Consider the following 57,854-nt stretch of genomic DNA (forward strand, 5'->3'; position numbering starts at 1 on the left):
AATATTACAAGCTTTTAGTCAATTGATATTAGTTGTTAGTAAAATGTTTGGAATCAGTTATATCTAACTGTTAACATTATACAACCATATCATTCAAACTATGACCCTCCTTGTTATCTCTATGTTCAGTCATTGTAAATATAACTTCGTTCAAATTCCTGTTGCTCATAATATTTTTCTTTTTACTTCCAGATCCCTTTCATGATGACATCAGCATCTTATAGCTTGCGTGCGACTTAAAAAAAGATAAACAAAATTGATATTTACTGAATTATGTGAATAAAAAACTGGAAAAGTTCATTTTCTGTAATAAATTAGTTTATAACCATAATTTGATTTTAAAATGTCATATTTATATACCAAATTATTTTTGGGATTTAGCTGAACTTCAGTTATACTTTGAGCAAAAAAATATGGTTAGGTTTGTTTGACGCAATGCTCTGCCCATCATGACTATCGAAATCTGATTTAGATTAGAAATCCTCAAAAAGTACAGAATTATCAGTATTTCAACTTCTTTTACCATACTTGTACACCAAATGTAACAGGAATCCACAAACATGAACACCATAAATGTAAACACAGAAAAAAAAAGCCCATTATAGGAAACCCAGAGGAAAATCGTAGTATGAAATATCGTAAATGCTATTAAACATGCATTAAATTTTAATACGGAAAAAAAATTCTTCATCGACGTGTTTGAAATTAAGTATTCAATCACTGACTTTCAATCGTTTTTAAACTGTAGCACTTTTATTGCACTTGATAACAAACAGGAACGAAAATATTTAGAAAACTAATTTTCATCATAGCAACTAAAAATAAACCATTTAACACTAATTTAACACTACAATTCGTCAACATCTTTGTAGCAATTCTTAAAATAGAATATTTGACTAACAAGACTTCATTAAAAAATAATTATTTTTTTTCATCGCCAGTTTGGTTTGTTTTGAATTTCTCGCAAAGCTACTCGAGGGCTATCTGCGCTAGCCATCCCTAATTTAGTAGTGTAAGACTACAGGGAAGGCAGCTAGTCATCATCACCAACCACTAACCCTTGGGCTACTCTTTTACCAATGAATAGTGGGATTGATCGTAACTTATAACGCCCCCACGCCTGAAAGGACGAGTATGTTTGGTGGAATTCGAACCCTTGACTCTCAAATTACAAATCGAGTGCTCTAACCGCTTGGCCATGCAGAGCCGAAAACGTTTTTTTTTCATGTCTTTTTTTTTTAATTAAGCACAAATCTACACAATGGGCTACGTGTGCTCTGCCACCATAGGTTTAGAAACCAGATTTTTAGTGTTGTAAGTCGACAAACATATCACTGAGCCATTGAGCTGGTTGAAAGATGCTTTAGGTTTAATAAATAGCGCTACCTCTATCATAAAAACGAATTATGAGAATAAGACGTGTAAGACAAACTATTAATTAATATGCACCATCAACAACCCAATGATAAATTTTCAAAAGTATTTATATACAATTATATACAGGTGATACAACCATTTGAGAAAGTCAGAAGAGCAGATATAAAAAATTACAAAACTACAATTGTTTCAATCTCACTGACTCACTGATATTTTTGGATGCTTCTAGAACAATGGCACAATGACCATGTGCTAGTGCTAGCGTGAAGTAATTAATTAAATTAATTAACTAATTTATCAACCCTTAGTATCGCACACAACCACAGCTCACACTATATCATCCAAATAACATTATATGTACAAAATACATACACATTTACATTGTGTACACACCATAAGTATATAGAATGCACACGCACCATTATGTGCACATACCATAATATTATGGTGCACACCCTCACTTTTGACATACATACAGGATGTCAACACGAATCAGTGAATGATGCATAAGATCATGCCACCTTGTATGAAAGTGAAGAAATGGATGAACCAAAAAGTGAAGAAACAAGGGAGGAATGGTCATGATGTAATAAAACTTCTTCTGCACGGTCTCGCAAGAGGACGTGTTTAACATCCGGTCAATGTCTACTTCGTTTTCCTTTGTTTATGATATTATACATCTTATGGGTATATACAAAAGTGCGTCTATGATTTTTCTGCTTTTATATAGACAGTAATGAATCCATGACGTCGGTACACAGAAACCTCTTAGGGTTTCTTATCTTTGTATCTTATATACAGTTAATTCACAAAATTCTGTTACCTTTTCATGCAATTATGAAAGGAAGAACAAGTCATAATGCGTTATAATGTGACGGTCAATCCCACTATTCGTTGGTAAAAGAGTAGCCCAAGACTTGGTGGTGGGTGGTGATAACTAGTTGCCTTCCCTCTAGTCTTACACTGCAAAATTAGGGACGGCTAGCGCAGACAGCCCTCGAGTAGCTTTGCGCGAAATTCAAAAACAAAACAAATTGCACTGTTGAATTAGGGACGGCTAGCGCAAATAGACCTGGTGTAGCTTTGCGCGAAATTAAAAAACAGTCCCGGCATGGCCAAGCGTGTTGAGGCGTGCGACTCGTAATCTGAGGGTCGCGGGTTCGCATCCCCATCGCGCCAAATATGCTCGTCCTTTCAGCCGTGAGGGCGTTATAATGTTACGGTGAATTTCACTATTCCTTAGTAAAAGAGTAGCCCAAGAGTTGGCGGTGGGTGGTGATGACTCGGTGCCTTCCCTCTAGTCTTACACTGCTAAATCAGGGACGGCTAGCACAGATAGCCCTCGAGTAGCTTTGCGCAAAATTACGAAAAAAAACCCATAAAAAACAAACATTAAAAAACAAGCATACTTTTTGGTACAGTCGTTTGTACATATTCAATTTTCTAAAACTATTTTTCCTCTTGTATTATTAAACGTAGAGCTATAGTAGAAGTTAATAATTAAAACTATATTGTTCAGGCGATGAAAACTGAAATTGTGTTAGAGATTAAGAAATATGTATGTATAATTTTAATCTAAAAGCGTTACAGTTTGCGTAGTAGAAATTGAGCTATCTCCTTGAAAGTTCACATGGTGATAAAATAGTAGGACCCGTATTAAGCCTATGTAAACTCGTATTAAATATGTGTTGCTTTGAACTTTATGTAAAGCTACAAGTTTATTTTTGGCGAAGTTTATATCGTTTTCAGCTTTCTTACGACTCTGTTGTTATTATTTTCATACGCACATGCATATCAGATTCATTTACTATTATAGCTTACAGTCAAATTAATGTTGCATGTATTTATAACAACACCTGACTACAGAAAGGGCTCGTGCTTGTGATAATATTTTTACAATATACTGTTTGTCGTTTACTATTTAATGGTAGTTTTATCTGTACACAGTGTGAATTCGTTAAGCCGAATTTAAACAAGTTCAACTAAAATTTATATATATATATCCTAACCAGGCATACTATGTCATTATCAAAACACTTTCTATTGAAGGAATATTTTACCTGTAAACATTTAAAATACTAACATATAAAGCCTAATTATGCTTGAGGAAGACTGCATACAACTCTTAGTAACATTGTCCACCTTTGTATAATACATATTATACAAATAAATATATATAACTGAAAACAGAAAGGTAAACTGTGGCTTGATTCAAATAATGAATAACAGAAAATATATTAAAATATTGTTAAAATAATACTTTTGAACATAATTCGATCTAGACAGTGGTGACGTAATCATGTTTAAAAGTACAGTAACACCGTACACCTTTGTGAAATCATATAGTATCATATGTAAAATAAAATATTTTGTTAAATTATATGGATAGCCCAAAGCGAGCCAGTGAAACAGAAAATTTTAAATTACTGGATGATTTTTAAATAAGCGTTCTTCTTTAGTAAGATTTACTTGTAAATGGTCAGGAGATATAATGATCAGTTACATTTATTATATAACAAAATGATTTACTAGAGAGTTTATTAACTAATAAATCTTTATTCCGTATGTTAATTCATTTAGTATTTATAAATGATTTAAGTATAGTAAAATTCTTTTATTACAGATAATTGTAAATTATTTGTATCGTTTAAATGAATGTGTAATAAAAACTGATATGTTATAACTGTTTTAACGTTAAATAATGGTTTTACTTAGGATATCATTGCGTTAAATTAAAAAACCACAAGCAAACTAAAGTTTTACACATAAAAGGTCATGAAATGTCTAGAACTATTTCTTTAGTATTTTATATTTATTGTGTTAAACATCGTTTTGTCGAGACGTGTTGATCAAATTCTTGCACCCTCTGGTGACATGTTGCAAACCTATGACGTCATGGCTGATTAGCAACATATCGTCTGGTTCTACGTAGTTGAATTATTGTGTAATCGTCCGTCTTTACCACCTGTCATGTCTGGTGACACTTTATGAAACTATAAGTTCATTCTATTTGATGAAGTTATTGTATCTAGTCCTTCCCTTCCTTTCCAAGGTCGCCATATGTGCGGTCCTACCCCTAACTGCTATTGAAGTCGTTAATTTTAGTTAAAATTGTAAACAACAGCTGAAAATTAATAAATTTTACTAAACTGTGATTAACTGTGATTTTGAATTTCCTTGTACTTTATATATTTATTTACTTTCGTATTCCAATTTCTAATGTATAATTTATAAGCCGAATAAGGTGAAGTCTTTATACGAAGCTATTGGTTTCCTTTGCATTGTTTCTATCTACCAATGAAACAAAGTTTGTATCTATAATTCCATAGAACACACACACATATATATTTATGTATGAGACATATATTTTTCATTGCTAGAATGCTCTCAAACAACTTTATTATGTGAGTAAACATGGGTAAAAGGGGCAATAACTGCCAAGTTCAGAATAACACTTGTTGAAAGGTCTTGAAGAACTAATCTACTAAATTAGCTCAGGTACAGAGGATGACGTTTGTCAAGGCGTTTGTATTCAGGTCCCTTTGTTCATCTATAAAAGATTAACATTGCTATGTGATGAAACTTAGAGAAGAATACTGCAAGTAAAGCTTACCAGTCTTATGCTGTAAGAGTTTGAACATAGATATTTCAATGAGCATTCTATCATTAACATCACCTGCCATGGCGATTACTTTTTTATAAATTTACTAGAAAAGAGCAAAACATCACGGAATTTCAATGTTACTTGTATTTTAAAGACACTATATAGCGTATTTCAGCATTGCATTTATGACAAAGTTATCAATCGATCTTCTACCATCGCTAATATTGAACTACTGACCAGAGAGAAGACAGCGAGTCAGGAACTCTATTAACCGCCATTTACACTAAAATATTGAGTGTAACTTTTATAATATATCCACAGCTTAAAATGTGGGGGGAGTTTTATGTGGTATCACAGTTAGTGATAACGTCGGATCCTAGATTGACACTGTGACTTGATGTGCCGAAACCAATACCTGTCCTCAAATGTCAAAACCAATCTTTAAAATAAAAAGCTTGTATTTTATGGTCAACATTTTACTTGCCAGATTAATTACCTGCAAATACCCAATCAAAGCTATACATGTTAACGTTCAAACACCAGTGTTTATTGTTATAAGTATAGCTATAAGTTGACAGTCATAACTATACGTTGCATAATAAAAATTATATGCCACTTCTTTCAATATAAGGCCCGGCATGGCCTAGCGCGTAAGGCGTGCGCTTCGTAATCTGAGGGTCGCGGGTTCGCGCCCGAGACGCGCCAAACATGCTCGCCCTCCCAGCCGTGGGGGCGTTATAATGTGACGGTCAATCCCTCTATTCGTTAGTAAAGAGTAGCCCAAGAGTTGGCGGTGGGTGGTGATGACTAGCTGCCTTCCCTCTAGTCTTACACTGCTAAATTAGGGACGGCTAGCACAGATAGCCCTCGAGTAGCTTTGTGCGAAATTCAAAAACAAACAAACAAACAAACAAATCTTTCAATATAAACGTCTAGGAGGACCATTCTGAGAATTGTGAATATTTTGTTAACAATGTTAGGGCTCTATTTAGTTCACTTAAGAATAAGCCTAGTATTTATGGCGCTCTACTCGGAATTTGCAGGTCAAATGTTCGAATCCCCGTTACACCGAAGATGATCGCCATTTCAATCATGGGACATTATAATGTGACGGTCACCTCCGCTGTTTGTTGGTTAAAAGTAATCCAAGAGTGGGTGATGCTCACTAGCTGTCTTCCCTTTAGTCTGTCTCTAATTTAACAAAATTAAGGATGATTAGCGCAAATAGCCTTCGTGTAGCTTTGAGCAAAATTCAAACCAAACTACACAAAATATAGAATAGTTATTTTGGTAATGTTTAAAATTGTAAGGAATAAATATTCAAATGGCATGTAATTGCATGTGTATGTCACAGTCAAGTAATCATTATTGACATTTAATAAACATAATTCCCAGTAACACAGCTGTATGCCTGTGCACTCACATCCCTAGAATCCGGGTTTCAGTACCCGTGGAGGGCAGAGCACGGATAACCCTTTGCATAGTTTTGTGCTTAATTCTAACACAAACAAATAAACATTTACGAAAATTAAAACAATTTCCAAGTAGTTTATACTGATAAAATGTAATTTAAATGCAACTGACAAAAATTTATTTTTAACTGACATTAAATTAATTCTAAGCTAGAATTAAATAGATACTCGATGAGGATGCTTAACTGATGCATTTCTATTTGGATAATTTAATTAATAACAAAAAAAATTAACTAATAGTCGTGTAAAATGATATCTGTACATAGTAATATACATGTACAAATAAATATATGCGAGTATATAGTAAAGTGATTTTTGAGTGCTTAGTACCTAAAATGGATTAATTACACAAAACACAGGACCATTAAATAATACATGAGTCTAAATAAAGGATCTTATTCTGACGTTAAACCATTATGGTACAAAGTAAATTTTCATGAGTGACCTGGAAGGTGTTTTTTTAAAAATTCAGTGCATTTGTTATTTTCATTGATGCTAATAAGATGATGCTCCAAACTTGATATTAAAATTCTGGACAAGTAATGAATTTTCATGAAAGATTAAAAAGTAATGAAGTAAGTCAGAAAATGCTTGAGAAAAAACAAATTATTTATGCTGTTTTTCGGTAACAACAATTCAGTAGAAAATCAAATTCATGTAAAGCAGCTTAAATATTATGTCATATGTATAATTTTTGAATCTAGTGACAGTGTTTTATTATGGTAGGAATATTTTTATTAACATAGTTTAAAACGTTTTTAAAACTACGCCGTTTTCTTAATATTTTCATTGTTTTAGTATAACATGCAGTTAAAAATCGATAACAATGCAGGCTTCTAGCTTACTGCCACAAGCAAAATGAAACACTTTGTGTTGAAATTTTACAGTCCTACCTAGCTTGTACTACATTTGTACCTTGAAAAAAGTCCCTTAACTGTAATTTTTAGAGGATTCCAACGATCAGAAGTAGAATGTTGTGCCTAGATAATGTAAGCCTAAATCTATTATTGTGTGTAGGAACCAATACCTTCAGTTTTGACTACTTTCTCTTCCAAATGAGCTTTGTTTACTCAATATCCAGACTGTAGTGATTTTTCCTGCAACTGTGTTAGCCATTGTTATTTTAACGACACCTATGACCAGCACAGCTATATGTATTCGTGAAAAAAAAAAGACTCAGTGAAGAGTGAGAAACGATGTTTATTGGTAGTACGGTTATATGTTCTAAATGTGGTATAAAACGAGTATGCATGAATCCCGTACAAATGTCATTTGAAGAGCGTAATAGTTTTAGTTCTCAGGTTCTAAAGGTAGTTCAGAGAAGAATATAGTTTTAAACAGGAAGTTACAGCACTTTTTACAACTTAAACATCTGGCTGACCTACTGACCAATTGCAATTCGTCTGACCTTACAGATCCAATTACAGGATTGGATTTTGCTATTTAAAATCGTATTCTTGACTTTTCTGGCTACCAGGGTTATAAGTTGTGGTGACAGGTTACACAGTTTCTTATAGCCTTGCAGCCCAGATAGTCAGATGTGTTTTCAGCCATGTCCTTGTTCAGTTCTTTTAATTCCCCCCTGGTGCTGTATCATCAATAGCCCTCGATGGTTTACCCTTTGACTTGTCCCCGCGCCTTCATTAACCAATTTAAACCTAATGTATCAATCTGTCCCACGAAGACAAAAATCATTTGACGGAGGGAACTTTTCTCCAGCCCTCAAGAACTGGAAATCCTTTCCTCATGTGACGTACATAATATTTAAAAGTAAATCTCATCTTTCCAAGTTTTTCTTCGAGTCATCGATCTTACTTTAACGCCTGAAAAATCTAACAATCCTTTAAGCAATCGAACATTACAAAGTTACGTGCATTTCACTGACTCTGCTATCAACTAACTGGATAGACGAAACAGTTCATGAAAATCATCACACTGTTCTAACTAAGAGCTGGTATTATCCTTCTTTATGGTTAGTATTTCCAATATTTTCATTTTAAAGCCAAAAACCTTACAGGAATGATAGTCGAAAACTTTTACCACTTCTAGCCCCATCAAATAATCAACAGTACTCCAAACCATCAACCCAAGTGTCACCTGGAACCATTTTGCCCTCTACTGGTCAAGTTATCCAAACAAACCAAGAGTTTTCCACCTTTAAACAAACAACCAAGACAGGCTTCCCAGAAACCAAAGAATCTACTATGTAAACAAACACCTCTACTTTTACTACCTAGTCCATACAGCCCAAATTCCACATGTAGAGGAAAACCACGCAACTTAACCATCACAATTTCACACTGTGATGAGCAACCTTCCTCTAAGTCATCGGTCCTACACACCTATACCTTATGATCATGCACTACTGGAAGACTTCAATCTATTTAGTCTTATATACTATGATTATGACAAAAATAACAAATAATATTATTCCTTTCCAAGCCTGCAATATCCTAATTGCAACTATCTTATGAGAAACTAATTTACAGTTTCTCACCTTTGTCTTCTCAACTATTGACTTTCTATTCATTCTGGACCTTTCTTCAGGCACCCCCAGGCAGATTTTAGTCGCTTAGTCTGTAGAGGTGGGTTTTATCAGGTAACTAGCATTCCACCCACACATAGCAAACATTCTCTAGCATTGGATGTATAGATCACTGCTACCCTAAAAGACTATTTGTCCCACAGGAGTTGTTTGTTTTGAGAAGCATCGAAGCTCTTTATCCGCTAATTATCAATGGTCTTCTAGCTACCTTTTCGCTGAAGGGTACTTGTGACTTCATTAAAGAATCACAGACTTTGGGCGGAAGTAATTAGAGAGTGAACACATTGACTTCACTACAGTAGAATATTTATTCGACCATGATCCCGAGAGGATTGGGCCATAGAATTCGGAACCCATTATCAATTTCTGTCCGCCTACCAGCAAAAGACTAGTGACATGTGTTTGCTTGAGAAACGTGGACTTGTTCAAGAAATCCGTGAATCTCTCAATACTGACTACCCTCCAATGATCCATGACATTCACCATATTATCTCTATGATTGCAAGAAAAAGATACACCTTTTGTGAACTTTGTAATTACTTCCACTCATACAACGAACTTATTACTCACTTAAGATTTCTTCAACTCAGACAACTAACCAGAACTACCAAGTGGAACGACTGTACGCCAGTCTTCACCTTTATCCAGATTCACAAGGCAGGACATCATTACTAACTGCAACTAATTAGTTCGTTTCCTTCTTTCACATTTCTACAAACGTGAACACTTTTAAACTGTCACAAGCTGATGTAGACCTATGTTACAAATGAAAGTAAGTAACATACACAGATCTAAATACTGTATGAAAATTCATAGATTGATTCGAATCTTTGATAAAGAACTTTACTTACTACTTTGTTGGTTATTTTTCAATCACCTCTACTTTTGAAACAACTCTACACATTTCATAACTATTTTATTTTTATAATATAGTTGCAAATGTACGAGAAAACTTTCTGTCATATTCCCACCATTTTCTAGGTAATTTAGGCCTATCTTATCATATCTTCTGAACTGAACGTTACCATCACAACCTTTAGCTGTTTCTAGCCAACATCAAACGCATAACTTGCGACAAAAGATAGCAAATAAAAACAACTAAATGTGAAGAAAAAAATACAATAAATTAAATCTCACAAAAGTAAAGGAAAAAACTCGATGGACAAATCTCTCTGTATTGGATATATTCAGGCCTGTGACCAACAGATATTTGAATGCTGTTTGTTTCCTTGTTTTGAATTTTGTACAAGGATACACGAAGGCTATCTGTGCAAGCTGTCCCAAATTTAGCAGTGTAAGACTAGAAGGAAGGCAACTAGTCATTACCACCCACCGCCAACTCTTGGGATACACTTTTACCAACGGATAGTAGGACTGATAGTCACATATAACACCTCCATGACTGAAAGAGCGAGTATGCTTGGTGTGACAGGAATTCGAACCCGCGACCTTCAGATTACGAGTCGAGCGCCTTAACCACTTGGGCATGCCGGGCCTAATTAACTTGGTTTCATTACGTATCCAAAATAAAATCTAGCAAAGGGCATGTTATATTAGGAGTCTTAATGGCAACAATGAAGGGGTGTCAGAAAACATACCCAAAATATATAAAACACATGTGACCAATTATGGAATATACTCCCCCAGCGTGGCTAATCGTAACAAAAACACAGATAGCAAAAACAAAACTACATACTAACCAATGTATATAAAATATTAAGATCAAAAAACATTTCAAAACAATTACTAAAATATCTCACTTTTCATTATAGTTTCTTAATAAACACGCTCGAGTGTTTTAAGAAACCTTGGTAAAACTTAAACTGTGAAACAACCTAGACAGCTACATCATATACGATGAACCTGTACTCTTTAAATAGCACTAATAATAATCTCAGTCAACCTCTTAGTGGTATGTAAAGTGTTATTGGTTTGAAATAAGCACAAAGCTACACAATGGGCTATCTGTCTTCTGCCAACCACGGGTATCGATACCCGGTATTTTAGCGGTGTAAGTCAGCAGACATACCGCTGAGTACTATGTAAAGTGATATTCAGATACAAATTTAAATTAATGTGTAAAAATAAAACTCTTTATCTATGTTCATGTGGTAATGCATTGTCATTACAATATTTTAAGTTGCAATTGTTCATAGAAGAGCTAAGTTTAGATGACCTGAAAGGGTATGTTAATAAAGAAAACAAACACATTTACAGATGATGCTAACGACATCGACCACTGCTAGTAAACAAACATTAAGAGGTATATTACCTGAACATCAGTACCAAGAGGAAAGAAAGCAACAGAAAAGGAAGAAGCACGTGGTCTGTAACATACCTGACCTCTTATAGATCTTATACCTATTAAAAATCGATCCACTTTCAACAAACAGCTGATTGCTCAAGAAACTTTGACAGTAATGGATAAGTGAGAATTAGAATGGGATTTTTGTTTTGTTCCATTCAACAGTAGATATATATTCTTTTAAATCATCTCAACATAAACTTTCTAGATTTTCTGATAATTTGGAATCTAAGCGTATCTGGTGTAAATGGATGGAATTATTATCTCCTCTAATATGTATACTGCAAGTCATATCTCAGCAGCCTCTTCTTACTTTATGCCAAGACCTTTTCTTATGTTATATTTGAAATATCTTTAATCTAGCAATATTCAATGTATCCAAACAATGTTTAATGGTCTTTCCTATTTGCATTTATACAGTTTGGATCATGGACTAACTGTTATGGGACTTTACTGAGCAGACTTTTAAACTTCAGCTCTTGTAGATCCTGTTTGTGATATAAAAATTCCCTCCATTGTGTTTGTTTTTCGATGTTCCAATGGATATTTTTTGAGACATTTATCATAAAGTAGACTATCTCAATTTAAAGTTGTAAATTTTTATCTTTATGTAACTTGTTTTAAGTATCTATATTACACAGGTGAATCCTTTGATCCAGCTAATGGTGGAACAGCTTTTGCTTTTTATATTCATTCTTTGGAACTAGTTGTATATTTTTTTATATCTGACTATTTTGGAATCTTCACAGCGGAACTCTTAGTTACTCCCGTCGGTGTGGATTCCTGTACATGTTGAGGGGACCTCCCAGGGAAGGTTCTGTTCCTTCAGTTTACCTCCTCTGAGATCTAAACATCCATCCACGTGCTTGCCGTGCGTGATGACCAGTGAAGGGGAGGAGAGGATCCTGGTGGTTGAGGGTCCAACAACACACCACTTTGGCCTTGAATTTCTGTAGACGGGCAGCCTTAGGGTGGCTTCCTTAGGATCAATTGGCTGGTCCGCTTGAGCTAGGGTCCACCAATTACCAGTGTTGGATGTTCTCAACAGGCGTTGTGGATACTGTATCTGATGTTGGTGTTTGGGTATAGTGCTCACGAAACCCTGGTGTTCCTGCAGTGTCCTTCTTTGACATTGTAGTGCGTCCCCTCGTAGGGCTCCATGGTGGGTGGGGTCAGTGAGCACCGAAAACTTCTGTTTTTTATTATGGATCTTCCAAATAATAACTTAAAAACAAATTGAAAAAAAAAAACAGTCCATAGGTAAACTACCACATCTTGAAGATTCTGAACAGCAATCTTCAACATCTCTAAAACCTGTCCTTCATTTTCTTATACTACATTCTATTTCAGACAAACCTTTAGGGCAAATGTCTCCCTTTTCCATTCAGAAAAGACTAGAGGGACTTGCTGGCTCTTCAAAGTCAGTCTAAAAGCTTTGCTCTAGTGACGTAATGGTGGAAACATTAACGTGTCAACACAGTGAACTCCTGTTACATTCAAAGGCGATTGGAGATATACCTATTGAAGTTACGTCCTATGCTACTTTGAATTCGTCACGAGGATTTATTGTTGAGAAGGAGTTGAAGAACATCCCCGAGTCAAAATTTCTCGCTGGTTTCTCCACCCAAGGAGTTTCTGCAGTGAGAGGCTTATCTCCACTCGCAAAGTTGTAAACTGTCGCTGTTGAATTTTGAGAACTCTACCAAATAGCAATATTGTTTGCAGTGTGTGAGCAGAAAAAAAGATTTATAAAAAGTTGATTATGTCAGAAAATGCCCTGCAATACGTAAATTAACTTTCAGTGCTTAGGCTTTTTTTAATCTTGTGCTTGTTGAAAACATGATAGTAAATTCAACAAGAAAGTGCTTGTGTACAACATTTCAATTAATATTGCGAATTCCGAATTGGCTAAAAATATAAATATAAATAAATATACTTACTTAATATTACACTGGATACTTGTTAATAGAACTTCATTATATGAATACAGTAGTTAATTAACTAAAGAACAATGACTTATCGTAATTTTTGTTTGTTTGAAGTTATGCACAAAGCTACACAATGGGTTATCTCTGCGCTACCAACCAGGGGTTTGAAAATCCGGTTTTCAGGGTTGTAAGTCAGCAAATATACCACTGTGCCACTTGGAGGCGATTTATAACGACCATGAAATTTATTGTAGAAAACACTAGATGTTTTGATACTAAGGCAGATATTGTATGATTCTGTAATGTATACCACAGTGGTTATTCCACAGATAATTTAATAAGTGATATGATTACAACGTTAATAAATGTCTTTAAAGATTAATAACCAGAGTTGATTTTAAACAAATTAACGTACCTGAAGTTTTTGTAACAAGTTAAACGTAGTGACATATTTTTGACAGTCAATCAGGGTAACTAATAATTGATCATTGTGCCAAATACGAAACAGTAAATTAAGTAATAAGGAAAAGCTAGTAACGTTAGTGTGGAATTAATATTAGTTCAAACATTTTCTGCTTTGGAAATATTATTACTTCCAGTGTAAACAAAAGTTACATCTTGGAATGTAAGTATAAATAAGTGTAAATGAAAATGAAACAATAAATATTAACTTTTAAGAGACAAACTACTGAGTAAACCTAATTAGAGGCCATAGCCAGATTTAAATGTAATCATTGAATGTACTAATTTACTATCCACATTTTTATGATGGTTTCAGTGCAATGTTTTGTAACTATTTTTTCAAATGTCTTGCAGAATTATGACCAGTTAAAACAATGTAAATACAGATTCTAATACCGGATAACAAATATATGAAATATTTTATTCATGAAACAATAATATATACAGACATCTATAGTAATCGACATTCACCAAGCTTACTTAACATTATAGCTGTTTGGTTAAAATGAAATAACGAAACAGATGGAATAGATAAACCTTTAAAATTTATTTATTTTCGTTAGGCTTAACTATTTGAAGTAGTGCAAAAAATTTGAATTTCAGTTATAATTCGTAGCCTTTACCACACGTGATTTTTTATACTGAAGCATGCCCAATGCCACTCTTACTGTCAGTATCACACGTCTGACGTATGTGTACTCGTCAAGATAGCTGGACAAATATATCATTATTATATTTACATTGGAAGATAAAAATAATTTGTTATTTTAACTTGAAAATAAACTCCTGCCTAATGCCCTATTTGACAAATTCTCGTGATATACTATAATTCTCTAAACCTCCGATTATAGCAGTAATTTGAAACTTTTTAAATTTTTAAAAATTTTATCCTATAGTGCTAGTATACTCTTAAATACGTGAGATGTATGATGTGCAACAATATGATTTAGACAGGACACTATCTATTGACATTTACTTAAACACTGAATGTAAGTAATACCGCAATAAATAATTTGGTTTATTCCACATAAAAACAAGTTACATTAAATTTTATATAAGTGTATGTGAAATCTATAAATACCGTTTTAAAAATTAAATTTTTTTACAATGTTTATTATTTGTATCATACATTTTGTCTATCTCACCTGGTTTCTACTTTGTGCAGTTTTACTGGAAAAAGTATGATATTAGTGGCCAGCCTTCACTTCTAGGTCAAGGTATTTAGCTATTTTTCAACTATATGATTATTTACCCTTGAAAGTATTAATACTTGCTTGTGATATTCATGGTTTAGATAAATATCAATTATGTTTTTATAATATATTTTTTTTTTATCTTAAATACCCGTAGGTTGATTGGAATGCATGTTGTACTAAAGACAAAAACTATTTTATTACAAATAGAAATGCTGGCAATATGTATATCATTTTTGTTATTCAGAGTACCTTAGCATGAGCTAACGTTTGTATCTTAACAGCTTAAGACTAACAATTAAATTGAACAAGCATGTTAAGTGTACTCTCAGTGATATTTAGCATATGTGATACATCTAGAGTTGCATGTTATTAGTTGAGGATATATGTGTTAAATGAATTAACTGATTAAAAAAAAAAACTTGATTATTTTGTGAGACATTTGAGCAAATGCACTTATCTTTCAAAACCAAGATTAATTAACTGCTTTCCAGAAATAAATTTAATGCTGCATGTAAGAACAGTCGTGTTTGAAATATGTATTTATAAACAGCTATTGAGGTAAACATTTGGAATGTAATCATTTTGTGGACTAAAATAGTAAAAATTTATTTAAGATTTTTTTGAGAATTAGATGATTAATATGTTAAAATTGCAAAAATTGTAAGAGAAAAGTTTTACAATAAAACAATTTAAAATAAATTGATTGATTATTAAATCTATATCAATAAAAACATTTGTGTCTCCAAAGGTATACATGAAATAAAGAAACTATAAATATTTTATGCATTGACAGGCAACCTAGTGTGGATGAGGGAAAAGAGATACTTGTCTCAGATGTGGTGCAGTGCCCCTCCTCAGATCATGTGAGTGGAGGAATAGTACTGCATTGAAAGTTATAATTTTCCTAAATAAAAATATATTTCTGATAGGCACTTCCCTCCTCTCACACTTTCCATTCTTCCTTCTCACACATTTCCAGTGCTTGTGTCTTCTGCCAGACTACAGAATGATAGTTTGGTAGTGACATACAGGCACATTACATCTGTATTGTTACAGAGTGCTCTTCTGTTGGTGGAGAGGTGTCACTTGATGATTTGCATGAGAGGCATGTTGGAACTTTGGATTCCAACAGAGAGATGATGAAGTCTTGTGGTATGCACTCAAAAAAGTTCAAAAATAGAAGGCAGCACAAAATGAGAAGCTAATTTTGTGAGAAGAGGGAAGTATCTATTGAAAATACATTTTCATTTAGGAACATTATAACTTTTGCCATCAATATTTGGAAGGTATATTTTATATTCTCTAATATGTGGCTAAAGAGCAATAAAAGAAAATTCAGAAACCATTTTCCACACCTGCTTTTTACATGCTATAATTTACAATTTTTTAATAGATTTTTCTGAGGCTTACTTACACGAAATTTAGAACTAGTATAAAGCCCAGATTTCAACTGATTCATACTTTGCCATAGTCCTCATACCATGTGGGCATACACATAATAGAGAGTTTGGTTTGATATGAAAAAAATTGCCAGTGAGAATACACTGAGAAGAATAGTTAAATTTCTAACTGCTGAAGTCACATGATTGGAAATGCTTGAGTGCTGGTAATGGCAACCTAGTAGTGCTGGCAGTATTGCAAATCTTAAATAGCTCACTGTTGCATGTATGGCTGGATGAATAGTACAGTTTACTGATCAGATATTCAGTGGGCTCATTGATTGATTACACTCAACTAATCTTCCTATTTTCAGCATGTTTTTGGTTTATTTAAGAACATTTTCAAACTATTCTTAATTTATATGAAGACACGAAGTATAATTTGTGATTGTTAATTTTTACATTCCAAACTATTTTACATGAAAATATATCTTACCAAATGTAGTATGAAATGTGTAACTAGCTGAAAATATAATTAATACTATTTTGTGGGTTTCTTCTTACAATTTTTCACAAGATTATTCTGCTAAAATTACTGAATTTTTGTTATTTCAAACAAACATCCACAAGTTTGCACTAAACATCACCCTTATACATGCCTTTTAATATTTTTTTTTTATTATTAGCATACCGTGAGATGCTGTGTAACTAGTCAGGTTAAATAGGGGTGAGGCAAAAAAAAAACCTGGATACTTACTACTAAATAAAGTAATTCTCTGTTTAAAAGAATTGTCATCAAGGAGGATACTACACATGCATTCTGAGGAATTAGTAAATGAAAAAATTAAAGGAAGTGTGACAGTCATTTTGTGAAATTTTACTTTGGATGTACAATTTCATGATAAGAGTGCTATTTTATACCTTTAATTTTTGCCAAAAAAAGAAAAGAAAAATGGCATTGTATGTATTGCTCAAAGTTTTAAGAAATGTATTCTGCAATTTTAAAATTAAGATAAATTTTCAAAAGTTTGTTTTTGATAGTTAGTTACTGTCACACATGAATCATCTGTTACAATGAAATTTATATGCAAAAACGGCTCGTTTGGGTTGAGAAAATATTTTACATAGAAGAGCGAACAACGTTTCGACCTTCTTCGGTCATCGTCAGGTTCAAAAATAGTGAAAATGAAAGTTTGAAAATGAAAGCTTATACTGACCATGCCAAAGCGAAAGTTTGCAGTTATTTGCAATGACGGCCATGCAACTCACTACTGAGACCTCTTGTTGGGCATTTCCTACCGTGTTTAGGACTTCTTTTTGGTATGGTCTTAAACTTTTGACCAGCTAGTATTTCAGCTAGTTTCATAGTGTTCAATTTTCTCTATTAAATGCTGAATAAAGGTTTTTATTTTTATTTTCCCTTTTCTTATTTTCATCTTTCAAAGTTCAAAATTGTGAACCTGACAATGACCGAAGAAGGTCGAAACGTTGTTTGCTCTTCTATGTAAAATATTTTTCAACCCAAACGAGCCGTTTTTGCATATAAATTTCTCAACAAGTGGGTTTTTCGACATCACTGATCTGTTACAATGGTTTCTGACATTTAGAGCAGCCAGCAGAGTTATCCTACAGTGAAATTGTATTAGCTTGGCACAAAACTACACAAGACTAGTAGTTATATCCTTTCAAATGAAATATACAATCCTCTACATGTTTGTAATGTGGACTGTAAATCATTTAGACTAACCAAATGCAGAACATTTCAAAATCCATTTAAAACAAAATGAATGCAAAAAAATGGAAACAAATTTATGAAAAACATTTTTTTTCTTTTCTTCCTATTCTATAATTGTTATGAGCATTAACTGACAGATGTTTTAATTCTTAACAAGATACATAGATGGAGAAAAGCATACGTTACTGGGAGATTGAACACGTTTTACAAATGAGATGATTTTTCACATACATGGTATCATTTAATAAAAGTTTCCTAGTATGAGAGTATAACATGTTTTGTTACATGTACACTCTAAGAAATGTGACATTGGTTCTCAGCCACTGAGGTGGTGAACCATGGAGGCTTCTTTCTAAACATGCTCAATTCCATTCAGTGGAGAGTGGGGCAGTGGTTTTCTGCTAGTGTAGATTCTCCCATGGATTCAGAAATTGGAGTAGATTTACAATAATGCTGTTCACTCTTCTGGTTGAGACCTCTTAACCTATGATTGCCTTGATATTGGTAATATGTTTTGTGTTAGAGTTGGATCAACCAAGCACAAGTCCTCATACATATGTTGGTTTGGGGTTCTTGTCCTACAATGGACATGATATACTGGCCAGTTAGGGTATCTCTAGCATATCTTCTTCATTCATCAATCTGAGGCTTGGATGTCCACTATTTCAAGGAATTAGACTGTCCGATAGATAATCTGGTTGGCTTGGGTACATTCAGAATATCACTTGCAGGTTATGTCTCCTCTGTTTTGGTAGTTCATGGAACTGGACTAGGAACCAGAAGTCCATTTTGTTTGAGATATGAATAGACAACCACACAAGCACTTCCCTTCTTACTGTTAGATGAATGTCAGGCTCCCGAGTGGCTGGTGTTGACTGAGGACTTGTGCACATGTGCCATGCATATTCATAAAAATTGAAACATATTTTTTCTGTCTTACTAACTTGAGGTGCAGATCAGTTGATAAATACCTGATGCCACCTGATTTTGGACTGGATTTGACTCATTGAATATAGTGTGATATATTCTTGCCATCCTACGCTGTGGGGCATATCCATTTAGTTTTCCACACTATTACTATATTTCTTTGGGAACCCTCCATTTTGCCATCTTCTCAATATCAATTCTTGGATGTTTCTGTTAAGTGTTGAGGTGGACCAACCCTGTATACATTAATGGAGGTGCTCTAACCAATTTCCACTCATTTAGGTATCACATACTACTTCACTGTGTGAAGAAAATAACTGGTACAGATGTGGTGCAACCTCTTATGGTTGTGTTTTTCTCAAGAGAGTACACATTCATGGACATTCCTTGAATTCTTTCTGGAAGGTGCTTATCTAGGTAACTTTTGCAACAGTTCCTCTACCTTGTCAATATAGGATTCTGACTATTATATGAGAAGAGATAAGATACCATATCAGAAGTTGATATTATCCTATACTGAAAATATATTTCCATGAGGTACTTACTTCTGCTAAAACTTTATATTCTTTCTTTCCACTTCTAATACTTCTTTTGTACATAATCTCAAAGTGAAGGTTAGGCTAAAGTGTATAGAAAGAGTAACCTGTGTCATGAGAGTGTGTTGCATTCCAATTGGTTGAGAATTGCTGCACGCTTATTTGCATGTGAAGATGGAATAGACCCATGTTGAATGTAGGGTAGGTGTAAATTTCAAAGCTTTTAGAAAGTGAAGAAATGTGCACATATATCAGAAATATCTTTTTGATGCAGGAAAATATTAATATTGAAACATAATAGTTTCATTTTAAGCATAAAAGTGTGGAACGTTGGCATGACTCATTTGCAAGTTAGACTTAAGTTTGGTTTTATCAGACATTGGTTGATCAACTCAGAGAAATTTTAATGATTGAAAAGCATTGATTGAAATAAATTCGAATAGCAAATACTTTGAGATCTGAATACAAATCTTAATTGTTAAGTGCATTATGTAATGGAAAATGGCTGTAAAGGACTAGTTATTTTGTTGTGCTTGCTTGTAAAGATTAATATAGGAGAGTCAGCTACCTGAAGGAGCAAAACATTTTGTATGTCCAGACAATTTTTAACTAATAACATATAAAAGTATCTATCACCTACAAGTTTTAAATGGATACTTTACTGGTTAATTTCACACATTTATGAAACTTTCATTGCAGCTGAAAACATTTACAACATTTTCAAGTCACACATGCACAGATAAACATGTTCTTCAATTTACATGTAATGTGGTATAACAATATGTATTATATTTCTTTCATGAGGTGGGCATTTTTTCAAATTAAGATATGAATTCTTTATTTCAAGATATATGCATGCAGCTGACAGAGGAACCAAATAAGATATCCGATCCACTTCAACGTCACTACCTGTCATATTCACAGGCTGGAGGTTAGGGGCCATAGGTCATTCCTTTTAAAATAGCAACTTGCGATTATAGAAGACTAAGTCTAACACACTCGTACCACTTTTCAGTTGGTTATTTGATGTTATATAAATGTAACCAATGGTTGTTAGCCAGATTTGGTTACAAGACACTAATTATATAGTATTACACTCTTTCTTATTTGTAGTGCTACTTGGACCATTTAAATATTAACTGTAGTGGGTGAGAAATTATTGTTCAAGCTTTAAATAATTTTATATTAATCTCTGTATATTAGAACCATATATAAAACTAGATTTTTTCTAAGTTTTAAGTTTGTTTCATTTTTGTCACATTATGTTTTTTTATATAAATACTGTAGACTCATTTGCCTAGGTGATTGATAGATTCAGTAATATTTAATATTCTTTTATATTGTTCTAAATCAGGAATAAGAGGATAAATTAATTACATTCTTGTTTGAAAGGATTTAACTTGTCGTGACACATACACTTTCCTAGAAAATACTCTTGTTGTTTTCGAAATATCTCATTTTTTATGAAGGTATCTCAGTATAAAAAATTAGAGAAAAGATGTTTCCTTCTGGGTCAACTACTATTTAAGTTTAATAATAAGTAAATGGTGATATTTAAATTGTATAGAAATTTTAAAAAATAAGTAATTGACCTTCCTGTTAACAAGAAAATGTAATATTAATATCACTTTAAAATGATTTTATGGTCATCATAAGTTTGAATTGAATTATGAATGTGTTATATCATTTTTTTAAATTAATGTTGTCTGTATGTTTTTTATAGCAAAGCCACATTGGGCAATCTACTGAGTCTACTGATAGGAATTGATCCCCTGATGTTAGCATTGTAAATCCATAGACCTGCTGCTATACCAGAAGGGGAGAAATTAATGTTAAACCTCATCATGCAAAATCATTATTTTTTTGTACTTCTTATGGTAGCTCTCCTACCATACTACTCAACATTAGTAACCATTTCAGAGTAACTCTAAAGTTACAGAGGCCGAGTATGTTATTTTAAAACATCTTTGAAGCCTTACCACATCATTATAATCCATATTGCCACGTCCAGTTGTGCTCTATCTGATGACTATGTATCTTGATAACAGCTCTGCAATGTAGCTACGATTGTAAAATTCTACGCTGTAAGGCTATCATGTTCAAAGCACACCTTTTCTCCCCAAGGCTTGCCTTTCTTTACCTAAGATGTATACACTGCTGGCCAATGAACATAAAGAAAAAATATGCATTTTGCATTGTTAGACTCAACCACTTATTTGAGTAGAGCTTTGAAAGATGAAAATAAAGATAAAACTTTTTAAACATTTAACGCTATGAAACTAGCCTAAATACTAGCTGGTCAAAAGTTTAAGACCATACCAAAAATAAGTCCTAAACAGGGTAGGAAATGCCCAACAAGAGGTCTGAGTAGTGAGTTGCACAGCCATCATTGTGAATAACTTCAAACATTTGCTTTGGCATGGTCGATATAAGCGTTTGCAGAAGGCTGGATGGAATGTTATTCCAAGTGGTGAAGATGGCTTCACGAAGATCATGCACTGTTTGGAATTGACGTACATTTCTATAGACGTCCCTTGTCATCCATGCCCAAACATTTTCAATGGGATTCAGTTTGGGCAAACATGCTGGATGGTTCAAAAGAATCATGTTATTTACCTTGAAAAAGTCCTTTGTACTGCGGGCATTGTGGATTACAGCATTGTCCTGCTGAAAGATCCAGTCATTTCCACACAAGTGAGGGCCTTCAGTCAATAAGGATGTTCTCTCCAACATGCCAATGTAGCCAGCTGTTGTTTGATGCCCCTGTATAACCTGAAGCTCCATTGTTCCATGGAAGGAGAAAGCACCCCAGATCATGATGGAACCTCCTCTACTGTGTTGTGTAGAAAATGTTTCCAGTGAGATATCCTTATTGTGCCAGTAATGTTGGAAGCCATCTGGACCATCCATGTTAAATTTTTTCTCATCAGAGAACAAAACTTTCTTCCACTTTTCTAAGTCCCATGTTTGGTGCTTCTCAGCAAAGTTTAACCGAGCTGTTCTGTGGTGTGGAAGGAGGCATGGCCTTTGAAGGAGTTTACAGGTTTTAAAGTTTTTCTCTTGTAAAGGCCGTCTTATTGTTATTGAGCTGCATTCTGTTTCTGTAAGGGTCTTAATCTGTTTTGATGAATGGCTGGTGTCTTGCTGGACAACCCGTCAAATCCTTTTGCTGAACGCCGGTGAAAATTTCTTGGGCTGACCACTTGAAATTCTTGTTCCGTATCCCTCAGGTTCTTTTAAGAAATTTGCAACAGCAGTTTTACTACACCCAATCTTACCAGCGATGGCACGTTGAGAGAGACCTTGCTTTTGCATCTCGACCATTCTGCCACGTTCAAACTTTGTCAACTTTTTAGCCTTTGCCATGTTTTTGCCCAATGTAACACAGGAGATGTCAGTGGGAAATGTTGAACACAAATGACTAAATTTCGTTACATGTTTACCGATTAACGCTTCATTTCAATATGGTCTTAAACTTTTGACCAGCTAGTATTTAGGCTAATTTCATAGTGTTCACATTTTCCCTTTTAAATGCTAAAAATGTTTTTTATTTTCCCTTTTCTTATTTTCGTCTTTTGAAGCTCTACTCAAATAAGTGGTCGAGTCCAACAATGCAAACTGCATATTTTTTCTTTTTGTTCATTGGCCTTAAGATTTTGGCCAGCAGTGTATATAACAGTATCCAGCTCCAATTTCAATAGTTCAGTTGAGAAGAAATCTATAAATACTGCATTTGGCCACTTGACTGATATATCTGCATAGGGAATAAATAAATACCCATTTCCTTCTCCATTTATTTAAGGTATGTGACAGCAGACTTGATATATAATTGAAACTACTTTTGTATAGATGACTTGTATTGCTTTTCCAGATGGAATTTATTTGTGAATATTTTACATACTGTTGCTTGGGGTATGTGGGTGGTCTTTGCAATTGATCTTTGTTTCCAAAACTGTACTGCTTTTTCTCACCTCAGTTTATCTCAACCTTGGTTTTCCCTCTAAACATTTCTGAAATGTTATTGGTAACAGCACACCAGTTTTGTTCCTTTATGTTCATGCCATTTCAGAACATGTGCTGATCATGTGACTATCCTTCACCATGCTCTATCTATACTGGTGCATGTAGCTGCCTCTACTGCTCTAACACAATCCCCAATTTTTTCAGTTGGCATTCTAATGTACAGATGTGTTTTAATTCCTTCTCCATGTGACTGCAAAGGTTTATTTGTGCTCGATCACAAACTTCAAGTTTTGATGTTTTGTGTTTGACTTCCATGTTTCTGCTCTCAGTGGCACAGCGGTACATCTCTGAACTTAACAGTGCTAAAAATTGGGTTTCAATACTCGTAGTGGGTAGAGCAGAGATAATCCATTGTGTAGGTTTGTGATTAACTGTAAACAAATTCCATTTTACTCCTCATTTGTTTTAGAAATATTTCTGTATTTTAAATTCTAATTTATTCATGTAAATTTGAGATTGATATGATGGATGTTGAAATTCCTGTGATGCTATACAATTTTTCTGATGTCTCCAGGTTACAGAATTGATGACATCTGCTGGGGGAAGCAGAGTCTTAGTTTGTGTCTCATGTTTGTCTGATTTTTTCCTTTTACATTGCAATTTTTTTGTAAAAAAAAAGATACAATTATTGTTTGAAAATTTCACTTCCAAGGTGGGACTTTCCACCTGTTACCATACCTCCATGTAATCTACTGAGTTAGGTATTGTTCTTTTACTCAGGAGACTAATGGTAAATTTTTCAGTGTGTGTATCTCACTCCATGTGGGTGTATACCCATAATTACTGAGTTTATGTGAGCATGTGTGGATGAACATAACTTCCTCAATCAAAAATTTAGGTCTTTCAAGTCTACCATACAAAACGTTTGGTAAGTTAGGTTTTGATATTTCATTTGCCATGTAGGTTACTTTAATTTAAACTTGCATTTATAGTTTGATTATTACATTGTGTTTGTTTAATTTTTGTTTTATATACTGGTTTTACATGGTCTTTACTATTTTGGTTATTGTAATTTTGGCTAAATTTGTTGGTGTGTTGGTTAGTAATTTTTACTTCTTTTCACAATTTATGTTATTTAGTTTGTAAGTTCCTTTTTCTTTGTTATTAATTGCATCTAGGCCCAACATGGCCAGGTGGGTTAAGGCATGCGACTCGTAATCTGAGGGTTGCAGGTTTGAATCCCTGTCTCACCAAACGTGCTTGCCCTTTCAGCCATGTGGGCATTATATTGTGAAGGTCATTCTCACTATTCATTGGTAAAAGGGTAGCCCAAGAGTTGGTGGTGGGTGGTGATGACTAGCTGCCTTCCCTCCAGTCTTACACTGATAAATTGGGTGCACATGCACTTCCTTCATTGGATGCTTCTGAACCAGTAGAACTTTTTTAACAATCCTTTGGACCATATCATCACCCTTCCATCAGGGATCAAGGCTGGCCTTGCTTGGTGGTTCAATAGGGACTTGACCAAGGTAGGGTTTCCCATCTTCCACCTCATTCCAAGTCTCATCTGTTTACAGATGCTTCCTTGGTGGGTTCTGTTGTCGTCTAACATCCTTAAGTAATTTGATAAAATTTCCTGGTTAGCATTTAGATCTGAGCTTCATTTACAATTATGAAAAAAAAGTATTTTTTTCATTAATAGGCTTTACAGTTTCTTTTCTAGTATAGTCTGTCATCACATCAATGGCTTAATTCTGAATAGTTCTTGATATATATATAGTGCATTTTTTTACCTGTTTGTAAATGATATTTCATATATAAATCATGCTTAATCTTTGTTTGAAGCTACAAAGAGTAACTGCTTCTACAATGTTTTTCTAATGTTGTTATTTTTTTTATATACTTAAATTTTTCTTGGCTGATCAAATATGGGAGAGATGTTGTAGGTTTTTCTTGATGCTTTAATGGTAACGATACTGTCTGAACTGAATATTTATGATTTTTAAGGTTGTGGTAAGTTCCTAAAATCCCTTCAGCATCAGAGGTAAACCTATGGACAAAACATGTCTAAAATGGTGCTGTAGTTGAGAGTCATAACAATGGCATGACAGTAAAAATGTGAACTATTGTGACTTGAGTGTTACACAGACCACTTTTTGGTGTACCAGTCCCAGATAAAAGAAAATGATGAGTTAAAAAACTGTGACCAGTGCATAATCTTGTTAGGACAACTTCTTTCCAATCCTTATGGAAAAAAAACGGCCAAAATTCAATAGAGGGTTTTATCTGGAGAAGCTTATTTTCATCGTGCTCTCTCTGAGTCGACTGCCAGCTGGCACAGAGCCAAGCCTTGAATACAGGACCATAGTCCATGTATGGAACAGACATCAGAGCAAACAGACTTAGCTGCAGTGTCAGCGAGCTCATTCCTGCAAATACTGACATGACCTGGTATCCAGAAGAACTGGATAAGAGTAGATGTTAAAGAAGTGGGCCAGTCAGTTTTGAATATTGGCGAGAACAGGGTGAAAACTGATGTTAAGCAATTCCAGGGCTAGTAGAGCGCTGAGGGAGTCAGTATAGATAGTACAATTTGAATACTGCTTAGCTTCTGTGTGATCCAGGGCAAGAGAAATAGCATAGAATTTGGCAGTGAACACAGAAACTATAGAGGAGTTTCTGTGCACAACCACTGAACCACAACAGACCATGGCAGAGTTCACAAGTTATCTGCTTTTGAACCATCCATATAAATGGAAATGGAAGGATGGTTTGAAAGATGTTAAGCAAATGAAAAATGGTACTTTCACTTGGGAGTATCTGCTTTTTCAGACGACTAAAACTAAAGTCACACTGGTGGGTGGTAATAAGCAGTGGATACAGCAGTTGCCATTCAAGGATAGAGCCAATTCATTTAACTGCACCTGGTTACAAAGGCCAAAAGGAACAATAGTAAAACAACTGTTCTGAAAAAACGTGACCCATTGAGGAATGAAAACACAACCTCAGGTGTGATGCTGTGGTAAGGATCAAAGTTTTGAATTATACAGTAAAGACAGTTGCAAATAGTGGAGGTGTAGAAGAGGTTCAGGAGTCTCTGTGTACAGACTCTGGACTGGAGAGGAGTAGAAAGCTCCCATGCACTGCTGAAATCCCAGATAGTGAATGGGGTCCAACATTTTCAAGGCTGAGGTCCTGACAGAGCCATAAAACAGAGAACCGTAATCCATTTTTGATCAGATGATGGCAAGATAGATCTTTAGCATAGAACATCGTTGGCAGCAAAAGTGCATGCACATGGTTTTAGAGAGAGAATAGTTAAAACCATTTGCTGTGGTCCACTTCAGTAAATGATTGAGGGCAGTCTGTAGCTGCTGCTTAATAAACCTCATATTTCAACTACTGACATGAGATGTTGAAGTTGTTGACAGAGACCTTGTTTGTGACAGTAAGAGGAAGTTGTCCAGTGATGACATTAACCTTTATACTAAAAAGTGTAACACTCAAGACACAGCCCTGAGGGTCTCCAACTTCCTGGAGAAAAGCATTGGAAAGTGTCAAACCCCCACACATTTGGAATTACCTGCCCATTAAAAAAGTTTTAATAAAAATGGGCAAATGACCATGCAACCCATATAAGTGGAGTCTTGCAAAATGTCATACTTCCACATAGTATGATAAGCTTTCTAAGGATCAAAGGATATTGACACAAGATGTTGTCGCTTGAGAAAGGCTTCTCTGATTGATATTTCAAATTGAATCAGGTGATCTACTGTAAAGTACTGTTGTCAGAACTCACACTGGGTGGGTGAGAAGATGTTGTTTGATTTGAGGAACCAAACAAGATGAGCATTAACCATCCTCTCTAAGATCTTACAGAGACGGCTTGTCAAAGCAATTGGATGGCAGTTTGAAAGAATCTTGGGATCCTTTCCAGGCTTCGAGAAAAGTAGGACAGTAGCCTGGTGCCATGCATCAGGAAAAATATTCCTCTGCCAGATCCAGTTAAAAACAACCAGAAAAATATCAAGAGAAGCAGGAGAGAGATGGTACAGCATCTAGTAATGCATATCATCAGGTCAGATCGATGAAGAGCCAGCCTGAGTTACACCAGTGTAAAGGGATTATAGTCATATAGATGATCAATCCAAAAGGAAAGAGATGATTGCTCTGCCCAAGTCTTGATGATTAAGAAGGTGGAGGCTGAAACAGAAGTGCTAGATACCTGGTGAAAGCTTTTGCTGAGAGTATCTGGGCATCAGAATATTTTTGGCCATTAGAGAGTAAGATTAAAAGATGGACAGAATTATACTGCTCACTGATATTTCCAAATTTTGTCCTGTATGACTGTGGAACTGGAGGTAGGAGAGATGCTGGTTGTGAACGTAATTCAAGATTCCTTCTGGCTTCGATGCCTTACCTGTCGAGCACATGTATGGACTTGCTGAAAAGCAATGTTGTTGAAAAGTGTGTGATACCTATGAAAGGTATTCCAGGCCAGTTTTTGAGCCTTCCATGCCATGTGGCAGGCAGGATTCCACCACGGATGAAGATACCATGGAAAATGTGTTGAGGATTTAGAAATACATTGAGCAGCTGCATGAATAATACAGTCAGTCACTCCTGCCACATAGTATTTCATCGATGGCTTATAGACAACACCAGGATCAAGTTTGGAGGGAGCAGTGAAAGAGGGCCAACTGGCCTGGCCCAGCTTCCACCAAGGAATGTGGATCAGGTGTCATAGACCATGGTCAGTCTCTCTCAAAATTGAAGGAAAATGATCACTGCCTCATGTTATTTTCAACCCTCCATGAAAAGTGGGAGAATAGTGAAGGGGAGCAGACTGAGAGACCAATAGCATGAAAATAAGTATAAGAACCAGTATTAAAGAGAGAGAGTTTGTGACCTGAGAGCTTATGCTCTTCAGAGAAACCCCTACCATCAATATTAGCACCTTTCCAGAGGGGATAATGTCCATTGAAGTCTCCCAGGATTTAAAAGGGAGACAGCAACTGTTCAATGAGAGTATCAAGGTCTGATTGATCATAGGTCTCTCCATAAGACAGGTAGAGAGAACAAACAGTGATGGTATAACCCAAGGGAACACAGATGGCTATGGCCTCCAAGAGTGTGTCCAGTAGCAAAGACAGGGTGGGCACATGCTGATTGACCAGCAATGCCATCCCTCCATGCACTCATCCATTACACAACCTGTCATTTATATCCAAAGAAAACTGCTGAAAGGTGACTGTATTGGCATGTTTCAGAAATGTTTCCTGTAAGGAAAACACACAGGATGGTAAGAAGCAATCAGTGCTTTGATGTCATCCAGATTAGGATATAAACCTCAACAGTTCCACTGTATCAAAGTGGCCATTTTTATCTAATTTTTTTACTATGTCTTTTGTTGTTTTTTTTTTCTTTATTCAAAGGAGGTCTGTCAACCTACATGGATCCGGCCCTGGGTCAACTAGGGAGGTCTCTGTCATTGGAGAAGATTCCGTCAACTGAGGGTGTGAATGAATGATTGTTCTGTATCTCAGGACTGGAAAAGAAGATGGATCCGAGGAAACACTTGAACTCAGAACCAAAGAAATTGGATCTCGGGGTCTGATGGAAGGAATGGTAAGGGTGGAGATGAGTGTTGATGTTGATTCATCAACTTTGTTAACCATGTAGAACAAAAGATTTTTCATATGGTTTGAGAAGTATTCTTTTGGAGGAATGGAGGGATCCATCTGCACTCCCATTGTAGCAGTGGAACGAAGTGCAGCAGCATATGCCCAAAATGGAGTGGTAGACAGTAACTTTCAAGCCTCGGGTAAGAAATGTTGTGAACAGTTTTCAAATGCTGTACCTCATTTTCTTCCACCCACCTAGGGCATGAACAAAATTGAGATGGGTAAGAGCCACTAAAGTTAACACAATGAGGGTCTGTTTCACACTCATAGGCAATGTGGTCCTCACCACTGCAATAAGCACACACCAAGGAACCACAGCATGATGTCTTTGAGTGACCAAACCACTGACATTGGAAACACCTTAGAGGGTTTAGAATATATGGCCATACCTTGCAATTTGGATAACTTGCCTTGATGGTGGCAGGTGGACGTGGTGATGTAAATATTAAAATTAGGACATTGGCTTCATAATTACATCATCTTTACAAGTGGAGATATGCCTCACTGCAGAAACACTTTGGATGGAGAAACCAGCAAGGACCTCTGACTCTGGGGATGTTCTTCAAATCTCTCTCAACAATAACTTCTTATGATGAATTCAAAGTAGCATGGAAAGTAACATCAATGGGTATATCCCCAATGGCCTTTGAATGCAAGAGGAGTTCACTGAGTTTAGGAGTGGATGTTTCCACCAATATATCACCAGAACGAAGTTTTTGACTGACTTAGGAGAGCCAGCAAGTTCTTCTAGTCTCTTCTGAATAAAAAAGGGAGACATTTGCATTAAAGATTTGTTTGAAGGAGAATGTAATATCAGAAAATTAGGTACAGGTGTTGAAGAAGTTGAAGATTGCTGGTTAGAATCTTCAAGATGTGGTTGTTTACCAATTGTCTCTTTTTTTTGCTATTTTACATTTAATTGAGGGATCTATAATAAAGAAAAAATATTTCGATGCCCACTGACCCCACCTATCATGGACCTTTATGAGGGGATGCACTAGAATGTGAAATAAGGACATTGCAGCAACTACAGCATTTTGTGAGCACTATACCCAAACACCAGAATCAGACACAATGTCCACAACACCCATTGAGAACATCCAACACTGGTACTTGGTTAACTCTAGCCCAACTAGACCAGCCGATTGACCCTGGGGAGCCATCCATCTACAGGAATTCAAGACCAAAGTGGCGTGTTAAGGTTGGAACCCTTAACCACCAGGATCTTCTCCTTCTCTTCAAGGATCACCATGCACAGCAAACACATGAGTGGAAGTTTAGATTTCAGAGGGAGTAAATTGAAAGAACAGAATTTTCTCTAAGAGGTCCCCTCACCACATACAGGTATCCACACTAAGAGGATCACAAATATAACAAGTTATGATAATACCACTAACTAAAATATAAAAGACTGAAATATTATCACTGTTGTTACAATCATTATCAGTAAACATTAAGAAAATTTTGTACACAAAATATTTTTTAAATTAAGTTTAAAGATTTTTATGCCTTTTTTTTAATGTTGACTATCCAATGTGCAAAGTAATTTTGATTTCGATATTAGAAATACTTTTTTGCATCAGAAAATTGTGAAATTCCATTTTTTAAGGCTCTATAACATCTTAATAGTCTTTAAATAACTATCAAACATTTTCTTTTTTTTTTGGAAAAACTACATTTGTTATGTTATTTTCTTGATCTTATCTCTTTATGAATTTGGTTGAATTGGCTGATCTCATAATCACCAGAGAAAATAGGAAATACATTTAAATTAAGTTTTGTTTCATTCTAAACTGACTACAAATTGTAACAAGAAACTGCATATCACTACTCTAAATAGCTCAAATGTTGTAAAACTATAAACCAACTTATACCTGCTACTGGCACAACAGTATGTCTGCAGACTTAAAATGTACAGGTAGCATATTTTATAGCTTAATGCTTAACTACAAAGAAACAAACTTGTTTTTATTTTACTTATGTTTTTTGGCATCAGGATTTGGTCATTTAAGACCTGGAAGGGTCAGATATATTTGACCTTTTCCTCTCTCCATCGTATGTTACTGCTCCCTGAGAAATGTTAATATGATTTCTACCAGAAGATCAGATCTAATTTCAGATAGTTACTCTGACTCCTTTCAAGACCATGTCCAGGTTAGTAATTATGGTAACATTGTACTAGGTGGGAGGCTATTGGTTATTACTTCTATATTTATGTGTTTGTGCATGAAGTTATTCTAGGTACTTTGTAAGTTCTTGTGAGTAAAGTGTTTTGTAGTGTTTGTAATTTTGTTTCTATTTGTTTGGGTTCTACACTTGTTCATACTGTAGCTGCATATACAATTATGGTTAATATTAGGTTTTGCACATTTATAGTATGTTTTGACCTGTTAAACAACTCCTAAGATAGTTTGTTCATTACCAAATGTTGGTTTTGATATTATTTAAATGTTTGGTCCATGTTGGTTTTAACTTGTATGTTAGACCTAGTTTTCTGCTGACATATCAGCTTTGAGAAGCTCCATTCATATGGAGTTTTGGTGGCTCTTTCTGTGCTTTATTAATTTCATAAAGACTACCAATTGGTTTTTGGTACATTAATTAAACTCTGTATTTCTGGCAATGTTCAGTTATTCTGTGTAAGTGGGGCTGTAGGTTTTTACCCTTCACAATAGATCAAATCGGAACAATTTTCCAGATTATACAGCATAAGTGAATTTTGAAGAGTACCCATGATTTGGGCCTTTCAGGAGCATTTTTAACATACAGGATGAAGAGGATGGAGCTATCTACTCTTCTCTGTAGGACACCTGCCTTTGGAGTAAATGATTCAAATTAGGTTCCTTCAACATTAATTATACATTTTTTGTTTTCCAAAAGGTTTGATAGCCAGCAAATATCGCTCTGTGGCGATTCCATTTCTGACGTACAGAACCTAAGACCAGTATGCCATATGATATTGAAAGTTTACTTGATATCAAAAGTATGTGGCAGTGCATTATTCTTCATTAAAATTATCTATTATTGATTCATAATATAACTAAATGATCAGTTGTTTGTTATTATTTCCTGTGTCTATTTTACACTTCAGGTAATTTAGATGTAACCTTCAGGAATGTAGAGGGTGTATTACTGATTATTCATTCTAGAATGTTGCTGCTTTCCTGCTTTATGGAACATTAAGACATCTGCATGTCTAATAAACTGGGATATATCCTGAATTTAGGATTAAATTAAAGATTATTAGAAATGTTCAAACAACCTCTGAGTGTCTTTTTTTGAGGAGGATGACTTGTATGCCATCATTTCCTGAAGCTCTGTTTTTTTTTACTTTAATTGCTTCAAAGACATCTTGTGTAGTTATTTTCTTTGTCATAATATTTATTATGTAATCATCTTTTCTATCATTTTATATTGTGTTATTACTATTTATGTTTCCTGGGAAGTGTGATTACTTCATTATAAAAGTGTGTGTTCATATACGATTCATGGTTCTTTTAGAATATGTTCTGTAAGTGTTAAAGCCCTCTGCCTTATCTAAGCTTATATGTGTTATAGTGTTGTATTCAAGTGATGGATATTTTCATGTTATTACCTTTATGAACTGTTTTAAGTGTGACCAGAAACAATTTAGTTCTGTTTTTTCATTGAGTTGGGAACAGAATTTTCCCATTTTTATTGTTTGAGAAATTTGACTTCTGTTCATATTTTATTCATTATCATATTTGTTTGAATTTTTGTTACTTGGTTTCTATTTTCCATGTATTGTCTTTGTAGTTGTATTTGTTTTTTAATGAGTGTCAGTAGTTGCATATGTGGTTGCCAGGTTTTGATTTTTGTTGTGTGTTTGTGTAATGGTATTATTTGTTTGGCTCCTTTTTTAAAGCACTTCCTAATTATTTAACAACACTTACCTATATTAGATTAATGAGTGACAGCTTAACTTATGGAATTTGGTGACAATTTGTCTAATACTGTTTTATATTCTTGCTAATGTGCTTTTATGTAGTTGAGTTTTTCTGTTTGGTGAAAATGAAGACATACCAAGGAGGTAAGTGGTTGTTATCAACATCCTTTCCCATGTAAAAGTGTAAACATTTCTGGTTCATACTGTGTGAGCCTAAGCAGAAATTGAGTTTATTACCACTGTTACTCACATACGATGTATACGTTGCACTCTTTGGTAGGGCTATAATCATATTAATAAATTTTTTTTTTTCTTACATTATTGTTAGATCTTTTGCATCCAACTTTTTTGTGCTTTCTGTTTAGATCTCTTATGAAATTGGAATTTATGTTGTGCGAAAGTATGTTATTTTGGCAGTCAATGTTTACTGACTTTGTTGGAGAACAGTATATTCCTGCTACTGTGACATACTTACAGTTATTTAGGAATACATCATCTGTTATATATTCATTATTACTATTTATTTGTATTTCAGACACAGAAAGGTATTATTTGTATAGCAGAGATCTTCCTTTATTTATATCATACTTGTTTACTCTGTCTTTTCTGGTTGTTGAGTAAACATATATTTTAAATCTATTAGTTTTGTACATTAGTGTCTTGCTTATAAATACTTATGTCTGAGTTAGTTTGTTTACGTATATCTTCAAACTAATTTTTCATAGAAACAAGTGCACCTTAGATGTTGATATGCAGTATGGTAAACTTAGGAGGTTAAGTATCATGGTTATTTGTGGTAGGTATGGTGTGATGTGTAGTTCTTTCGGTATTGTTACTGTTTATTCAATGTAGTTGTTTGTTTGGTTAGTTTCAAATATTCTATGATGAAGTTTGTAAAAATGTCTCTAACGATGTCCATAAAAGTGTGGATTTTGTCATTGTTCTTCTGTTTCATTATTTTTAATATTTAGCATTTAGTTGTTGTTAAAGTGTCATTTTAAATGCTTGTTGATAGTAATGGTGGTTTTGTTTGTTGAGAGGTGTTGTGAGTTGTTTTGACATTTTTTGCTGTTGGGTTTTTAAGTTTGAATATATATTGTTTTATTTGTTTGTATTTTTCACAGTTTATGTAATTGGCTGTGCGATTTTTACCACAGTTACATTATTTTATTTTTGATTTATCTTTTAAGCATTTTGTTGTATGATGTTCTCCACTACATTTGACACTCCTTGGTGTTGTCAGACATGCTGCAGGGACATATTAAAATCTTTGACAATAGTAGCATTGTGTGACTACAGTTGCTCGTGTTTTAGTTTGTCCTACTTGGTATTATTCATACCAAAATATTATTCCATTGTTTATGATGTTAAAGTACATGTGTTGTCAATGTCTACTCTAACAAGGTTTGTGGTTTGGGTTTATCTTGAAGTTACATACAGAGATATTATGAAATAACAAAAATAATAAATTACAATATCAGTACCACATAATACAGAAAATAAGAAATAGAGTATGAAATTTTACAAAAAAATAAACATTTGATGTTCATTTAAGAGGATCTATATGTCATGAAATTGAAATATAAAAGCTGTAGAATAAAAAGGTATTTTTTATTTTAGCATAAAAATTCCCATTAACTCAGATTGATTCAGTAAAGTCATCATTAATCTACACAAAATTTTAGTAAAAATACTTCCTTAAACTTTTTGTGTATGGCAGAATCTTTAATATATTTACTAAAGGTTAAGAAATGCTTTTATATGCATAGTTATAATAACAATTAGGATGCATCACTTCATAGACCCAAAGCTAGTAAAGAAACATGGTTAATGGAAAGCATAATATAAATGTTTTATATGTGAAAACTCAAAGATTCTATTTCATTCACTACCACCATATTGAACATCAAACAATCCCTTCTAGTGATCAACATAAATCTGTATCTATATAAGATTTGTAGTTTTTTGGTGCTGTGACCAGCTGTGATTGAGATAAAAAGGTTCTTATACATCTTTGGAATAAGGAACAAGTTGCTGTGTTTTTTGATATCATAACAGACAAGAATCTTTATCTGCTTTACAGTTTTGTCAGATACTTACAGGGATGTACTTTCAGCTCCTTCATTTTCGTTGGCTGAATCAGCATGTCTTGAAATGGCATCTTTATCTTCCTCTGATTTCTCAATCTCCACCTCAAAGTTATTTTCAAGGTAGTGCATGAGAAGTTTATCTGTGAATTAGAGACACACCTATGTTCACTCCTTGTCCATTATATGTTAATGGAATCATCTATCAGAGTATAAAGTATGGACGTGTTTAGTCAGATCTGAATTGTTTCTGTGTTTCTTGCACATTCCACTCAGTCTCTACACTGGTATGCCCTTTATTTTACCATATTGTTCATAGCACTTATAATATTGGAAGGCTTTGCTGAATTGTTGACAATCGAATTTATATTCATCAACTAATGCAGACCTAAACCTTAACACAACCTATTCTTGTGGACATTGTAATATGTCTGCTTGAGAGAGTGGATCGTATGTCATGTCAACAAGGAACAGGATTTCCTGCCTGAACATGAGTATGCAGGCCTGTTTAATTGCTTTATCTGCCATCATAATATACAGTAAGTATTCATCCCAGTTAGTTAAACCAGGATTAACAATCTTGAAAACCATGTTCTTGGTAGTTTATTTAACCCATTCTACTAAATCATTAGTTTAGGATTAATAAATAGAAGTATGTATCTTCTCCATACCTAACACTTAACTCATGTTAGTTACTGAAATAAATTCTTTGATCTGTATTGTTCAATTCCTGCTCTCCAAGCCATTCTACTTGGAGCTCTGATAGCACATTAGCTATGTACTGTGCTCATGTATCAACAAATGGATAATTCTCAGCCCAGTTTGAGAAATACTTGATGTTGACAGATATGTACCTATGAGCTCTCTCCATCTCCATTAGTAGACAAGTGATATCCTTTGTAGAGGAGATTTAGCAGTTCTTTGTTGGCATTTACACTTACTTGACTGGTATTTTCTCTGAATGCGCACACCTTACAGTATTCTCACTATTGCTGAACATCTCAACATGAATATGTTACACAAAGTCTAAAGGATCTCTTGACCTAGAGTCCTGGGGGTGTGTGGCTATAGTACATTGTGGGAATGATAGCTCAGTGTTGTTGATAGCAATGGTACAACACATCTTCATGCACTTGTAACTGACCATTCAAGTGCAAAAGGCTTTGTATATCCATGTTATTTTCCTCTGTTTTTGAAGGCTGGTCTTTACTTTACTAAACAATAAAGAATGTCATACTAGATCTGGTACCTTCAGCTTCTCAAAGCTCCTGAAGTGTTAATCATAGCATTCATCCACCAGTGAATATACTGCATGATGGACATTGCATATTTATTAACACTGTTCTGATTCCATTGTCACTGGGATCAATATCTGATAGGAAGTTTCTGTGTTATTACTGATTTGCTAGTACTGGACCCTCTACTAAAGCAAGTTTCAGAGATTGTAATGCTTGATCATATTTCTTACTGCATCTGAATTTTAGTGAGAACAGATAGTGGTGATGTTTTCTTGGTGAAGACATTTCACTTCTAAGTGCTGTTGTTTGACCCAATTGGCTGTCTTTTCCCACAGATACACCAGTGTACACAACCAAAAAGAAATCACCAAGCTATTTTTGCTGCATTGTTATAGATTGCATGATGCTAACAAATAATGTCAGGTGAATTGATAGCCACATATTTGCTTTTGGATGCTGTATCCTGGATGTAATTTATACACCACTGCTAGCCTTAGTTACTAGCTTACTTATTACAAGTATGACCATCCCAGGATAAAGATGGATAACTAATTGCATTTAATTACAAAACAGAACTGAGATTGAACCTTTTTCCACACAAATAACTGCTTAAGATAATGCTGTTTGCCTTCTGGATACAAAAAAATTATTTCATGTGTATCCTGTATGAACATGTTATATGATGCTGCAAAATTAGTTATATTTAGAGTAAATCATAAAATTACAGTGTAAACTCCTCTCAGTTTGGATTGCTGTACATGGTGTGGGAACCTGCCAGGGAAGTTTTGGTTCTTTCAATTTACCTCCTCTGGGATCTGAACATCCACCCATGTGTTTGCCATGTGTGGCAACCCGTGAAGGGGAGGAGAGGATCCTAGTGGTTGAGGAGTTCAACCCTAACACACCACTTTGGCCTTGAATTCCTGTAGACAGGCAGCCATGGGGTGGCCCCTTGGGTTAATTGGCTGGTCCACTTGGGCTAGGGTCAACTAAGTACTAGTGTTGGATGTTCTAAACAGATGTAGTGGACATTGTATCTGATGTTGGTGTTTGGGTAGTGCTCACGAAACCCTGGCGTTGCTGCAGTGTCCTTGTTTGACATTGTAGTGCATCCCCTCATAGGACTACATGGTGGTGGGGGGGTCAGTGGGCACCAAAAACTTCTGTGTTTTATTATGGATACTCGAATTAAAAATCTTAATAAAATAGTGAAAAAACAGTCTATAGGTAAACAGCCACATCTTGAAGATTCTAAGCAGCAATCCTCACCACCTATACCACCTGTTGTACCTTATTTTCTTATATTGCATTCACTTTCAGACAAACCCTTGGAGCAAATGTCTCCCTTTTTATTCAGAAGGGACTGGAGGGACTTGCTTGCTCTTCAAAGTCAGTAAAGAAGCTTCAATCTGGTGACATATTGGTGGAAACATTCACATCTCAACACAGTGAACTCTTCTTGCATTCAAAGGCAATTGAGGATATACCTATTGAGGTTACGTCCCATGCTAATTTGAATTCATCACAAGATGTTATTGTTGAAAGGGATCTGAAGAACATCCCGAGTCAGAGATTCTTGATGATTTCTCCACCCAAGGAGTGTCTGCAGTGAGGCATATATCCACTCGCAAAGATGGAATTATGGTGCTGACCAATGCCCTCATTCTCATATTTACACCACCACGTCTGCCTGCCACCATCAAGGCAGGGTATTTTAATTGCAGAGTACAGCCATATATTCCAAACCCTCTCCAATGTTTCCAGTGTCAGCGGTTTGGTCACTCAAAGACGTCACATCGTGGTTTCTTGATGTGTGCTTGTTTCGGTAGCAAGGACCATGATGCCTACGAGTGTGAAACAGACCCTCATTGCATCAATTGCAATGGTTCTCACCCATCCTATTTTCGTTCTTGCCCTAAATAATTGGAAGAAAAAGGGGTGCAACATTTGAAAATGAATCATCACATTACTTATCCTGAGGCTCGCAAGTTGCTGTCCACCACTTCATCTTGGAAATATTCTGCTGCACTCCATTCTACTACTACAGTGGGAGTGCAGATGGATCTCTCTGTGCCTCCAAAAGAATCGTTTTCAAAACAAATGAAAAGTCTTTTGACCTCCATGTTTAAAAAGGTTGATGAATCAACTTCAACACCCATCTCTGCCCTTGCTATACATTCCAACAAATCCCAAGATCCCCTTCCTTTGGTTTTGGGTACAGACATTTCCTTGGATACATCTTCTTCTTCCACCTCACTATGCAAAACAATCATTCGTTCACATTTTCAGTTGCTGGAATCCACTTTCAACAGCAAAGACCTGCCCAATCAACCTGTGGCAGGATCCATGGAAATTGATAGACCTCCCTCGAATAAAGATAGTAAAGAAAAAAGATGTGGTCATAAAGGAAGGGTTCTCCACCCAATTCACCTACATGTAAATAAAAAGGGCCATCTTGATACAATGGAACTATCAAGGTTTATGTTCTACTCTGAATGACATCAAACACTGATTGCTTCCTACTATCCTGTATGTCTCTTCTTACAGGAAACATTTCTGAAACCTGCCGATAAAGTCACCTTTCAGCAGTTTTTTTTTGTACAGAAATGACAGGCTGTGTGATGGATGAGTGCATGGAGGGGTGGCACTGTTGGTTTATCAGCAACTGCCCACTCTGTCTTTGCCACTCAATACACCCTTGGAGGCCATAGTCATCAGTGTTTTCTTGGGTCGTACCATTACTATTTGTTTTCTTTACCTTTCACCTGGAGAGGCCTATGATCAATCAGACCTTGATTCTCTCATTGTCCAGTTGCTGTCTCCCTTTTTAATCCTGGGGAATTTTAGTGGTCATCATTCCCTCTGGGGAAGTGCTGATATTGAAAGGAGGTGTCACTCCATAGAGCATATGCTCTCTGATCACAACCTTTCTCTTTTCAATGCTGGTTATTCTACTTATTTTCCTGCACCTAGTCCATCTTTTACTGTTATTGACCTCTCAATTGGCTCCCCTTTACTATTCTCCCATTTTTCCTGAAGGGTTGACTATAATCCACGAGGCAGTGATCATTTTCCTATAATTTTGAGAGAGATTGGCCATTGTCATTGCCACCCGACCCATGTGCTCCAGTGGAAGCTAGATTAAGCAAACTGGCTCTTTTTCATTGGTCTCGCAGAACTTGATCCTACCATTGTCTGTAAGCCATCAATAGACAACTGTGTAGCAGCAGTAACTCACTGTATTATACAAGCAGCTGCTCAGTGTATTCCTAAAACCTCGACATGTTTTCAACAATATTCTCATCCATGGTGGAATCCTGCTTGCCACAATGCACAGAAGGCTAAAAAACGGGCCTGGGATACTTTTTGTAGGTATTCCATACTCTCGCACTGCATTGATATCCAGCAGGCTCATGGTTGGTGGGTAAGATGTCAAAGCCAGAAGGAATCTCGGATTAAGTTCACAACTAGCATATTTTCTACTGCCAGTTCTAAAGTCATAATGCACAAGATTCAAAAAGTCACTGGACAGTATAATTCTGAACCTCTCTCGATCTTGTTCTCTGATGACTAGGAAGTAGCTGATACCCAGAGCATCACTGATACTCTAGGTGAAACCTTTTGCTGGGTATCTAGCACTTCTGTTTCTTTCTCCATCTTCTTAGCCATCAAGACTCAGGCAGAGCGAACACCTCTGTCCTTTTGAGCTGATTGTCTCTATAACTATAATCATCCCTTTACACTGGTGGAACTTAAACTGACCCTTCATCAGTCTGGCAGTACATTGGATGGACCTGATGTACACTATGAATTGCTGCATCATCTATCTCCTGCTGCTCTTCGTATTCTTCTGCTTGTTTATAATTGAATCTAGCAGGAGAATGTTTTTCCTGATGCTTGATGCTAGGCTATTATCCTACCTTTCTCTAAGCCTGGGAAAGATCCCAAGATTCCTTCAAATTACTGTTTAATTGCTTTGACGAGCTGTCTCTGTAAGACCTTAGAGAGGATAGTTAATGCTCATCTCAGTTGGTTCCTCAAATCAAACAACCTGCTCTTATCCACCCAGTGTGGGTTCCGACGACAGTGCATCACCATGGACCACCTGATTTGACTTGAAACGCCCATCAGAGAAGCCTTTCTCAAATGACATCTTGTATCAGTATTCTTTGACATTGAGAAGGCTTATGATACAACTTGGAGTTATGACATTTTGTGAGACCTTCATATATATGGGTTACATGGCCATTTGTCCATTAAACATTTTTAATGGACAGGAGATTCCAAGTTCATGTTGGTTCAACACTTTCCCGTTCTTTCCTACAGTAACTTGGAGCCCCTCAGGACTGTGTTTTAAGAGTCAAACATTTCAGTATAAAATTAATGGCATCACTGAACAACTCCCTCTTACTATTCCAAATGGGCTCTACATCAATGACTTTCACATCTCCTGTCAGTTGTCGAACATGAGGTATATTGAGTGGCAGCTACACACTACTGTTAATTGTTTACTTTAATGGACCAGGGCAAACGGCTTTAACTTCTCTCTTTCTAAAACCATTTGCATGCACTTTTGCTGCTGACAGGATATTCATCCTGATCCTGAACTCCATATCGGCAAAGTTGTGCTGCCTGTGGTCCCTGAGATAAAGTTCTTGGGGCTTATCTTTGACTGTAAGCTGACCTTTATACCACACATCAAGCAGCTAAGGGTCAAATGTACAAGAGCACTGAACATCCTCTGTGTCTTCTCTTCTTCCACCTGCAGAGCAGATTGATGTTCTGTGCTAAAGATATATCGTGCTTTTGTTCGTTTGAAACTTGACTATGGATCACTGGTCTGTGGCTCTGCCAGGACTTCAGCCTTAAAGATGCTGGACCTCATTCATCATCAAGGACTTTGGCTCTGCACAGGGGCTTTCTGCCATTCCCCAGTTCAGAGTTAATGTGTAGAATCTCATGAACCTTCTTTACACATCTGCCATTTGCAACTGTCTTTACTATATGCTTTGAAACTTTGTTCCTTACCAAAGCATCCCACCTGGGATTGTGTTTTACTTCCTCGGTGGGCCATACTTTTTCAGAATAGATGATCTGCCATTGTTCCTTTTGGTCTTCGTTTCTAGGCGCAGATGAATGAATTGGATCTGTCCATGGATAACATTGCTGTATCCAGTGGTCAGCCCATCCCACCATGGCTTCTTACTGTCCCCAAATGTGACCTATCTTTAAGTCATCTGAGAAAAGCAGACACTCCTGATTGGAAATACTGTCTGTTATTTGCTGAACATCTTTCGAACCACTCCCATTTATACAGATGGTTCAAAATCAGGTGACTGTGTAGACTCAGCCATAGTGTGTTGTGGTTTGGTGGTTGCGTGCACAGTCTCTTCTACAGCTTTTGCATTCACTGCTGAACTGTATGCCATTTCTCTTGCCCTGGATCACATAGAAGCTAAGCAGTTCTCAAACTGCATGATTTATACTGTCTCTCTTAGTTCTCTACTGGCCCTGGAATCCCTTTATGTTGGTTCACACCCTATTCTTGCCAATATTCAAAACCAACTGGCACATTTCTTTTTAACATCTACTTCTATCCAGTTTTTCTAGATACCGGGCCACATTGGTATTTGTGGGAACGAGCTCACTGACACTGCAGCTAAATCTGTCTGTTCTGGCACTATCACTGCTGTGCCTGTTCCATACATGGACTATGGTCCTGTATTTAAGGCTCGGCTCCATGCTAGCTGGCAGTTGACTTGGAATGAGCAATGTGACAAAAAGTTTTTCCAAATAAAACCCTTTATTGGACTTTTGCCATCTTGCTTCCATAAGGATTGGAAAGAGGAAGTTGTTCTAACTAGACTACGCATTGGTCACAGTTTTTTAACTCATCATTTTCTTTTATCTGGAACTGATGCACCAGTGTGTAGTCTATATGATACTCAGGTCACAGTAAACCACATTTTACTTGTTTGCCATCATTTTTACTCTCAACGACAGCACCATTTTCACTGTATTCTGTCCCAATGTTTGTCTATAACATTAGACAGTGCTATTGGTGATGGTCACACTGTTCACCTTGGAAATGTTTTTAGTTTTTTTAAAGGCCCTCAATCTTTTTAATGCCATTTAAGCTTTTTAATTTATACATAAGACCTTTTTTAATGAGATTCCCTTTTAAGAATCACAGCCCATCTAGTTCGATTTAAAATTGGAAAATGACTGTAAAGTCAAATAACTCGAAACCAGGACTGGAAAGGCCAACTTCAGGTGAGTAATGCTGCTGTTCGAACTACCTGTTAGTCATCCTGGCGAGTTATTATTAAAATTTTGCTATAAGTCTTTTAAAATATTTATTACTTTTTGAAAATGGCCATAATATCCAATAACTCAGAACCAGGACAGGAAAGGCTAACTTCAGGTGACTGACGGTGGTTTTTGTACTTACCTATTAGTCTTCCTGGCAAGTTATGATAATTACAGTTATGCTACAGAAAGTCCTCTATGACTTGTATTATTGTGGTTTTTCTCTTAATGCTGAAGACTAGATGCAAACATTGGTTTTATGCTTTATTTTTAACTTTCTTTTATTTTACCTTAATTTCCTTTGCTAAATTTCCTAATTTTACTTTAATTTTAACTTTTTACTGAATGTTTGGCACAGATAGCCTAGCTGCTTTGTGCCATAAAACACCAAATCAACCAACCAACAGTGTAAATTGAAACCTATAGCATTCATTAACAGTCTTACTGCTCATCAAAGAATAGAATCTGCTGGTTCTTCTTGACCTTCTGAACTGTCAGTTAGATCCAATAATCTTGTCAATTTTGATGCTTGGCAATTTATGGGTAGTTCATTTACTAGTGGCCTGCTTTACCTTATGTAAAGCAAACACTTTGCTGTTCCCAACACACTCAACATCCAGGAAAACTCATCATATGCATATGCTACAGATAGAATTACCCATTCAATGAAACCAGTGTTGTTGCATTATAGCATTAGGAACTTTGGGTGGCTGGTTAAACATTGGCATTGCTCAAGCTGATCATGGTGGAGACAGTTAAGAAGTATGATCCATTCAAGATACAGCTATAAAAGAGGCCAGTGAAGACTTCTTGCTTACTAGTGACCATTTCAAAATTATCATTTTATACCTGGTACGTTTCTGTGATCTGCTGAAGCTGTTACAGTAAAGATTACTGTGGAGATAACATAGGTTGTTTGCATAAGCAGCCATACCGTCTATGATGTTCCTCTTTCTTTCCTTGAATTTGGCCCAATGAATTGTTCAATTTGGCACTTGGTCAAATTTATCATTTTAACTCATCCATGAATGAGTCCCAGATTCTAGTTTCACCTTGTTTAAGTGCTTAATGGAATTTATGGCTTGATTGTCTAAGCTTAGTATCACCATAAGGCTGAACTTCCTGAAACTAGTCATTCCAAGCTGTTGCCTGTCTCAAACACTTCAGAAAATGGTTTAGATTTTTCTTCACCAAACCTCTAAACAGCAGAGAAAAATCTGCTTGTCTTCATTTGCAGAACTTGTTGTATTGGTTAAAGCCTCTTCCTTGTGGGTGATCAACCAATTGAGATGCTACCAACATGTGGGTGCAGTACAGTAAGCATAATAATAGACTTAAACTTTTAGATAAGTAGTTGGTCTCTGGTCTGGGGAAACAGAACAATGTGTTGCTCTTAGCAGCTCATTCTAAAGCCCTGTGTTGTCAAATTTCTTGTTAATCAATGCTCATTTCTTGTCAGGATACCTTTCAAGCTTGGAAAGGTTCATAGCTTCCCTGCAGTTCACAAACTTTTCTGGTTGGTATCAGTTGCCTCTCCTACCTGAAGAACAGCTATGCCAAGCAGGTTGCATCAATCAGCAACATATCCATTCTTTCTTGGCTGGTCTCATCTAGAGCTGGGATAGTGTTATCCTGGTTGGCGACAGCCTATGAATCTCGTAGAGACCACTCCATTAAATCTCATCAGTTGTCAGACCACCTCAACAATTTTCATTTATTTGTGATTCCCTTGTAAAATGATCAATTGTCAGGAGTAAATGCTGCCATTCTGCATACATTAGACATCAGCTAATCTTAATTTTGTGCATTTTGTTAATTCAACCTTTGAAAGTAACCTGTATGTTTCTACTTTGAATATTAAGTGATTATATTCAAATATACATTTCTAAGAAACTATTGAAGTTTATTAAGGTTTTATGAAGAACACTGTTGTGAATGGTTGGACTGATGTATTTACTCTGTTTTAAAAATTGATACTGATTAATCTTTATATTTTTAATACAAAGTTATTTTATCCAATATGTGATATTGCTCTGGTATCACCACTTACCCTTGTTCTAGTTACTACTTTTATATTCACTGTAATAAATAAAAATATTTAATTTATAAAAATTTGTAGAAAACTATAACATATTTAGAGCAAAATAATATGTAACATTGTATGTAGAGGTCATTGTACTATTAAAATTGTAATATCATAATTTCTTCTTTTCTTTTCCAAAGTAGTCTATTATCTTTACTATTAATTTTTTCTTCAGTTTGCTCACTGTAGTGTTTCACCAAGTCAATCTTCCTTGGGTTGTCACTTTTTCCCTACGTTTTCTAGTTTAAAAAAGTACTGTATTAAGACACTTGGATCATCTATGAAAATGAATATTCAGTTTATTAGCTATAGGAAACCAATTGAAGTTGTTAAAACTGTCATTTTGATAGTTATGGATATTTATTTAATAAAATGACTTATGAGCAAGTATTTATTCATTGTAGTAACAAAGGTTTAGGATACTGTATAAAAAACTTTATTATATTATCACCAAGATTATGCATATCAGTGCAGTAATGCATTCATATCGTAAAGATAGGAACATTACTCAGTAGAAAGAATGCAGTGTACCAAGTTATTAGTTATGGTTGTATTATGATTTTAGGGGTGAACAATTTTCTAGTGGAGGATAATTGAAATGGTTAAAACAGTTATTCACAAATTTATTTTCAAATTTTCGTCAAATCTGCATTAAGACTACTTTAACCTGAAAGATCAAATTCCTATTTCACAGTATCTCTCATGTTTAAATACTAGTGTAATAAGTATCATTTATACTATGTTTTGAATATGATATAGTTTCTATTCATACATATTAAAGATTGTTTTATACAAAAATGTTTTGAATTTAAGTAAAAAACCTCATTTTTTTTACTGGAGATTAATTTTGCAAACGTGAACAAAGGAGAAGAAATATATTTGATAAATTGCACGTACGAGAAGAGTTAAGATAATTGATAGAATAAAAATCTATACGTAAATGTTGCATAACTGCCCATGAGTGCTATTAATTTAGTAACTACTTAAAGACCAATCATGTCAATTGGGTATCTTGTGACTGTTATTCTAACATGTTTATGAATGGTCTATCATTTTTGTCTTTTATTTGAGTATTTCAGCAATAATCAAATATGAGATGTTTCATTGGATTTGGTAGTCTGTAATTATCTTTATATGTATGTGTTTGTTATGAAGTTATATAGCTAAGTTTAGAAGACATATTGAATATAAGTATATATGATATAGTTTTTCGCTTTCAAAAGGAAAGTTGGGTATAATGTTGCTAACATTTTTGGAAAGAAAGGCTGTGTTGTATAGTTTATGGGAAATGTATAAAGAAATGACTCACAAAATGTAAGCATTTTTCACAGACAGTAAAAGTAGTCCAACTGCTTTGGATTTTATAAAATTTGTTTATTTTTACTTAGTAATTACAGATCTTTTAGAAAAAAAGTTTTAAGGTAATAAAAATGCAGTATCAGTATGTGTATGCTGATTTCAAAATGTTCTTACCAGAACTAGATGGAAGGCAGGAGCATTATGTGTGAAATGTTTCATCATAGCATGTTTGATACATGAACATTAAGTAAACTTTATATAACCAGTGTGTGTGTTTTTTCTCAGACATATTTTAGCAGTTTTACTGATAAGGTTTAGTTGTTAAGAGTTGCAAACAAAACTTAAGGGATTAAATTTCATTTTTTGCATAATATGAATCACTAAATATAAACATGTTGAATTTTAATATAATTTCATACTTTCACTCTTCAGAGTTCATAGTGCTACTGGTGAGTGCCAAATTTAACACCATAAAGTCACTTCTAGGTGATTTTTATAATGATAAAGATTATAATTACATTAATATTATTGATTTTACAGTAAAATAACATAGATTTAAATACATCTCTATCTTGATATGTTTGACATAATGCTTATAAAGTCAATAATGAGAAGTCATTCAGTTATTGTAAATTTACAGATATTTACTGGAACATATTATTGGTTTTTGTTTTGGAGGCTTGACTGAGTCAACCCTCTTTCTCCTAACAATTTTCAGATTTCTCCTTTATCTGACAAACCTGTTTAGGATGAAGGGGATTTTAATAGCATTTTTCAACTTCCTGCCTGTGTCATACACTTGCATATCTTGTCTGCAGAATTAGCTGTGTTGCTTTTGGCCTTTTTTGGGCATTATTTCTTGGGCTTATCCTCCTTCTCTCAATATCAAGGTAAATGTATGCTGAACATTTGATTTTTATTTAAGTGATGATGCCAGCATGCCTTATTCACTACAAACTTCTGATCATTATGCACTGGGTTATCATCAAGCCAATCATCCCATTCTTGACTCCTAACAACTAGAATCACTTTTATCTGTGTGTGAGCAGACCCTTGTAAATTTATGTATGTATATCACCCTGATTTTCTCAACTTAGTCTTACCCTTAAATCTATGGTGCATTTGCTCCAATCACCTCCTTTCTGAGGCTTTTCATTGATCCTCTGAGAGGATTTTAAAGATAACCATTCCATCACTACTTCCACATTGGTGCAATTATCCTACTTTTCCCTATTTCTTCACACACATTTTTTTGCTGTTGGGTTCTATTTGCAGGAATGCTGCCTTGTCTCAGGTTCATACATCTTGCACATGTCTTTGCAACCTAAAAATGGCTCTCTTTCTCCATGAGTCTATTTTGAGAGATATTCCAGAATCTTTGAGGCAACACTCGACCCTTTGATTTTTCGGTTTCTCTTTGTTTCCAGGCTGGGTCCCATATCAACTTTTATGCCTGTTTCCCATCCTGCACTCTTCTATCTTTTGCCTGTTCATTCCTCCAGAGGAACATCAGTTTGTTGTTTGGCTCATCATCATGCTCATCAGTTGTTTTTCTTCAAACATTGGTTTAACTGTGATTTGTTAATTTATCATTTTCTACATATTACCTTTGCTTACAGTGGCATGCCCCTTTTAGATCTAGAATTCTTATCAATGGCAATTGCTTCCTGTCCAGGTATGCTTTTTTTTTATTCATTCCAAAAATCCACATTGTATGGCCAACCAGATATGTTATCTGCTTCCAAGTAACTCAGTCACTCCATTTCATTCAGTGGATCCCAAAGGTTGGTGTTTTGTTGCTGTGGCTCTGATTGTTCTGTTGACTGTGGGTATTTGGAATGTAGTGCAGGTGATACATACACTCCAGCCTTTGTGCAAATATATCTAAAGGATGATGTTTGATGAGGTACTCTCAGCTACTTTGGATGCTTCATATCACTGGGGTTGAGCTCTAAGTGATGATGTTGCACATAGTAGTTTGGAATGCTCTACTAAAATAGTCTTTGTGTGGAGGCTAATTCCACCCATCTTAATGGATGCCCATGACCAATAATACACTGTAGAGATGAGGTGTTGTACAAGTTTGGAAGCAGGTTTTCTTTGTGATAATTTGCTACATCCACATGCCATTCCAGATTATACTAATTCTTGAACTTTCATGGGTAAAATAGGAGATTGCTGTCCATCCCTTTGATTGAATAAATTAGGGGTGGTCTTCTTTTCATTGTTTTTTGTGTTGATGTTTCTTCAGGATCTCCACTACATTGCTCCATCTGATGGAGTATGAGAGTCCTTGTTCCTAGCTGCTGGAATGATAGAACAAGGAAGGCAACCTCTTGAATGTGTTCACTTCTATTCAGTGGTGAATAGGGTGGTGGTATTCTGCTGGTGTATATCCTCCACTCATGCACTCCACATCCATGCAGTCCTATTTGGGGGATGATGATGTGTATATATCACTATTGTACATTCCACAAATTTGAGTAGATCCTACATTTTGCAGTTTACTACCTCTGATCTGGATATCTCAGCTTACTATCAACTGAATGTTGATTCCCAGTATGTTGTTTTGGATTAGAGCTGGGCCAGTCAACATACATTCTCACATAGATATTGATTGTGATTCCTCATTACCTGTGCATGCTGCATGTCTCAGAGGTTGATGTTGTATGGATCTGATTTTATTTGCTTCAGCTCTGTGGTTGCTCAATGCATTGTCCAGTAAACCATGTACTTCAGCTTTTGTGCAGTCCTATCCAGAAGTGCTGGTTGTGCATGGTAAATGTTCTTCATATGGCACTTAGTCTGAAGCAGGTTCACTACTTGAGGCAGGTGTTATGTAGAGTAGAACTAGTCCACTTGCTTTTGGATTTGAGGTGAACTTCACATTGATACATCTCTTTGTATCTTAGTTCAGATGACAGGTTCTGACATGAGATGATTGGTGTTGATTGTAGATTTGTTCACATGTGCTCTATTTAGTAGACTAGCATGGAAATATTCTTCTTCTGTTGTACTCAACTTGAGACAGATAGTCTGTGGACCCTTCACCTATCATAAATCAGATTAGTATGCCCAATGCCACCTGTTTATGTACTAGAGTTGACCTGCTGAGTAGGGTTTGTCATGCCACTCAACACCAAGGAACATATCCATTTTAGCTTTCCTCGCCAACCTATCTCTGGCTGGGTACCCTACATTCATTCTTATACTGGATTATAATTCCAGTGATTTAATTAGGATGTGGAGTTGGAATCATCCAGATTTTTCCTCTCATTTATTGGATGTGCTCCTGCAATTTTCCATCAGTTTAAGTGGCACATACTACCTTACTGGGCAAAAAGTATACATGGCACAGAAGTGGTGTGGTCTCCCAAGTGTGTTCCTCTCTAAGTGGGGGCTCACATTTCCTTGGTATTCTTTGGATGCTTTTGAATGATGCTTAATTATATCCTTTGCATCAGTATCTCCAACTTTACAATATGGGATGTAATAATTACCTGAGAGGAGGTAAGGTACGCTATTGGAAGTTATTATTTTCCTACACTAAAAATATATTTTTGTTTAGTACTTACCTTAGTTCACACTTCCCATTCCTCCTTCCCACTCAGAAGAGGTGCTTAATTTCTGCCTAATTTCAAAGCGATAGTTAGGTAGAATCGAAGAGAGGAAGCCACATGCATCAGGAGGGTGTGTCACATGATGATTTGCATACAAAACTCGCTGAACTGTATTGATTGTGGGGTAAGTGGAAGTTTTAAGGTTTGTGGCATGGTTTAAAATTTTAGTCAAGAATGTGATGGAACAAAAGTTATGTTAACAGTTTTGGTATATTTGGGAAAATTAAAGTGTTTTCCAAGTATAGATGAATCATAGAATTAACAAGGAAAATTGTAATAATGAATGGTGCATTTTAACCATAATTTAATAAAAATATATATATGTATACATGTGTGTATGTCTTGTAATGTAATAAGAGTTATTAAATAATATTTTACAAAAAAAATAATAATGTAATTAATATTCAGCTTTGTTTTCATACTGCACTGCTTTTAAAAAATTATAACATTAAAATGTGATTATGTGTGGATAAGAGACATTGTCTATATACTCATTCAAAGTTTTGCAAAACTTGGAGACAAATATTTAAGTGATTTTCTTGTAATAGAGTAATTAACAAGATGAAAAAATAGCTTGCACAATCTTAACCAATAGAAATATCTTAGCATTACATATAGACAGAGGTGGTGGAGTTTAAAATAGTTATATATCCTTAACATTTTTTTGAGCAAAGTGGGGAATCATTATAACACAGCCCAGCATGCCCAGGTGATTATGGCACTTGACTTACAATCTGAAGGTTACAGGTTTTAATTCCCATACCATCAAAAAATGCTCACCCTTTTAGCCTTGGGAGCATTCTAATGTGATGATCAATCCCATTATTCATTGGTAAAAGAGTATCCTAAGAGTTGGTGGTGGGTGATGATGACTAGCTGCCTTCCCTCTAGTCTTGCACTGTAAAATTATGGATGGTTAGCACAGATAGCCCTCATGTAGCTTTGTGCAAAATTCAAAACAGACCAGACTAAATCATTGTGACAAACATTGGAGGATTTTAATGGTCTATGTAGTTTTAGTATTAATTTAAAGGTAATAATAGATTTATTCTTATGAAGGTCCTCTGCTTAAGATTATCAAATGAAATGCATATTTAAGCTTCCTAAATTTGTACATATAGTAGATTAGATTTTTTTTCAATTTTGAAAATTTTTGTTTTTTTTAGCTGTAATTTATTGAGGAAAAAAGGAGAAATTTAAGTTCCAAGGTAGAAACAAATAAACAGTAGTTGTGATTCATCATTTTCTTTGTATTATTCATTTGTATCAAGTAGTTTCTATCCATTAAAATATAAAATTAATGAATATTACAGACAATTAGTATTACTAAACAATAATATAATTATTGGTAATTTCTTAATTAGTGCCTGACCAGGAAATTTTCAATGCATTTATTAATAAGAATTTCCAAGTAAAGAAGAGTATATAATAATATGTCAACAACACTATATATTCTATATCAGTGTTGATATGGCAATTTACACAATAATATGGCCCTTCAGATGCAGTAGTAACTGAGAAACCAATTAATATTAACGAATTATTTGATAACAAGGTGTGAGCTGAATTTTATGAGTGTAGTGTAATTTTAATTGATTTTTAATCAATACACCAAAAATAGAGTAAGGATTTTTAACTATTATTTATTTGTTATTTTATTTTTACATCATAAAAGACATGTATTGCTAATTATGAAATTTTAATCAACCTACTCATTCATTATTCAAAAGAACTGGAAAACCAACCCTCTCAATCCCAGATAAAATTTATCATATTGTCAGTGGGAGAAAACTGTATTAGCATCTGTTAATTACAAACTTTGAGGGTAATGTCTGAGATTCATAAAAATAATATTTGTGATACAAATAAAAATGTTATAGTAAATAATGCTGTGTATGTAATAATTAACAGTTTTATAAAGCTGGCGTATGGTTATGCTATTTTCAGGTGAAATTATTTCCTTACAGAAAGAGCTAGATCCACTGATAACAGCAGATTTCATCAGGAAAAATGAGTGTAATCTGTTTCTGAGAACTTCACTGAGTTTTATGTTACCTGAAAAACTATTTTAACAGTCAGTTTAAAATTTATTTTACTTAAACTGTATGTATCTGTATAGACAAGAGGACAATTGTCTACACACAAACATACTGTCAGTTGTCTCTACTGGCTTAATTTTCTTGTCCATCAAGGGGTATCTTTGTCAAATTTGTTGTAATGAAAATCAAGTAGAACTGAACAAAGAAAGCACAACTGAACTCAACAGGTAAACTTAGTTTCTTTGTTCAGTCATTAGCATAACCTCATGTGCTATTGCTTTTTCTCAACATTATTATACTATAACATTCAGACATCAACTTGGCTTGTAAAGGGTTTTAGAGTCACTAATCCGTTTAACCCAGATGCTGTATGTTACTTCAGTATTTATTGGGGCAGAACAGACATTATCTGTTACAAGAATAAAGTAATCTCAATGAGTTTTTAAAACTACGTTTGTGCTAAAAATGTACATCAGTTGAATAAACGAAAATGTTGAATAAAATTCCTATATAACTAAAGCAGATAAAAACTTGTGTGTCTTTTGCTTGTTTCAGGCTTGTCCTCCAGTTAACAACTAAATTTGACGTTAAAACACCAATAGCCTTTAAACTTATGACAAGGTCAAGGAATACATTAAATTTCCATTGTTCCTAATAACATACAGTTAACACACAGACAACACAACCCAATAACAATGAATTACATTTAATCACAAGCTTAAAATCCTTTAACTACATAAAAAAAAACCAACAAAACTTCAACATCGGTGAGACAAAAAATAATTGGATACTAATGAATCAAATATAAAATACATTAAAATAAAATAAGAAAAAATTCTTTGTACTAAAAATATTTTAAACCAGTGAAATTTATGATCATGCAAAATAAATTCTTCTGTGAAACAAAAAACGATACAAAACAATGGTTTTAAAGAAATTATTATGTAATTAAATCCAAATAGAACTCAACAAAATGAACCTTTTATACATAAATGTAGAAATATGAAAGCTACTTTAAAAATAGAACATTTACAAATAACACACTTTAAAATAAATTTGAACAAAAGGAAAACATGAAAATAATTTGCATTTGAACACGCATATATGAAAATGTTTCATTAAAACATATTCATATATAAACTTTTAAAAAAATTACTATACTCGTGTACATATAAATATATATTTTTACATGTCTTACGCTGGTAAGTAGAACTACATCTTCCTGACAATGAAGATTTTGACTGAACATTGCCATAAGTAGTTGTTCAATGTTGTTCGACCTCGATCTTAATGTCCAGTGCCTACTTCACTGATTTGTTGATGAGAAAACTGAAAATTAGCTAGAGAATTTTTGTGGGCTTCTTCTCGGGATTGTCTTCGATTGGTATTGCGATTTATCAAGCACTGGAAAATGCTTTGGGATTATTCAACGACAGGTAATAGAAAAGGTGCAGGATAGTTAAAAACTTGAAAACTAACTGTATCGAGAATTCTATCCTTTGTACAAAAGCTTAGACTCCAATGTAAAGTCACGTGGTTTTTTTTCCCATTAATCAAAAGTTCAACTGAACGCGTAAATTAAGAAGGGTTATTAAGTGCAATTACAACAGTGAACTAGTATTAGTCAGGAAACATATGTACAGGTTACATGTACTTATGTTCATTCTCGCTCACTGAGTGTGTCCAGAGAACTGAAGGCTTCTCTATCCCTGAGTTTCCACAATGGTTATTCACCTTGTGGCTGTGCTACCTTCTGTTACTCTTACTAAACAATGTAACCTACTCCTAGTTCAAGCGTCCTATTTGGTTGTCATATAGACCAAACTTTCGTTCTTGTATGAAGGAACATGTTCAAGACTGCTTGAATCCTATACATATAAACAGATTGAAGATAAATGATAGCAATCTTATCTTTGACCATTAGACTTTGCTTTCATTTTATTTCATTAAGAGCTTTCCTACATTTAAAACCCATGTATTGGTTTTTGGCACAAATTACAAATTTTCACCATGTATGTGTTATTTGCTGTAATTACCAATATACATACAGTTTGCATTTTCATGCCTTAATATTGTATACTGTAGTGAAGTGGCATTAAGAAAATGTACCTAACAAAGCCAAATGAAATATTGGGTAAACCAAGTATTTACATATTTATTAAGATAACTGGGCCACCTGATTATTTAACTTGCTCGTTAATATTTTTATTTAATTAAATGACTTTAAGTCAAAATATTGTATATATTATGCTGCAAAAAATAACAGGCAAGAATCTCTGACTCGTCAAAGTTGCATGCGTGCCATTTTTCCGCTGAAACGCGGATTTCCGCGGTTTTCAAACGGCCAACGATCACCCACGAGATTCGTGTAAATTCGAGGAGAAAATATGAGCAATTTGGGGGCCGGGTAGGTGGTTTTTGAGGAGAAATCGTATTTTTTCAATGTTTATTGCAGAAAAAAAATCTGACCGCCATCTTGGAGGCAGTCTCGTTGCAGGTCTCGTGATCTGGTATCGTGTGCATACCAGACGATAAAATATTCTCTACGCTCCAAAGAAACAACAGCGATTGAAATGTTTAAAAGGAAAGATGTTCATTTTGATCCTGTAGACAACAGAATGTGTAAGGACATTAGATCAGCAGCTTCAAAGTATACCTCAAAGCTGAGGGAGAATCAGAAGAAAAGAGCAGAAAGGCTTGAGGCCTATGATTCTGTGAAATCTGGCCCAGCCACCTTGGCTAAAGAAAAAGTCCAGAAAGCCGCAGAGGCACAGAGAGCTGCCCATTCAGAGAAGGAGATAAAAAAAGCTCGGAAGAGAGCACTGGAAACCCTTGTCTCGAGAAAGAGGAAAGTAGCCAAGATTGATTAAAGGAAATTAAGTGATTTGAAATTTGACTGTAATTTATGCAGCAGAGCAGAAGTTGATATCAGTGACTGAAAAACATTTTATTATTATCTGCAGCATACAGTGCCAGTGGTTTATTTTAAAGCATATCATTAATTTTATTTTGAAGCAATGTCAAAGCTTTCCTTGATTTGCTGTTTCAGTTTGTATTGTGAAAGAATGAAAAATATACTGATATTGAGGTACCAGTAATTTACTGACAAGATTGTATAGATCAACAAGTTTTACTGTAGGTAGTCATGTAGATTAATTTTAAGTAATTTGAAATATTAATGGAATACATGCAGCAGAGCAGTAGTTGTTGATGTCAGTGACTGTACAAAATTTAATTTCTGAGGCATATCACTGATATCAGTAGTTTAATATTGAACCATATCAGTAGATGAATTTTTAAGCAATGTCATAGCTTTCCTTCATATGCTGTTTTGCTTGGCATGGCCTAGCGCGTTAAGGCGTGCGCTTCGTAATCTGAGGGTCGCGGGTTCGCGCCCGAGTCGCGCCAAACATGCTCGTCCTCCCAGCCGTGGGGGCGTTATGATGTGACGGTCAATCCCACTTTTCGTTGGTAAAAGAGTAGCCCAAGAGTTGGCGGTAGGTGGTGATGACTAGCTGCCTTCCCTCTAGTCTTACACTGCTAAATTAGGGACGGCTAGCACAGATAGCCCTCGAGTAGCTTTGTGCGAAATTCCAAAAAACAAAAAACAAACAAACATATGCTGTTTTAGTTTGTATTGTCAATTTGTGAAAGAATGGAAAATTCACTGACATTAAGGTACCAGTAGTATAATGACAAGATTGCATAAATGAGCAATTTGAACTGTAGGTAGTCATGATTAGTCAAAAGAGTAATTTTATGTGATTTGAAAATTGTATGGAATATATGCAGCAGAGAAGTAGTTATTGGCAATGACTGTAAAATATTTAATTTGCAGCATACCAGTAGTTGATGATGATGATGTTATTGATGACAAAAAGGATAATAATGAAATGATTTGTATTTGAAATATTTACTGAGTTATTTTGGCTTTATTAACTCATATTACTAATATATTTTGATTTAGGAAAATATTAAACTGAATAAATAGCAAATAAACAATCTTAAATTTCATTTATTTACTTTTTATTTTACTTGTTAATTTTAGATATTTTGATATATCTTCTAAAAAATGAATGCAAATTAAAAGAATAAATCAATCTGCTAAAAACTGTAAATGAAAGTTATAGTTTTTATTAGTTTGATTTAGTCTTTTAATTTCCTTTTGTTATTTTATATGATATATATTGTGCACTTTTCCAACATTGCAATGTCAAAAAACATAAAGAAATTATGTTCCAGATTGCACCAAATCACACCAAATAGCATCCATTTTTTTAAAATTTCCCCCCGGACCCCCCTAGTCAGGCGAAGCTGCGCCGCGCTGTGGCGCCTCTGGCGCCAGGCTATATACCTTTTCATCTTTTTTTTTATAAATGTCATTGGCATGCCTGAAGTTGAGCCTTCAATACCTTTATCTCTTTCAGGAAAATAGAGATCAGGTTAAACGGTTAAAGTACTCGACTCGTAATCTGAGGGTCGCGGATTCGAATCCCCGTCACACCATACATGCTCGCCCTTTCAGCCACGGGGGCGTTATAATGTGACGTTCAATCCCACTATTCGTAGGAAAAAGAGTAGCCCAAACGTTTATTATGGGTCGTGATGACTAGCTGCCTTCCCATCTAGTCTTATACTGCTAAATTAGGGATGGCTAGCACAGATAGTCCTCATGTAGCTTTGCACGAAATTCAAAACAAACCAAACCAATCCATGAAAATCCACTACCTATCAAACATGTAAATGTCAAAAATGAAACATTGTGTTACTAGTATTAGTGAAAATAACAACTACCAACATTTTCCAAAAGACACTTTCCAAGTTACTAGTTATTCTCGCATTCATAAATTCTTAGCGTGTAGATAAAATCTGTGGGCTCCATTATTTTGCTGTATATTGTGCTTTTCATTTGAAACACGTCTTCCTCATGACTTGTTGATCCGGTACATCTTTCAGGTAAGGAAATGTGAATCTAATAATTATAAAGTGGTATGTTTCTTAAAGCTGTCATTTCCCAAATAGATTACATTTAATCACAAGCTTAAAATCCTTTAATTACATACAAAAAACTTCAACATCGATGACATAAAAATTAATTGGATAGTATTAAATGAAATATAAAATGCATTAAAATAAGAAACAATTATTTGCACTAAAATATTTTAAACCAGTGAAATTTACAGAAAGAAAGAAGTCGCAACACTCATTCAAACGCTTTCAGTCCAATGTTAAACCTAACTATTAATGAAGTGGTAATCACAGTATAGGTTATACATAACGGTTTATACTATTTTATTGTTTGAAAATTAAGGACTGCTACTTTTTTCTAATCACTATGTGCTTATCCTAATGATATTCTTGCTTTGATGATCGAATAAGAATTGTAAAGTGTAATTGTTACATTCTACCAGATATTACTAGCCAACAGCTGAGAAAGCGAGGAACACTACATACTTTCAATCATTGGTTGCACGATACAATTCGAATACCTGCTCACCCGAACAACCGACCTCCAGATGTTAACGTTATAAGTTCTTAGAGCCACCGCTGATCCACCAGGATTAACCGTTTGAGAAGTGCTATGGTAATTTTTCACTACCAGAAAGTTAGTTTTCTTTCATAAACCATAACTTTGTAACTGAACATTCATTGTCTATGCTAAAACGTTACACCAGGTATCATCTCTGGCATATGGACTCTACAGTCTTTCTCTAGACATAATACATCTTTTATGATATTACAACACATTTTATTTTGTGAACTTGCAACTAAGTTTAGTAATTTTTATTCACACTGTATATAAACCATTTCTCTTTCTTTATTGAGTTAAGTTTGTAGGACAAAATAATTACAGTAACTCTAGTATTGGGGCAACCCCACAACAAGCCAGAAACAACGGACGTGTAAATGTGATAAGTAGTGTTAGTGATATAAAATCCAAAGAAAGAAACGATAGAAGTAGAACGTTTACTTAAGAACATTTATTAAACTCATACTTGAATACAAGCGATTAAGAAACCGACAAGTTTGGTAAATACACAACACTATTAAGTGAATAAGGATTTCGTTTATTAGCTTACTTGTCTTTGTTTTGCTTTGGTTATTTGTTTTTAAATTATTCTCTACACATTACCGAAATCTGTGTTTTCCGTGATTTAT

The 57,854-nt window shown here is 34.9% G+C and overlaps 1 protein-coding gene and 1 long non-coding RNA gene across 2 annotated transcripts in view; both read left to right on the forward strand.

Moving 5' to 3' along the window:
- LOC143249522 (uncharacterized) overlaps positions 1-336 on the forward strand; it is a 1,416-nt gene extending 1,080 nt beyond the window's left edge. The window contains exon 3 of the mRNA XM_076499552.1: positions 193-336. The gene's annotated coding sequence lies outside the window, so the exon portion shown is untranslated. The remainder of the gene's footprint in view (positions 1-192) is intronic.
- Positions 337-14,440: 14,104 nt separating this feature from the next.
- Positions 14,441-52,225, forward strand: LOC143249569 (uncharacterized). Its single transcript, XR_013027840.1, has 5 exons — positions 14,441-14,682; positions 14,859-14,910; positions 15,683-15,752; positions 20,314-20,397; positions 51,604-52,225. It is a non-coding gene; the product is annotated as an uncharacterized LOC143249569 (long non-coding RNA).
- Positions 52,226-57,854: the final 5,629 nt, after the last annotated feature.

Source organism: Tachypleus tridentatus, chromosome 1 (genome assembly GCF_004210375.1).
Source record: "Tachypleus tridentatus isolate NWPU-2018 chromosome 1, ASM421037v1, whole genome shotgun sequence".
In the NCBI taxonomy this organism is placed as follows: Eukaryota; Metazoa; Arthropoda; class Merostomata; order Xiphosura; family Limulidae; genus Tachypleus; species Tachypleus tridentatus.